Source organism: Dendrobates tinctorius, unplaced genomic scaffold (assembly GCF_039654945.1).
Source record: "Dendrobates tinctorius isolate UK_male_01 unplaced genomic scaffold, ASM3965494v1 ptg000070l, whole genome shotgun sequence".
Lineage (NCBI taxonomy): Eukaryota > Metazoa > Chordata > Amphibia > Anura > Dendrobatidae > Dendrobates > Dendrobates tinctorius.
The window spans coordinates 60,323,615-60,395,703 of record NW_027361738.1 but is presented as its reverse complement, the minus strand read 5'-3'; the positions used below and the strand labels follow the sequence as shown (position 1 = coordinate 60,395,703).

The following is a 72,089-nucleotide window of genomic DNA, read 5'->3' as shown; positions in this document are numbered from 1 at the left end:
GTGGACTGATTTTTCAAGTACCGCTCACACAACTGGTAATACTGCATCGATGGAAAGTGACAGGAGACAGCAATTGTCAACTATGGTTACAAACTACTTTTCCTCCCATATCGATGTTCTCCCACACAGGTCATTCCCCTTTGACTATTGGGCCGCTAAACTGGACACCTGGCCTGAATTGGCACAATATGCCTTACAGGAGCTCGCTTGCCCTGCTGCAAGTGTGCTATCGGAAAGAGTCTTCAGTGCAGCTGGATCAATCCTGACAGAAAAAAGGACCCGTCTGTCAACCCAAAATGTGGATGATCTAACCTTCATTAAAATGAACCACGCATGGGTTTCCAAGGATTTTGTCCCACCTTCCCCTGATGACACATAGGGTGACAGAAAAATGGCTTGCTTTGGTCCACCTCTTCCTGGGACTTGACCTATTTCACCTTTTGCATCAGCTGAATGTCCAACATCAACATATGCCACTTTCTAAAACTCCCTAACTGTGCTGCCTCCCCCCCATGGCCGGGGTCACCACCTAGCGCATGACACCGTGCGAGTGCCGTTGCCCTGGACAGGTGGGTAGGCCGACTCTTGGGCGCGGGCACTGGCACAGGGTCCCTCATAGTGCAATCAAGTGTCTCTGACGGTGGTGGTGCACACCCGCCGTCAGACACACCGCCGTACTATGAGGGGCCCAGTGCCAGTACCGACGCCCACGAGTGGGCCCCCCTTGCTTGGGCAGGGCCCCAGCATTTGCAATCTTTACCTCTCCCTGCTCCTCCGCTGTGTAGTCTGGGCCGTCAAATCCATACTGGGCCTGACACCGTTTGAGCCTGCCTCCTGATGTATAGACATATATTTTGAATGTGTACGCTATCCATACATGTTATCTGGGGATACGGAACCCTTTCTCACCTTTGTGCAATCACGTGCAATCCATACTGGGCCTGACACCGTCTGAGCCTGCCTCCTGATGTATAGACATATATTTTGAATGTGTACGCTATCCATACATGTTATCCGGGGATACGGAACCCTTTCTCACCTTTGTGCAATCACGTGCAATCCATACTGGGCCTGACACCATCTGAGCCTGCCTCCTGATGTATAGACATATATTTTGAATGTGTACGCTATCCATACATGTTATCTGGGGATACGGAACCCTTTCTCACCTTTGTGCAATCACGTGCAATCCTTACTGGGCCTGACACCGTCTGAGCCTGCCTCCTGATGTATAGACATATATTCTGAATGTGTACACTATGCTATCCATACATGTTATCCGGGGATACGGAACCCTTTCTCACCTTTGTGCAATCACGTGCAATCCATACTGGGCCTGACACCGTCTGAGCCTGCCTCCTGATGTATAGACATATATTTTGAATGTGTACACTATGCTATCCATACATGTTATCCGGGGATACGGAACCCTTTCTCACCTTTGTGCAATCATGTGCAATCCATACTGGGCCTGACACCGTCTGAGCCTGCCTCCTGATGTATAGACATATATTTTGAATGTGTACGCTATCCATACATGTTATCTGGGGATACGGAACCCTTTCTCACCTTTGTGCAATCACGTGCAATCCATACTGGGCCTGACACCGTCTGAGCCTGCCTCCTGATGTATAGACATATATTTTGACTGTGCACGCTATCCATACATGTTATCTGGGGATACGAAACCCTTTCTCACCTTTGTGCAATCACGTGCAATCCATACTGGGCCTGACACCGTCTGAGCCTGCCTCCTGATGTATAGACATATATTTTGAATGTGTACACTATGCTATCCATACATGTTATCTGGGGATACGGAACCCTTTCTCACCTTTGTGCAATCACGTGCAATCCCTACTGGGCCTAACACCATCTGAGCCTGCCTCCTGATGTATAGACATATATTTTGAATATGTACGCTATCCATACATGTTATCTGGGGATACGGAACCCTTTCTCACCTTTGTGCAATCACGTGCAATCCATACTGGGCCTGACACCGTCTGAGCCTGCCTCCTGATGTATAGACATATATTTTGAATGTGTACACTATGCTATCCATACATGTTATCCGGGGATACGGTACCCTTTCTCACCTTTGTGCAATCACGTGTAATCCATACTGGGCCTGAGAACAGATGGCGAGCTGTTAAGCAAGCTACAGCACCTGTGGTTTGCACACGTAAGTTTTTCATTTTTTCAGGAATAACGGTTAGGCCTAATTCCGGAACTGCGGTTGACCTGCACTTACTGGGAAATCATCGTTCGCGGGTAATAATTGTAATCACAGATCCCCATCACTAACGTTGTTCAGCGGGTTATCTGCACCTGTAAGCGCAAACGCTGGCCTTTTCAGTGTAGCGCACATGCAGCCACAGACATGTAAGGGCATGACACACCAGTTATTGGCCAATCTCATGTGCCAGAGCCTCACGTGTCCCTCTAGTAAGCCAGACTCGGACCGCGGGGCATGACGGAGTCTCGTTCGTTAACGGAATTAAGCTTGCAATGTGTGCATCTGTTCTGTAGCTTGCATGGTTGAGGTTTCCCAGGTGGAGTTGAATTAAACCGTAGGCTCCACTCCTGGTGGTGCCCTTCTGGACATTCCTTTAAGGTTCAGCTTTGCAACCATACTGCCCACGTAAAACAAACACTTTGCCTTCATGAACGCTGTTTGGAGGGTCATTACTCATGGGAATAACGCCGCCCAATCAGTTAACCTGCTAGAGAGATCCTTCGTTGCTCCCAAGCATGAAATCACACTCCCTAGGAGGAAGGTAATGCCACTGTGGCGACCGTACTCCTGGGGGCGACACAAGTGCACTGATGCCCAGCCACTGCTCGATGAATCTGCTGGTACATTGACCCAGACCACTACATTCCCCTCGCACGCTACATGGCCTGAATCTGACCCTGATGAAACTCAGGTTACCCTTCCCATATACAGTTCCATCTTACAAGGTGACAAAAAGGAAGCTGCAGATGAAAGTGCAGGTTCAGCCCACCCGCCATCAGACACACCACCGTACTATCAGGGGCCCTGTGCCAGTGCCGTCGCCAACGAGTGGGCCCCCCCTGCTTGCTCAGGATCACAGCACTTGCAAGGTTGAAATACTGTGCAGTGAGATGGAAGATGGGAACGACGAGGAGTCCAGACTAGTACAGGGATTCCCTAGCGAGGAGACTTATTTGATTGTTTTCAATGTTGGGACAGCAATTTTTGGGGAGCACTATACTCTGGAGAATGATAGATGGGGCCCACCATACACTGGAACATTCCAAAGGTGGACATCAGACACTGGATCAGCATTTACAGGGCCCATTATACACTAGAGCATTAGAAATGGGGCCCATTATGTTTGGAGCATTATTTGGGCCCATAAGACAGTGGAGCTTCATCCATGGGGACCAACATATACTGTAGCATTATGTGGAGCTCATCATATACTGTTTCAAACATTATATGGGACCAATGATTCTGTATGGAGAAATAGATGGGCCTTGTCATGAGATGTAAAAAGTGAAGTATTTTTCATTGTACTATACCGCTATTTCTCTGCCGTATCGGAGCATGATGAGTTGTGGTATGTGTTAAAGGGGCGCTCTTTCGCCCAGGGCACATGAAAACCTGGAGCCAGCCCTCCCCCCCCACAACTTTAGCCAAATAACCCCCATTTTTCAGTGCGTAACTTGTATTATGAAGTTAATTAAGGTTGACAAGCTTAAGTAAGAAGAATTGATGCTTTTGGCATTCAAATGGGCACTGCTGGTGTGTTTCCTGTCCTCCTCTCACTGCCGACTTTTATTCCCCATTGACTTACATTGGGTTTCGTGTTTCGGGACGACCCCGACTTTTCCCTATAATCGGACGATCTTGCTCGACCCGACTTTTGGAAAAGTCGGGTTTCACGAAACGAAACGCGACCCTAAAAAAACAAAAGTCGCTCAACTCTACTAATAAGTCATTCATCAGTTACTAATAAACATCAACAATCATATACAGCCAGTAATACTGTACAGTATACGTCAGTGTCTCTCTACTTACAGTCCGGTGTTCTCTTTGCCTCCATCTTCCTCTGTTATATCATCCATGTCCACTTCTTCCTCCTCTTCCTCACTACTGGACACCTAACATAGACCATATGCAGCAACTCTCATAAATGACCATTATAGTAATTTATCCTTTATAAGAGAGTGATAGAGTAAGTTCTTAGGCCGGGTTCACACTTGCGTTTGAGTAGAGTGCGTAGGGCTGCGTACTTCCTCCCTTAAGCTCCGCCTACTTCCGCACTTCCCTTAAGCTCCGCCTACCTCCACATGCGTCCTGCGTACCTATCTTTAACATTGGGTATGCAGGAACATGCGATGTATGCGGATGCATCCGCATACGTCGTTAAGGGAAGATCGGAAGTAGGCGGAGCTTAAGGGAGGAAGTACGCACTCTACCCAAACGTAAGTGTGAACTTAGCCTTACATTGCAATCATTGTGATTTACAGCAGTGACTTTCCAAATTATTGCAGAAACAAAGCATTTAATAAATTAATTTGGTAACATTGGAGAGGCGGGACAGATCAGGCAAGATCGGAGGCTCTGAAAATTGTATTTACGACAACCTTGGTGTAGGGGACTCCATAATCATTAGCCCCAATCGGCCTCTGATGCACAGGTTTATGTACAGCCATGTTTTATATCCTCCCTAGTCACCTCCAAGTGATATAGAGATTTTTGTGTACTCACCGTAAAATCCTTTTCTCCGAGCCATTCATTGGGGGACACAGAGACAGTGGGTGTTATGCTGCTGCCACTAGGAGGACACTAAGCAATCAGAAAGAAAAAGTTAACTCCTCCCCTGCAGTATACACCCCGCAGCTGGACGAGACATCTCCAGTTCAGTGAAAAAAGCAGTAGGAGCTTAAACACAGTAATGAACTATGTCAAAACCTAAGAATGCTACAAATGAGCCAGTAGGCTAAACAGAGCAGGTGCAGTGTCCCCCAATGAATGGCTCAGAGAAAAGGATTTTACGGTGAGTACACAAAAATCCCTATTTCTCCTACGCCTCATTGGGGGACACAGAGAGAGTGGGACGTCCTAAAGCAGTACCTGGGTGGGGAGCATACATCTGCTAATACCCCATGTACCTCTGAGTTAAGACTGAGGTACTGCCGCTTGCAGGATGCGTCTGCCGAGAGCTGCATCTGCAGAGGCCTGAGAATGAATTTGGTAATGTTTTGAAAAGGTATGCAGACTAGACCAAGTCGCAGCCTTGCAGACTTGTTCTGCCATGGCCTGGTGCCGAATGGCCCACGAGGCGCCCACTGACCGGGTAGAGAACGCCTTAATCCCCGACTAGGATCACAGGCACTCCCTCTGCTCTGATCTTCTTGACGACCCTCGGAAGCGAGGGAAGAGGGGGAAAGATGTACGGAAGCCGGAACCAGTGCCATGGCAGCACCAGGGCGTCCGCTCGGATGGCGCATGGATCGGGCAATGAACCGAAACACCTTGTTGTTTAGCCTGGAGGCCATGAGGTCCACATCCGGAGTCCCCAAACGAAGACAGATCTGGTGAAAGACTTCTGGATGACGAGACCACTCTCCTGAGGCAATGCCTTGGTGACTGAGAAAATCTGCCACCCAATTTTCCATGCCAGGGATGTGAATTGCTGAGATGGAGGAATGGTTGGTCTCGGCCCAATGGAGGATGTGACTCACTTCGTGCATGGCCATCTTGCTCCGGGTACCTCCCTGGCGGTTGATATATGCTACAGCCATGGCGCTGTCTGATTGGATCCTGATGGGGTGACCTGCGAGGAGATGGTGGAAACTCCGTAGAGCCAATCTGATCTCTCGAATCTCTAAGATGTTGATGGGGAGACGTGATTCTTGGGTTGACCAACGACCCTGTGCTGTGTGGTGACGAAAGACCGCACCCCAGCCGAGAAGACTTGCGTCGGTGGTTACTATTAACCTTCTTACTGGAAGAAAAGACCTTCCTTGATTCAGGGAGGACTTCAGAGTCCACCACTTGAGGGCTTGCCTGACCCGCAGGGACAGAAGGATCCGACGGTCCAGGGAGAATGGGTTCTTGTCCCAAGCTGACAGCAACTGGTGTTGTAAGGGACGCAGATGGAACTGTGCAAATGGAACTGCTTCCATGGGAGCTACCATTTTTCCAAGAACTCTCATGCTGAAACGAATGGAGTGAGAAGCTGGACGGGAAAGAGTTTGCACTGCCTGTTGTAAAGCTTGCGTCTTTTCTGGAGGGAGAATGACCAACCCGTGGGAAGTGTCCAAGATCATTCCTAAAAAGGAGATTTGCTGAGCTGGTTTCGGGGAAGACTTTTCGAAGTTTATCTTCCACCCCAGGCGTGAAAGTGTATTTACTGTTATCTCCACGCAGGCTGAAAGGGACGGATCCTTGATGAGCAGGTCGTTGAGATATGGTAACACTACTACTCCCCGAGAGTGGAGAATGGCCATGACAGCCGCCATGACCTTGGTAAAGACCCTGAGGGCAGTGGTGAGTCCGAAGGGCAAGGCCACGAACTGGAAGTTTTCCTCGTGAATTGCAAAGCGCAGGAACTGCTGATGAGACGGGCAGATCGGGATGTGAAGGTAAGCGTCCTTGATGTCGATGGATGCTAGGAACTCTCCTTTCTCCATGGAAGCGACCACTGACCGGAGAGATTCCATTCGGAATCGCCGAACCGTGACGAACTGATTTAACAGTTTGAGCTCCAGAATGGGACGCATCGAGCCGTCTTTCTTTGGAACCACAAAAAGGTTTGAATAAAATCCTCTGAACCTCTCGTGATGAGGAACCGGAATGATGACGCCATCCCTTAGAGCTTGAACAGCCCGAAGGAAGGCTCTTGTCTTTCCCTTGGGCGGAGAGGAAAGGAAAAAACAAGTTGGAGGGTGAGAGGAAAACTCTATCTTGTATCCGGAGGACACTAGCTCCCTGACCCACTTGTCGTGGACGACCGCGAGCCAGGTGCGGCTGAAGGAAAGTAGATGGCCGCCTACTTGGTCGGCATCCGCCGGATACCGCAACAAGTCATTGGGTAGATCTCTGAGACCTGGCTCCTTTGGAACCAGAAGCCCTAGGTCTGGGCTTCCAAGGACGGTTAGGTCTGTACAAGACCTGGGTGCCTCTGTCCCCGCGCGAAGATGGACCTGATCCGGAAGAGAAGGTAGAGGAGGACCAACCGGAGTTGTTGCGAAAGGAACGAAAGCGCGCTGGCTATTGGTTGTGAAACGGCCGAGCAGCTTTTTGTTGAGGCAGAAATTTACTCTCCCCCCCCCCCAGTAGCATCAGAAATGAGTTGATCTAGTTTCTCTCCAAAAAGGCGACCTGTTTGAAACGGGAGAGAAGTCAAGGATCTTTTGGATGCGGCATCCGCCCCCAGTCGCGGAGCCATAGGGCTCTTCTAATGGAGACCGCATTAGCGGCAGTTTGAGCAGCGCAGTTGGCGGCGTCAAAAGAGGCATCCACTACAAAGTCCGCTGCGTGAATTATCTGCCTGGCGACCGCGGTTGCTTCTGGAGGAAGATTGGTGTCCTGGAAGGAGGTAATCAAGACCTCTGCCCAATCTCTATGTTGCTGAACCACTTCCTTAAAGTCCGGATGGCTGGTAAATAACCTACGCACGTGCTTAGTTTTCTTAAGAGAAATAGGATGTGTTGGAGGGGGAACATTATCCTCATCCAACTTCAGGATCTTGCTAACTGATTCTATAAGAGAATCAAGTGACTCTTGATCAGATGGAGGATTCTGAGGGGCAGACGTGTCAGAATCAAAATCAGAGTTGTGCTCGCTGAGAACTCCAGGAGAGGGAGAGCGAGAGATAGGAGCCGCAGATGCAGAAGCGCGAACAGAGCTAGAGGAAGCGTCATGGGTCCGGTTTCTAGAGCCCCGACCATCCCTTGAACGAGAACGGCCCCTGCTGGCGGACGGTTCCCTTTCAATGCCAGAGCATTCCTCGGGGGGTAAGGACGCCTTCTGGTTTAAAGAGCCCTCCCGAAGGGAGAATATAGCCTGGGTCAGAGACTCTACCGATCGTGACAGGGACGCAGCCCACTCAGGGGTACTAGACGCAGGAGACCCGGCTGCAGCGGCGGCAGGGGGCGATTGGGCGCAGGCCGGGTCGCAGTCAGTGCAGAACGGATTAGTCTGTGCACTAGGTAAGCCAGCCTTGCAAGAGGTACACATGGTAAAAAATGCAGTGTGCTTTTTAGCAACCTGCTTCGCTTCCTTAGATTGAGACATAGCGCTCCTGAAAGGGTTAACGGCAGAGCCTGCTGCAGGGAACGTGCCGGGAAGGGGTTAAGCTTTGATCTGGGGTAGATGCAGCTTACCCGGTCCTATCTTGTGTCCCCCGGGAGGAATGGCGGTGGCACCCGGTATCCAGCTGCTTGCCTCACAGCTTGTGTCCAGCTGAGGGAAAAAAGGATATGGCCCCCCCGAGATTAGGAGCGCGCGTCTCGTACAGGCTGAGAGGCGCCAAAGCGAGGGGGGCTGCGCTATTCAAATTGCGGCCTAGTAGGCCGGAATAGCCGGGGCCTGGATTTTGAGCCTACCCAAGGTAGGCACCGTTGGGTGGGCCAGGGCGGCGCCATTTAAATTGCGGCCTAGCAGGCCAGGAAGCCGGGGACTAAATTTTTCACACTACCCACGGTAGCGCCGACGGGGGGCGGCGCGACGGTGAGGGCCGCGATAGGCGCTGAGAACTCCTGGGTGCACCGCCGCTGACTGCATCAGCGCTACTCCCGGGGGACAGGACCCGACCCCATACCTCCACTCCAGCGTTCAGCGCTCTCCGGTCCTCTATGCAGGCTCTCATCTCAGGATGAAGCAGGGCTGGAGGAGTTCTAAAGGGGCCACGCTCAATCGACCCTCCCTATCATAGGGGGATGGAGAGCTATGGAGCTGATTCAGGGCCTATGTAAGCGCTGTCACAGTCTTCTACGTTACATGCGCCTGCCCTGGACGGGAACTTTCATCAAGCATCATCGCCAAACGTAGAGGAAACAGCCCCAAAAACGTCACAGGAAAGGTATGTGAAGGGTTACTCCATGTACTTGCCTGTTGTTAGTTCGGGGGAGAGCGGGCCGTAGAAAGGAACCGTCGCCCCCTTCACTCCGTTAATTAAAAAATGAAAATTTACAGAAAAATTCAAAATTAAAATAAAAACGGTGGGGTCTGAAACCAGACCCAAGTGCCTCCTACAGACACTAAGCAAGAACTGGAGATGTCTCATCCAGCTGCGGGGTGTATACTGCAGGGGAGGAGTTAACTTTTTTCTTTCTGATTGCTTAGTGTCCTCCTAGTGGCAGCAGCATAACACCCACTGTCTCTGTGTCCCCCAATGAGGTGTAGGAGAAAAGTCATTTATCATTACTCTTACTACATCTATAATCGTGTACAATCTATGAAATCTGTACATGTCACTGTCTCTCTACTTACAGTTCGGTGTTCTCCATGCCACCATCTTCCTCTCCTATCTCTCGTGTTATCTCATCCATATCCACTTCTTCCTCACTACTGGACACATAACAGACTACTTGCAGTAACTCTCATAAATGACCTTTCTTATAACCGCTCAGTTATATAGGGAGTTTGAGTGGGTTCATACAATAAATACAATCATGGTCGGGGGTTTTTTTTTGTTTTTTTGCAGTGTTTTTATAAATTAATTCAAAAAACACAGCAAAAAAAAACACCATGCCCAGGTTCTGCACAATTTCAGTAGGTGTCCCATCCCATCCCTGGGACCCTGCATCTTCAATAGTAACTAGATGTGTATTTCCTGAAGGAAGTACAGATAGTGGTTTGAAATGGTGCCCGGGCTGCCCCTTTAAGAGAGACTTGCCTGCTGCCCCTGCAAGACTTTCAACCCAGGATCCATTTTAACTGTGAGGGCCTCTCAGGGGCCACTTTGGCCTCAGGGTCTGATTTGGTGGGTGGGACCCCTCAGGATCTGATTCCTTGGCCTGGCCTCCTCAGGGCTTGAATTGTTGGCGGAGATCCCTCAAGCTCCGATTTTGTAGGTGTGGCCCCTCAGGGTCCGATTTTGTGGGTGTGGCCCCTCAGGGTCCGATTTTGTGGGTGGGGTCCCTCAGGGTCCGATTTTGTGAGTGGAGCCCCTCAGGGTCCGATTTTGTGGCCGAGGCCCCTCAGGGTCCGATTTTGTGGCTGGGGCCCCTCAGGGTCTGATTTTGTGGCTGGATCCCCTCAGGGTCCGATTTTGTGGGTGGGGCCCCTCAGGGTCCGATTTTGTAGCCGGGGCCCCTCAGGGTCCAATTTTGTGGGTGGGGCCTTTCAGGGCCCGATTTTGTAGCCGGGGCTCATCAGGGTCTGGTTTTGTGGTTGGGCCCCTCAGGGTCCGATTTGGTGGGTGGGGCCACTCTGGGTCCGTTTTGTTGGGCGGGGCTACTCAGGGTCCGATTTGGCGGGCGGGTCCCCTCAGGGTCCGATTTGGTGGGTGGGGCCCCTCAGGGTCTGATTTGGTGGGCGGGGCCCCTCAGGGTCCGATTTTGTGGTTGGGACCCCTCAGGGTCCGATTTTGTGGCCGGGGCCCCTCAGGGTCCGATTTTGTGTCAGGGGCCCCTCAGGGTCCGATTTTGTGACTGGGACCCCTCAGAGTCCGATTTTGTGGTTGGGGCCCCTCAGGGTCCGATTTTGTGGCCGGGGCCCATCAGGGTCCGATTTTGTGACTGGGGCCCATCAGGGTCCGATTTTGTGGCCGCGGCCCCTCAGGGTCTGATTTTGTGGCAGGGGCCCCTCTGGGTCCGATTTTGTGGGTGGGGCCCCTTAGGGTCTGATTTTGTGGGTGGAGCCCCTCTGGGTCCAATTTGGTGGGCGGGACCACTCTGGGTCCAATTTGGTGGGGGGCCACTCTGGGTCCGATTTAGTGGGCGGGGCCCAACAGGGTCAAATTTGGTGGGCGGGGCCCCTCAGGGTCCAGTTTGGTGGGCGGGACCACTCTGGGTAAGATTTGGAGGCCGGGGTCGTTGAGCCTCCGATTTGGAGACCGGGGTCGTTGAGCTTCCGATTTGGAGGCCGAGGTCAAAGAGCCTCCGATTTGGAGCCCGGGGTGGCTCAGCCTCCTATTCGGAGCCCGGGGTGGCTCAGCCTCCGATTCGGAGGCCGGGGTGGCTCAGCCTCCTATTCGGAGGCCGGGGTGGCTCAGCCTCCGATTCGGAGGCCGGGGTGGCTCAGCCTCCGATTTGGAGGCCGGGGTGGCTCAGCCTCCGATTTGGAGGCCGGGGTGGCTCAGCCTCCGATTTGGAGGCCGGGGTGGCTCAGCCTCCGATTTGGAGGCCGGGGTGGCTCAGCCTCCGATTTGGAGGCTGGGGTCGATCAGCCTCCAATTTGGAGGACGGTTTGGCTCAGCCTCCGATTTGGAGGCCGGGGTGGCTCAGCCTCCGATTTGGAGGCCGGGGTGGCTCAGCCTCCGATTTGGAGGCCGGGGTGGCTCAGACTCCGATTTGGAGGCCGGGGTCGATCAGCCTCCGATTTGGAGGCCGGGGTCGATCAGCCTCCGATTTGGAGGCCGGGGTCACTCAGCTTTCGATTTGGTGTGTCGGCCCTTTAAGACTCATTTCAGTGCGCCGGCCCTTTAACAATCACTTTGGCGCGTCGGCCCTTTAAGAGCTAGTTTGGCTCACTGGGCTTCTTCTAAATCCACTTTGGCGGACATTCTCTCTAAGGGGCATGTGTCATGTGATGAAGCTAGATTTGCATTTGTGCTGTGGGTTTCGCTTTAAGAGCTGATATTATGTGGCAGAAGCTCTGTCCTTGGGGCGTCATGTGATGTTCGTAGGCGTTGGCATAGTAACTGGGTCTGCCTGCGCATATCAATGAGCTCAACTGCCATTTCAATCGCCTCAGGGCACGTTTTGCCATTTCCCATTGAAAAGCATTGGAGACAGTGCATTCCAATGACGGGAAAAAAAAATTTCAAACGCAAATTGCGCAAAAACTACAAATCCGATCGACACGAAAAATACTTAGCACACCTCTCGTGGACGCTGGCTTCGAAACGACACCTCAACGGAGTCTGTGCGTGTAGCGGTTCGGGCCGCATTAATTGCGAAAATCAACTTAATAAGAAGAAGAAGAATAAGTTAGCAGCGTTCGGATTACAATATAGTGGTTTTTTCAAACCACTATAAATAGTTTATTGCTCCTTCTGTGACCCCCTGTTCATTGTTCCCTTTCTTACCAATTGACATTCATTGACCCTTATACAGGGGCAGAACTACAGCCGTGTCAGCCATAGGAACGGCAATGGGGCCAGAAATCAAGTTGGCTTGAGAGGTGGAGGAGAGAGAGCAATGGTGGATCTTAATAGGGGCGGATGGGGCGGTCGCCCCGGGCCCAAGGTTTTTTGGGGGTCCAGGGCACTGGCGTAGCGTGGTGGGGGGGGCGATCCGCCCCAGGCGGCATGTGTGTGGGGGCGGCGCGGCAGCAGCAATTCCACCCTGCAGTGCAGTGCAGCGGCGGGCAGGGAGCGATGCGATCACGGCAGCTCCGCTGCCTGCAAGAGTGAATAGCAGGAGCGGAGCGGCAAGGGTCCGTCCTGCTTCCTGCCCGGAGGCCGCGCTTCCTGTTTCACACAGAGGAGCGCCGCTGAATGACGTCATCATTCAGCGGCCGCTGCTGTGTGAGGGAGGAAGCTCGGGCGATGCTGCGGACAGGTGAGAGGAGAGAGGTGGTGTCTTGTGTGTATGTATGTATGTCTGTGTGTGTGTGTGTGTGTGTATGTCTGTGTGTATGATGGAGCAGGCAATGATGGGAGTGATGGTCTAGAAGGCAGTGATGGGGTGAAGGAGCAGACAATGATGGGGTGATGGAGCAGGCAATGATGGGGGTGATGGAGCAGGCAGTGATGGGGTGATGGAGCAGGCAATGAGGGGAGTGATGGGGTGATGGAGCAGGCAATGATGGGGTGATGGAGCAGACAATGATGGGAGTGATGGGGTGATGGAGCAGGCAGTGATGGGGTGATGGAGCAGGCAATGAGGGGAGTGATGGGGTGATGGAGCAGGCAATGATGGGGTGATGGAGCAGACAATGATGGGAGTGATGGGGTGATGGAGCAGGCAATGATGGGGTGATGGAGCAGGCAATGAGGGGAGTGATGGGGTGATGGAGCAGGCAATGATGGGGGTGATGGAGCAGGCAGTGATGGGGTGATGGAGCAGGCAATGAGGGGAGTGATGGGGTGATGGAGCAGGCAATGATGGGGTGATGGAGCAGACAATGATGGGAGTGATGGGGTGATGGAGCAGGCAGTGATGGGGTGATGGAGCAGGCAATGAGGGGAGTGATGGGGTGATGGAGCAGGCAATGATGGGGTGATGGAGCAGACAATGATGGGAGTGATGGGGTGATGGAGCAGGCAGTGATGGGGTGATGGAGCAGGCAATGAGGGGAGTGATGGGGTGATGGAGCAGGCAATGATGGGGTGATGGAGCAGACAATGATGGGAGTGATGGAGCAGGCAATGAGGGGAGTGATGGGGGTGATGGAGCAGGCAATGATGGGGGTGATGGAGCAGACAATGATGGGGTGATGGAGCAGGCAATGAGGGGAGTGATGGGGTGATGGAGCAGGCAGTGATGGGGTGATGGAGCAGGCGGTGATGGAGCAGGCAATGAGGGGAGTGATGGGGGTGATTGAGCAGGCAATGATGGGGGTGATGGAGCAGGCAATGAGGGGAGTGATGGGGTGATGGAGCAGGCAATGATGGGGTGATGGAGCAGGCAATGATGGGGGTGATGGAGCAGGCAATGATGGGGTGATGGAGCAGGCAATGAGGGGAGTGATGGGGTGATGGAGCAGGCAATGATGGGAGTGATGGGGTGATGGAGCAGGCAATGATGGGGTGATGGAGCAGACAATTATGGGAGTGATGGAGCAGACAATGATGGGAGTGATGGGGTGATGGAGCAGGCAATGATGGGGGTGATGGAGCAGACAATGATGGGGTGATGGAGCAGGCAATGATGGGGGTGATGGAGCAGGCAGTGATGGGGTGATGGGGGTGATGGAGCAGGCAATTATGGGGTGATGGAGCAGACAATGATGGGGGTGATGGAGCGTGATTTTGTGCGTATTGGCCGTAGGCCTACAGCTTATGTGCAACGTCTTTTTAGGCCATGTCCACACGTGGTGGAATGGTGGCGGGTTTTCCGTATGGACCCGCAGCAAACCAAGTGCTGCGGTCCGTACGGCTGTCAATTCCCGCACGGGGACCGCAGCGCTCAGGTGGGAAGGGGGGTACAGGGGCCCAGGTTTTATGAACAGCCCCGGGCCCATAGTCCACTTAATCCGCCACTGAGAGAGAGACATGTGCAGGAAGAGAGCTGCACAATTCTCTCTCCTGCTCGACACTGATCAGTGCAGGAGAAGAAGCTGGAGGGGACATGTAAAGGTTCTAATTAGCTCTAGGGATCCTCCCCGACATCACATGCCTGCAAAGAATTTGATAGATTGGAGGGATAGAAATGAAAAACAACTTTATAGACGGTAGTGATCTGCTCATGAATAAAGGATCTGACCTCACTGTTATTTTTGTTTTTGGCTCCTCCATCAGTTATCATTATGTATATGCAGCCATGTTTTATAGTAAGTGACTGAAGGTGCCATAACTATAAGTATATAATGTTCTATACCATATGCATATATCACCCATTATATATTTAGTCTCACATTCTCCACTTACCTACTCACACTACAATTCTCACTTTGCTCAATTACTTCATCCTGTTTTCCCTCACTCTCGAACACATAAAATAAGTCATATACAGTGGGTACGGAAAGTATTCAGGACCCTTTAAATTTTTCATTGTTTGTTTCATTGCAGCCAATGGGTAAATTCAAAAAAGTTAATTTTTTTTGTTATTAATGTACACTCTGCACCCAATCTTGGCTGAAAAAAAAAACAAATGTAGAAAAGTTTGCAAATTTATTAAAAAAGAAAAACTGAAATATCACATGGTCATAAGTATTCAGACCCTTTGCTCAGACACTCATATTTAAGTCACATGCTGTCCATTTCCTTGTGATCCTCCTTGAGATGGTTCTACTCCTTCATTGGAGTCCAGCGGTGTTTAATTAAACTCATAGGACTTGATTTGTACAGGCACACACCTGTCTATATAAGACCTCACAGCGCATGTCAGACCAAATGAGAATCATGAGTTCAGAGACAGAATTGTGGCAAGGCACAGATCTGGCCTAGGTTACAAAAGAATTTCTGCAATACTCAAGGTTCCTAAGAGCACAGTGTCCTCCATAATCCTTAAATGGAAGACGTTTGGGACCATTAGAAGTCTTCATAGACCTGGGTGTCCAACCAAACTGCGCAATCATGGGAGAAGAGTCTTGGTGAGAGAGGTAAAAAAGAACCCCAAGATCACTGTGGCTGAGCGCTACAGATGCAGTAGGGAGATGGAAGAAAATTCCACAAAGTCCACTATCACTGCAGCCCTCCACCAGTCGGGCCTTTATAACAGAGTGGCGCGACAGAAGCCTCTCCTCAGTGCTAGACATATGAAAGCCCACATGAAGGACTCCCAGACTAGGAGACATAAGATTCTCTGGTCTGATGAGATGAAGATAGAACTTTTTGGTGATAATTCTAAGCGGTATGTGTGGAGAAAACCAGGCACTGCTCATCACCTGCCCAATACAATCCCAACAGTGAAACATGGTGGTGGCAGCATCATGCTATAGGAGTGTTTTTCAGCTGCAGGGACAGGAAGACTGGTTGCAATTGAAGGAAACATGAATGCAGTCAAGTACAGAGATATCCTGGATGAAAACCTCTTCCAGAGTGCTCTGGACTTCAGACTTGGCAGAAGATTCACCTTCAAACAAGACAATGACCCTAATCACACAGCTAAAATAACAAAGGAGTGGCTGCAGAACAACTCTGTGACCATTCTTGACTGGCCCAGCCAGAGCCCTGACCTAAACCCAATTGAGCATCTCAGGAGAAACCTGATAATGGCTGACCATCCAACCTGACAGAACTTGAGAGGATCTGCAAGGAAGAATGGCTGACCATCCAACCTGACAGAACTGGAGAGGATCTGCAAGGAAGAATGGCAGAGGATCCCCAAATCCAGGAGCGAAAAACTTGTTGCATCATTCCCAAGAAGACTCATGAGGGTATGTGCACACGCTGCGGATTTGGCCGCGCTGATTTTGTAAAATCCGCAGGTAAATCTGCAGGTCAAAAGACCTGCGGTTTTACCTGCGGATTGCTCCATGGTTTTGCCCTGCAGTTTTTAATCTCCACAATGGAGGAGATGGCAAACCGCAGCAGAATCCGCAGAAAGAATTGACATGTCAATTCTTTCTGCGGTTTCAAAACCGCGGAAAAATCCGCAGCGTCTGCACTGCGTTTTTTTTATTCCCATAGGGAATAATGGTACTGTACACCGCAGCAAAAACTGCTGCCGATCCGCAGCGGCCAAATCCGCAGCAGAATCCGCAGCGTGTGCACACACCCTAACTGTACTAGCTCAAAAGGTGCTTCTACTCAATACTGAGCAAAGGCTCTGAATACTTTTGACCATGTGATATTTTAGTTTTTCTTTAATAAATTTAGAAAAATGTCTACATTTCTGGGTTGTTTTTTTTTAGTCAATATGGGGTGCAGAGTGTACATTAATGAGAAAAAAAATGAACTTTTTGGAATTTACCAAATGGCTGAAAGGAAACAAGAGTGAAAAATTTAAAGGGGTCTGAATACTTTCCGTACCTACTGTAAATTACATATAATCTACTTTGACATCCAGAGGACACAGGGTTTTATGAAGACTGGGGTAGGTAATGCAGAATGAAGGTTAGACCTTTAAAGAGCGTGCACTATCTCTGTATGGAGCGGGCTCAGGAGTTGAGTCTGCTCCCTGCAGCACCAGTCAATATAATAGAGGACATAAAGAGTCTAATAAAAACCTTACATACTCTTCACTGCCAGCAGCATCCCTCTAGTGTCCGCTCGGCAGTTATCGTGATGTCGCCCCGTTCCGTGGATTACTAATCACCAGTTACAACAATAACTGTCCCAAGTGACAAAAACCTACAACCAATTCAGTATGCATGAAATGCTCCTTTAAGGGATTGTACAGGACTAGAAAAACCTAATTGCTTTCTTTCAAAAACAGCACCACGCCTGTCCACAAAGTGTGTGGCACTGTAACTCTGCTCCATCGAAGTGAAAAGAGCGGCACTGTAGTACCGGACACAACCTACAGTCAGGTGTGGCGCTGTTTCTCAACCGAGGCAGAATTTTTTCACATTTTGTACATTTTAAATTCCTTCCCTGAGGGTGTGTGCACACGCTGCGGATTCTGCTGCGGATCTGCAGCGGTTTTTGTCCTGCGGATCTGCAGCAGTTTCTGCTGCGGTGTACAGTACCATAATATCCTATGGGAAATGGAAACCGCAGTGCAGACGGTGCAGATTTGCTGCTGTTTTCAATCCGCAGAAAGAAATGACATGTCAATTCTTTCTGCGGATTCTGCTGCGGTTTACCATCTCCTCCATTGTAGGGGTGATAAACCGCAGGGCAAAACAGCAGGCTAATCCGCAGGTCTTTGGACCTGCGGGTTTACATGCAGATTTTGCTAAATCCGCAGCGTGTGCACATACCCTTAAAGGGAATCTGTCACCCCATTTTTGGCCTATAAGATGCGGCCACCGCCATCAGGGACTTATCTAAAACATTCTGTAATGCTGTAGATAAGCCCCTGATGTAACCTGAAAGATAAGAAAAACTAGTTATATTATACTCACCGGGGGGCAGAGTCGGGTACGGTGGGTGTCAAGTCCGGCGCCTCCCATCTTCTAGCGATGACGTCCTCCTCCTTGCTTCTCCCTCGGCTCCGGCATCCTTTATCTGCCCTGTTGAGGGCAGAGTAAAGTACTGCAGTGCGCAGGAGCCGGGAAAGGTCAGAGAGGTCCTGCGCACTGCAGTACTCTGCTCTGCCCTCAACAGGGCAGATAAAGGGAGCCGAGGGAGTAGCAAGGAGGAGGATATCATCGTATGAAGATGGGAGGTGCCGGACTGGACAGCGACACCCATCGGACCGGACGCCGGGGTGAGTATAATCTAAGGGTACTGTGGCGCCCCTGAGGGTTCAGTCGCCATAGAGGTACTGCACCTCCTCCTGAGGTGTGGTACCCCACCATCCAGGTAAGGTGGAGACTCCTGACCACACTCCAACACCTGCATCCCACACACAACATAGTAGTGTAGCAAAGCACCCTTTGGTGGCTCCCTGCTTGGAACACGAAGCATGCTGGGAGGCGGGTGGAGTTAGTTGGCACCAAAAGAGCGGGAAGAGTTTAGGATTGGGTCAGTCTGACAGAGTCAGAGGAAGAGTGAAGATCCCCTGAGTGGGATGGATGAAGGAAGTGCTGCAGCCGACCTCAGTGACCTGGGTCCGTTGGCACAGGAAAGAGACGGAGAGGAGGACTAAGGATTAGGGTTAGAGTAGAACCCTTCTCAAGTTCACAGCGCAAGGCCGGGGTCTGGTCCCCGAGGTTGTATGGATACTAATGGTCCTGCAGCAGACACCGGAGGAATAGAAGTTGTCACCACTTTATTCCCACACAAGACTTGGGGGCACAACAGCAACGATAGTTAGCCGGACTTGGTAGCAAGGAGTCCCCGAAGCAGGCTACAGCTGTCTGCCGTACAAGTTCATAGGAACATCTGACAGGAGGAACTCCAGTGTAACTCAGTACTGAGAGTACTTCACTATAGGTGCAAAAGGGAGACGTTCAGAAAAGGCACTTATGTTGGCGGAGTGTTGGAACGGAGTACTTCATCTTGCCTGGAGGTTGGCTGGGCCCCTGACCTGGAGGACACAGCATGGATGCGGGCGCCTGTATGCACAACAGACTGAGTAAAGCTTTGGAACTACATGCCCTGGTGTTCTTCGCTTATTCCTGCGCCAACCTGCCCAGCACTGCTACAGCTATATGCTTAACACCACACCGCTCTCCTCACGATCTCTTCACCTACACTGCCCTGGGACTACAGCCCTACCTGTGGAGGGCCACACCATCATTGCTGGGCCACACCATCTGTCCCAGAGTATGTCTGCAGCGTCGGCTTAACATCTTCATTGCCGAACACCACAGGTGGCGTCACGAATCATCCACTAATAAACTTTAAGCATCATCCGCACACTCAACATTTTCCCCCTTTTACAATGGACGCCCAGGGCCACAGACCGGGTCACAGCTACCGTGACTACTCCCATTGAAATCCACCAGGCCTGGATCAGAGTACCCCGCCGCCCTGGGTGAGGGCGATTCAGTACCGTTACACATAGCGACGCTCCAGCGAGCCCAACGATACAACCTGATAAGGATCGCTGGCATGTCGCTAGTAAGCTGTGAAACAGGCAGATCTCCAATGACGCAGCAATGATCCGACAATCCGTATAACGACCTCGGCGGTTGTTGGGACCTTATCACACAGCAGCTTTTCTGACAACTCACGCCCCGAGTTCTGCGTCGTCGGCGTCAAACACAGTGATGCATGCTGGCCAGCGGGACGCCAACGATCAAAAAATGGCCTGGGACATTCGAGCACGATCAGCGATATCGCAGCGGGGGGGATGGTCGCCGCTATGTGTCACATGTAGAGAGAGATAGCTGGTGAGGTCGCTGTTGCGTCACAAAATCCGTGACGTTTCAGCAATCTCGCTAACAATCTCGTTATGCGAGACGGGGCCTTTACTCTTTTTTCTTATCTTTCAGTTTATATCGGGGGGCTTATCTACAGCATTACAGAATGCTGTAGATAAGCCCCCGATGGCGGTGCCAGCAACTGATAGGGATAAAATGGGGTGACAGAGTCCCTTTAACCCAAAACCTTATACAAGAGATATCAGTGCAATTATCAAGCAAATAACTTCTTTAGTGAGGAAGAGGACAGGCGCTCCAGTGCTGCCCTCTGGAAGTAGCAATGCTAAAAGTAAAAAATCTACCCCTTGAAGGGTCTTGACACATGACTTCGGATATTAAGCAAAACCAAAATTTTATTTGCAGATAAATGTTTTTGGGCTTTTTGCTTCTCATTAGTGCAACGTTATGTCCTATAGATGGCACTAGAGCTCCTGTCATCTTCCTCTGCACAGACTACTTGCATATATCCCAGGGAGCATTCCATGGCCAGTAAGTCTTCATACATCAGCTGGGCGCCCTGCCCTCCACAAGCTTTACCCTGCAGACCCTCGTAATATTATGTAACTGTGATTAAACCAGTAATAGATAAAGATTTATGGTAGTGATTTTTATATTCCTAATGATACTTAATCCATACTGACTGATGTATTGTACCCATATATGGATAGTGGCTACAAAGACAGAAGGCCGGTTGGATAGATGACACATTTTGCTTATCAGTTAAAGAAAAGTTCAGATATTATTAGAGAATGAGGAAAATGAGGAGAGTCAGAGACACAAGGGAAATGATAGGAGATAAATCAGGAGCTAATATAAGATACTCACACTCCACTAACTGTAACCCTCAGAGGAGTTCCGTGCGGCAGTTGCTTATACATCACCGGCACAACATTCCGTGACTTCATAATCCACAATCACCTGTAACTGGACTCAACTGGTTCTGGCCTTAAAGATAACCATTTTATTTTATTTCTATTTTTAATCATTCCATTGTATGCTTTTTCCTTTAATTTAGTATTATGACTTTTTTTGTGATTTTTTTTTTTAATTTGCTATTGAGTGAATACTATATCTATCCAGTCGTTGAATTACAAAGTTACAACATATTTGAGGCTTTACTATTACCAAATTCTATTGCCTTCATAAGTATGGTATTCTGTGTGAACAGTGTAACCCCAACCTGTAGCATTTCCAGGGGGCATCGCAAGTAACAAAATTAAAAAAAATATTAAATATGAAAATTCTAAAAATCACCCCTTTTCCTCCAAGAATAATTCAGAAATAGAAACAAAAAAACAAGCATATTTGGTATCACAACACATGGAAAAAGTCTGATCAAAACATTAAATTAATAAAGTCAAACCGTAAATGTCGTAATGAAATATATATATATTTTAAAAAATTTGAAACTAAGAATGGAGGTGTTTTTTTCGGGTCAGTGATAGTAAAACCCTTCTCAGGCACCGAGAGGTGGGCGTACCGAGCAGCGTGTTACAGGATCTTCTTTAAGACCCGATGTGACTGGCCAATCACAGTAATACCAATAGCCAACATGGCTATGGTATTACTGTCTGTGATGTTCCCAGGTCATGCTTACCACACTGTGAACAGCATAAAACTGGAAAAATAAATGTTGGAATTGCAATTCTTTCACGATTTCACTGCCCTTGGACCTTATGTCCCATTTTCCAGCACATGGTAGGTTAAAATAAATTAAAGTTATTCAACCTGCAACTCGCCTCGCAAAAAACAATCCCTCATACGGTTTCAATTGACGGAAAAGTAAATAAAAAGTTATGGTGCTTGGAAAAAGGGGAAGAAAAAGTATAAGAGCAAAAACTGAAGAAAAAAAAAAAAAAAAAAAAAAAAAAAAAAAAAAAAAAAAATCGCCCTTTTGGGAAGTGTAAGGCCGGGATCACACATGCGAGGAATATGGCCGAGTCTCGCATGCTAATACCTGGCACTCAGGAGCCGAGCATGCGGCTCCATGTATTGGAGACTCGGCCGTATTCCTCGCGTGTGATCCCGGCCTTGAAAGTGGACTGAATCCTTTAACAAAAAGAGAAAAAAAAAAACACTATAGGAAAGCCTGCTGGTCTCCTCTTCTAATTAAAATTGCTTTTGGTGCACACAACAGTCTACTATGTCCAGGAACTATCAGATTCTCATCCTTTCTAACTAACCATCAACTTCTTTTGAGTGGATGGTTCTTCTTCAGCAGCATTCTGCCAGCACTATATGGGCTGGAACTTCCAATACTTCCTGAAAGCCTCTCTGGGATCCATATTTAAATAATGTGTTTATGTATTATTACCAATGGTATTAAGCCACACACAATATTGCTCATCAGAAGTTTATTAATTTTTTACAGTCCAATACACACGTTAACTTAATATATTACACTCTAAAACGAATGGAACGCTTTTCATATTCGTCATACACAGTATGATCTCACTTTCCACAGTGTCTGATCACGGTCTGACTTCTTTCCCATCAGTTAGCGGTATTACCCTTCTACATGTCAGAGATGCGATCAACGCAGCCCAGATCATCGCCATCCACCATCATCCGTGAGGATGTACTACATGCACACTGAGACATAAATGTTACGTGTGAAATGTGATATATTATATTTCGGAACCTGCTCCTGTTCTACAATCATACGTTTTTTCGCAACCAGTTTTTATACATACAGCAGAAAAAACACAAAAATATACATCATAATACAAGCAGTGCTGAGGATAATGGATGTGTTCTCATATACATGATTATTAAGTGAGTAATTTAGGCTCCGTTCACACTGACGTTTTAATAGTTGTTTTTTGTGTCATCAGTTGGCTTTAGATCGCCTCCATTTGTGCTTTACTATTTTACTTTAAATTAAAAAAAAACAAAAAACTATGACATAGATATTTCACATATTTCTGATCTTCAAGGAATCTTATAATTCATTTATTTATTTATTTTTTTTATTCATAGAAGGGACCCATTACATGGCCAGAATTGTGGCATTAGATTAGCTAAAGGTCCGCCCAGACCGCAAATGTGTATAGGGACCTTAAAAATAGAAAATGCACCAATATAATCAAACCGTGTGATATATATTGGACCGTTTTAGTAAAACCAGACTCCTATTTTTATTTTTTTTTAAGAAAAAAAACATTTCCAAACATATTTAATGCACGGCCAATTTTTGAGAATTCAGCCCACACTTTGCGTTAGACATATTGATTCTTTTTTTTTTTTTAATAGCTTATTAGTATTTCTTTTATTTTACTTCACATTTCAAAAAAAACAAAACAAAAACATTTCTACCTCCTCTTGCTGGTGCTCAACTTTTTTTTTTTTTCTTTTTACACATGACTGCAGAATAAAGCTTCTTATAGGCAACAGCAAAAACACATAAGAACTGTCGTTAAAGTGGGATCCGTTTTAATCCGTTAATGTTGGAAATTCTGGTGCAGATGTGCGCCAAGCCGCATGTAAAGGAATAGATATTGTGCAAAAGTAGTAAAGTGTTGGGTACAGACTCAGTTTATTTTTCCTATATTCTGATTTCACACTTTTACCCCTTCGACACAAAGCAGCCATTCTTAAGTTTAATACAAAATATCAATGCAGAATGTAATCGACGTTCCTTCATTTCCTTCAGAGATCAGTCATTTTTCTCCTTTATTTACTGACATTCATAGTCCGCAGTAGGAGGCCCGCGCACAAGGTTAAAATATCCAGCAAGAGCGCCCAGGTCAATGGACAGAGATCGCTGTCTTCTCTGCAGCTCTGACTCCTCGCTTGTGTACAAAGAAGAATCTATACAAAAAAAAGGGTCGAAAGTAAAAATGGGGCTCAACAGAAACAGATGAAACTTTATCCATAATGATTAAAGTTGAGCTATAATCTGGCAATGAAGGTGTTACTGCAACGTATGGGGTTTTCCAGGCTGAGCGAAAATTTCTCCAATCACTCCAGTGACAGAGGATTGCAAAATCATGACAGTGTGCACTGCACAGCCCGGACTCCCCTCTATTGCCGGCTTTAGGGCTCATCATGTAGCCACAACTATGATTTGCATAATTGCAGTCACCAACCAATTTACTGCTCATCTGCTGCTTTCAGTAGAAGATTGAGAGAAGCAAGAAAAATATATAGTTAGCACATGACCGCCAGTATACAAATCATGGGCTGATATACCGCATGTGCAGCTGTACCAGGTCCCAGAGCTAGAGGGGGCCCCTGCAGGGCGTCTAATATTGAGGGCAATCTGGCCTTTGTATCCGGCCCCGAGGCTCCGGGGGGCCCCTGGCCAAATTGCCATCATGTGCAGCAGGCAGGAAGCGATCCCTGCAGCTCCGCTGCCTACAAGAGAAAATAGAGGCAGAGCTACAGCAACCCGTCCTGCCTGGTGCCAGCGCTTCCTCTCACATTTGCAGCAGCACCGCTGGATGACGTCATCATTCAGTGGCCGGCTGTGGCAGAGAGGAAGTGCGGGCGCCGGTGATGCTGCGGGAGTGCCTGCAGTGCGGACAGGTGAGAGGTGCTGCCTGTACATATATGTATGCGTGTGTGTGTAGAGATGAGTGGTGATTGTGTGGGTGTAGAGATGAGTGGTGGTGTGTGTGGGTGTAGAGATGAGTGGTGGTGTGTGTGGGTGTGCGTGCATGTGTATCGCTGTGGGAGAATGTGCAGACAGGTGAATGTTGCGGTTTTGTGTCTTTGTGTGTGTAGGTGGAGGAGAAGGCAATGATGCGGGTGATGGGGAGAAAGCAATGATGGGGATGGTGGGAGAGGAGGAAATGATGGAAGTGGTGGAAAGAGCAATGATGGGGGTGGGGGAGATGGCAATGTTGGTGGTAGTGGAAAAGACACTGAAGAGTGATGGAGAAGGAGGCAATGATAGGGGTGGTAGAGGAGAAGGCACTGAAGGAGGTGGTGGAGGAGAAGGCAATGATGAAGGTGGTGGGGGAGAGTGCAATGATGAAGGTGGTGGGGGAGAGTGCAATGATGATGGTGGTGGGGGAGAGTGCAATGATGATGGTGGTGGAAAAAGCAATTATGAGAGTGGTGAAATGGGCAATGATGGAGGTGGTGAAGAGGGAAATGATGAGGTGGGGGAGAGGACAATGAGAGGTGTGGGGGATTGGGATGGGAGGAAGGGGGACTTATAATGGACTTTGGAACAGGGGGAAGTGGAGGAAGACATTATCATCGCTTATTATGTCTAACACAGTCCCTTAGCATATAGTGTACTCACTAATTCTGTATATAACACCATCCCATCCTTAGTTACATAAATTCTTCTTTTGTTATGTATAACACGTCCCTTATTACGTACCATCCTCTCTAGTTCTATATGGTGCCATCCCTTATTATATAGCTTCCTCTGCTGTTATGTATAGTGCTGTCTCTTACATAGTGTATTCTTGTTAATTTCGTTATTCACAGCGCCCTCTTTTATTACACAGTCCCCTCTCTTTTTAGATATAAAAAGACTGCTGATGGAGGAGCCGGTGATCAAACGACCAGTCCATCAGCTCCTCAAGCAGATAAGAAGCTTTCCCATGCGCCATCAGCCATCATTGCATTATACAGCTAAGAGAGGACGGTGCGTAATAAAAAACAGGGCTCTATATAATCCGATATGTAAGGGACGGTACTGTACATAAGAGAGGGCATTGTATAATAGGGGATGGCAATATACATAATAAAGGAGACTATGTAATATATATACACACACGTATGTGTGGCTATATTAGGAAGGGGGCCCAGACACATTTCTTGCATAGGTGCCCCAAGATGTCAGTGTCCGCCCCTGATTCAAATCACATACATGTGGGAACATGCTGACCACCGAAGCTAGCAATAGAGGATAATCCAAGAGAGAATGCAGGAGTTAATCTCCTGCCAATCATATCTGCCTTCAGCTGCTGAAAGGCTGAAACCTTGTCCCTTGGGAAGAGATCTAGCATCGTTTGTCCTGCTGCAAGCATGGCAGAGAGGGGGGAGGCTGCCACCGCAAGCATGGTAGAGAGAGGGGAGGCTCCCGCCACAAGTATGGCAGAGAGAGGGGAGACTCCCACCGCACGCATGGCAGAGAGAGGGGAGGCTCCCGCCGCAAGTATGGTAGAGAGAGGGGAGGCTCCAACCGCACGCATGGCAGAGAGAGGGGAGGCTCCAACCGCACGCATGGCAGAGAGAGGGGAGGCTCCTGCCGCACGCATGGCAGAGAGAGGGGAAGCTCATGTGGCAAACATGGCAGAGAGGGGGGAGAGGTTCCTGCTGTCAACATGGCAATAAGGGAGGGGAGGCTCCTGCCACAAACATGGCAGAGAGGAGTGGGAGGCTCTGCTGCAAACATGGCAGAAAGCGGGGGAGGCTCCCGCCGCAAACATGGCAGAGAGCAGGAGAGGCTCCCACCGCAAGCATGGCAGAGAGGGGAGGCTCCCGCTGCACACGTGGCAGAAAGGGGAAGCTCATGGTGCAAACATGGCAGGTGGGGAGGCTCCTGCCGCAAACAGGGTAGAGGGGGGCAGGCTCTGCTGCAAACATAGCAGGGGGGGGAGCTCCTGCTGCAAACATGGCAGAGAGGTTTATGGTGCAAACATGGCAGAGAGGGGAGGCTCAGAGTGCAATCAGCATAATCAAACAGATTTTCTTGCATGAGAGAAGACTGGTTCTATAACTCTAGCCCTAGACTCTCTCACCCCACAAAGACTTTCTACAAGGAAGTGAAATCCTCAGGTGCAAACAAAGACAAGGATTTCTGCAATGTCTTGATATGGGAGTTACCAGCAGCATAACCAACATTTTCAGAAAAAATTGGCTTTGTATCACACTATGATGGTTATAAAAAACAAAACAATTTATTTCTGTTGTATCTGATACAATCATTCTTTACTTCCCTCAGAGCTTCCAGTAATACTACATGTGAATCTGTCAGACATGCGCCTGATAAGAATAGATAGAGGAAGTTGTGCCTGCAAGTTCCTCTTTTCAGGCTTCACAAAATCCACTCAGGGGAGCAGTTCTCCATTTCGGTTACAAAGACTTAATATAAAAGTGGAAAATTTAGTTTCTGGTGGGAAAGATCAAGGACGAGTCCCCAGGAAATATACAAATATCTTTTCTACCCCTGTAAGTGATGTGACCTATTTTGATGGCACAAGTTGAGGCGATGCTCACACAGGTGTTATTTTGGTCCTAGTACTGCCCGTAAAAAAAAAATGGGACACAACAGGGCCAGCACTAGGACCAATGTTAGTGAATTGGGCTATTCAGGTGAATAATAAACGGTCAGCTCACCCCTCCAACATCCAGGAGCGCGAGCACGGAAGATCTGCAGTGCAGCAGGATTAGTAATCGATAGCAGAGGGAATCCAGCTCTTGGTTCCTTAGAAATTCATCTTTTATTGGAGTAAAATAGTCTATTTAAAATCCAGCTTGATAATTACAGCATCGTGTCACCAACATCCCCAAGGATACATAATCAGACGCGTTTCGAGCTTAAAGAATATTCAATGAATAAGAGCCTTCAAGCTCGAAACGCGTTTGCTTATGCATCCCTGGGGATGTTGGTGACACGATGCTGTAATTATGAATTTGCATTTTAAATAAACTATTTTACTCCAATAAAAGATGAATTTCTAAGGAATCAAGAGCTGGATTCACTCTATCGATTATTCAGGTGAGTGTTTTATCCCACTGTCTGAATCTGAAGGTGAAAAAAAAATGGCAGCATCCACCAATTTCTTCCATATCGCCTATTCAAGTCTATGGGTGTGCAGAAAAAAAATAAAAAAAAAAAAAAAGATCCATGCACAGCATCCATATAGCAGCCATTTTATTTTTTACAGATACATTGCAATTCTATAAAACAGGAAACAGTCTGGTAAATTATTGATTTCTAAAAACCAATTGCACATAGATGACAAGTGATTTAAAAAAAAAAAAAAAAAAAAAAATCAAGAATTTTCTGGAAAAAAAAAAAAAAAAAAAAAAAAAAAAAAAAAATCGACATACAAATTAATATCAATTTCTATCCCCATCTCCTTTAGGGCGGGGTCACGCGACCATTTTCTCTCCATCCGATTATTGTGATCAGAGCGGCATCGGTTTTACTTGGACGTGGAGAGGAAAAAAAAAAGTTTCTCAACCTTCTCCTATGTGACAGTCCATGAAAATCAGACAGCATTCAGAGCGTGGTCCGATGTTTTTCTCTAACCCATAAACTTGCATTGATCCACCACTCAGATCAAAATCGGGACAGGTCTCTAGTTTTTTTCCCTTGGCCCACTCAGTCCGATGAAACAAAAAAAAAAAAAAAAAAAAAAAAACGGACAGGTGCACTGCCCCATAGAATATCATGAGTACAAGTGAAAACCACAGATTATCATGGACAAGGGTTATTGGTTGGGAGCCATTTGGAAAAGTCAAACATTTTGCAAAATTTTGTTTTGCAGTTATTCCTCCTTTCCTAGGAAGCACAACCCAAAACGTGTTTCCACTTCATCAATCTTGGAACCGGAAGGGCTAGAAGAACTAATGTGTGGATATTTACAGACACAATGCAGAAAGAAAAATAGTGACATTTTGTACCTGCAATGTTTTCAGGGAGCTCAACCTCCTTTTTCAGCAATCTCTTCCTTTCCAGCAGTGCTGTGTCCAGGCTCTGGCAGCGAGGCTGGTCCTCGGGGGCTGGGTTCAGGGCCTCGTGTTTCAGTAGGTTTGCCGCAGTAGGTCGCTGAGTTGGATTCTTATCCAGCACTGACGTCAAAAAGTCTCGCATGACGGGACTGCAGTCTTCCGCAATGTCCTCTAATGGGGGAGCTTGTTTGTGTATCTGGATTAAAATATTGAATATTAGAAATTAGATTTCACCTCCAGGATGTATTTTAGGATTTTTTGTGTTTCTATAAACATATACATAGTATTTTGCACAATTCAAAAGGTTACAAAACATTTTCCAAGCAAAGAATTTTTGCAGCAGCAGCTTGCATGAAAAGACTGAGTGATCTCTACAGGGCGAACAGAGAACCTCCAAAAACAGGTAGCATCGTGCATTATGATGAGGGCCCGTATATTTGGGACCCTCTTCTGTCTGTGTGCGTTCCTGGATCTCCGCATTGGAATGGAACATGTGAATGAAACTATGGCTTGGAGTATATGCCCCAAATCTGACCAACAATACTTATTCTACTCACATAGCGCCATTTATTTCACAGCGCTTTACAGACTATTTTAAATCCAAACTCAGCAATCTCCTCTCACAATTGTACAACAGCAGAAATTAGGCTAAGTTTACAATGGAACATTATTAATAAAAAAACAAAAACTAAAAACTTAGAAAAGTAAACGTTTTTGAAAAACTCATTAAATATTAATTGAAGCAAAAAATAACTTACAATATACAGATAAGAGGGGTATGCTGATCGCGGATATCGCTTCACCCAGGGAGGATTTCCTGTCTGCATGTGAATGATTGTAGCGCCCATACTATAAATATCAGCTTTAGTTGAATGTCCTCTGCAGAGAACGACTTCAGGGCTCATGTAAAACTGCAAGAAACAAATGGCTGATAAATATCTACTGCATATATATATTATATACACACACATACACTGTATGTACACACACACACACACACACACACACACACACACACACACACACCCCCCCACCATCTAACCACATTACTCAAAATCATTTAATGTCTTATGCAGAACGACCACAAACAAATTGCAAAATATGTGACACAGGAACAGCCTTAATTTAACTTACGGTATATGAAGAGCATTAAATTAAAAATATAATCATTTTCTAACTTGCACTATACGTAAAGTACAAAAAAAAAAAATTGTAACTTTGTAAGGCTAGTTTCACACTAGCGCTTTTGAGCGAAGCAACGGCCTGCGCACCGCCGCCGCTAAGCCCCGCCCCTGCCGCGCCTCCTCCGGTAGCTCTGCCTACCGGCGCATGACGCTGCATGCGTCCACTATCACTGGGGGCGCAGGCCATGCACAGTATGCGTTTGGCGGCGCATACGCCTCTTTGACGGTGCGCCGAGCACAACCAAACTGCAGCAGGTTGCGTTTGGCGCAGGTCAGCGCACCGTCAAAAAGGCGCATGCGCCGCCAAACGCATACTGCGCACGGCCTGCGCCCCCAGTGATAAAGATGGGGGACGCAGGACGCATGCAGCGTCATGCGCCGGTAGGCGGAGCTACCGGCGGAGGCGCGGCAGGAGGCGGGGCTTAGCTGCGGCCGTGCGCAGGCCATCGCTGCGCTCAAAAGCGCTAGTGTGAAACTAGCCTAAATGCTGCAAAATGGCAGCTGGGGACAAGTGCTGGATGGAGCATATGCATGTGTGTTACCGAGGTGTCTAGCCTCGATGATGTAACACTTGGAGAGAAGGCTCCAGCACCAAGGCTGTGTGCCCACGTTGCGTTTTTTATGTGTTTCCGCCGTGTTTTTGCCGCAGTGGAAACGCATAAAAACTGCCAATAAAACGCATCCCCATGCAATTGTGGCACCCCTGAGGCTCAGTCGCCACAGAGGTACTGCACCTCCTCCTGAGGTGTGGTGCCCCACCATCCAGGCAAGTTGGAGGCTCCTGACCACGCTCCAACACTCGCACCCCACACAACAGAGTAGCTCAGCAAAGTCACATTGCGGCTCCCTGCTTGGAGTGTAGCAGAGCACCTTTGGTGGCTCCCTGCTTGGAACACGAAACGTGCTGGGAGGCGGGTGGAGTTGAGAATACATAAAAGAGCGGGAATGTTTAGGATTACAGGTCAGTCAGTCAGTAGGTCAGTCTGAGAGAGGAAGCCACTGAGAGGAGTGAGGAAAGAAGATCCCTGAGAGAGGGATGGAGGAAGGAGGTGCTGCAGCTGCCTCAGTGACCTGGGTCTGCTGACACGGGAAAGGAAAGAAGGAGAAAGACATTGAACTGAAGCCTGAGCTTCCATAAGAAAGAAAGACAAGTACAGAACGTAGGAGTAAAAGGGAACACAGAGGACATGGGTTAGAGGAAGAACCCTGCCTAGAAGTTCTAAGCGCAAGGCCGGGGCCCGGTCCCCGAGGTTGTATGGACACTAATGGTTCTGCAGCAGACACCGGTGGAGTAGTGGGCTGTAAATGCACTACTCCCATCTAAGACTTGGGGCACAACAGCAACTTGGATAGTGAGCCGGGACTCCGGAGTAAGGAGTCCCCGAAGCAGGTTACAGCTGTCTGCCATACAAGGAAGGTTCATGGGAACATCTGTCAGGAGTAACTCCAGTGTAACTCAGTACTAGGAGATCTTCACACTTAAGGGCGCTATAAGAGAAGATGTTCAGAAAGGTACATGTTGGCAGAGCGTTGGAAGGAAGCATTCCATTTTGCCTGGAGGTTGACTGAGTCCCTGACCCGGAGGACACGGCACGGAGGCAGGCACCTGTGTGTACTACAGACTGTGAGTAAAGCTTTGGAACTACAAGCCCTGGTGTCCTCCATTCATTCTTGCGCCAATGCACCCAGCACCGCTACATCTGGGTACCAGCTTCTACACCGCTTGTGCCTTTCCTCTTCCCCTACATCTACACTGCCCTGGGGCTACAGCTCCTCCTGTGTGGAGCTTCACCATCTTTGGTGCAACACACCACCAGCCCCAGAGGATCTGCATGCAGCGTTGGCCTAACATCTCACTTGCCGAACACCACAGGTGGCGTCACAAACTATTCCATTCACTACATTCTACCATCCAATTTCCCCCATTGATTGGGCGCCCAGGGCCACGGACCGGGTCGCCGCTGCTGTGACACATCCCGCCGACACCGGCCCGGTACCGAGTACCCCAAAGCCCTGGGAGGGCGACTCACAAACCTATGGGATTCTGCAGTTGCTGTGTCAATGCTGCGTATTTTACCGCTGTGGAATCACATATCTGTAAAATCCGCAGCATGTTCATTATTTCTGTGGAATCGCGGCGATTCCGCCGCCGTACGATTGCATTGAAACGCTCACTTTACGCATGTGGCTATGCCCACCATGCGTAAAGTGAGCGCTTCATGGAGGGAGGCAGGGAGCTGTGGAAATTTCCGCAGCATTTCTGCAACGTGGACACATAGCCTAATAGTGCTGACAAATTTGTATAATGGGCCTAGATTTTGGGCCCAGATTTTAGGAGCAGCTGGGAGAGTTAGGTGGGGACTGGCCGTTCCCATATCGCCAGTTTAGGTCTGGCAGCCAATATAAAAGGTCAGCTGAGCTGCTCCATAGTTGCCCGAGTGTAGAGGTGGAAAGGAAACACCTCTGATATGCTAGTCAGACTGTCAGAAGCTGACCAAGTATAGGCCTGTGTTGCTGGCGAGTCTCAACCAGTGACAAGATGTATGGATTGTACAGAAAGGTCAGTGTTTTTTTGTGTTGTTCCAGTACACACAAAAGGAAATAAACATGTGCATAACAAATCAAGTGTAATTGCAACAATTTTCTGGGAGAAATACTTCATTTTCTGAAAACATTTCACGGGTGCAAATACTTTCGGCCATGACTGTAGCTATAAGAGGGCTTGTTTTTTGCAGGACGAGTTGTACTTTTGAATGACACCATTGATTTAGTGTACTGAAAAACAGGAAAAAAAAAAAAAATTACAAGTGTTGTGAAATTGCAAAAAAAAAAAAAAAAAGTGCAATTCCACAATTGCTTTTAGGATTTTTTGCTAATATGTTCACTACATGGTAAAACTGACCTGGCAGTATGATTCCCCAGGTCAGTACGAGTACGCCGTTACCAAACACGTGTAGTTTATTATGTAAGTGGTGAAAAAAAATTACAAGATTCGTATAAAAAGTTTTTGTATTTGTGCCCATTTTCCGAGACCTGTAGTGTCTCCATTTTTTCAGCATCTGTGGCTGTGTGATCGCTTATTTTTTGTGCCCTTAGATGATGACTTTATGGATACCATTTTGGGGTAAATACAATGTTTCGATTGCCTCTTATTGCAATGTTGCATCAGTAAAAAACAAATTCTTGCTTTCTTTTCTTTTTTTGTTTTTATTGATCTGATTTTAGATTTTGAAAGATCGGACATTTCTGAATGCAGTGATACAAATTGTATTTTTTTATTATGTTTTTATATTCAGTGGGGCAAAAGGGGAGTGATTTGAACGTGTGTTTTTTTTACATTTTGATATTTTTCAAAATTTTTTTTTTTTTACTTTATTTAATATTCCCCTTAGAAGACTTCAAGCTGCGATCATCCAATTGCCTGTGAAAGAAACCAAAATTTTCTATGAACGACGGCCACGAGGTGGCGCTCACAGTAGTATCGCAATGACAGGCATGGGGGTCATCAACGCATCCCCAGCTGTCATGGTGCCCTGCAATCAGGAGCTTCCGACTTCTGCCTGTTAAATCCCGGTATCAGAGATTAAGATTAAATCAATGGTCATGTGCGGGGAAAGATGCGAGCTCAGCGTCGGAGCATGCAAAGTCAGCGACACATGACATGAATGTGTCAGCAAGATCAACTCCTCCACCTAAACCACATACATGGCCATGCAGATCTATGAAAACTAAATCCATGGACATGGTTATATCTTCCATCTGTTACTGCATTCGCAAGATATTAGCACTTTTATTCAAATGTAAATGTGGCGTTAAGTGCTCCAGGTGTGGCAAAGCACTTCCCGAGGGGTTGTCTCCCAAAGTGGTTTTCCTCGCCCAGTATGAGCCTCTTCAGCCTGATTGATTGTTCACTGCCTGGTTTCATTGTCTGGCACCTGTCATCACATAGGCAGTGAGCAATCACAGAGTTAAGAGGCTGTTTCTGCACGGAGATAAGTCCTGATGAAGTAGAGGTGGGAAGTGCTCTCTCACGCCAAGAGCTCTTAATGTCATTTTTGCATATCAATTAAAATGCTGACTTTTGGGGAAGTTAGCAACAAGTAGTAGATATAAAAAGGTGACAATAGATTTAGCCTTCAAAAACCAGTCTGCCCATATAGGCATTTGGGGACGGGATTACCTTACTGACAGATTTACATAAATGTAGCTTTAAACTTTAATAAATGTTGTAATTTGGTATGCAATGTAAGGAGGTCAGTAATATAACGTATATAAAAAGCTATATTGGGCATGGGGGGGGGGGGGGGGGGGGTCAGAAGATACAACTGTCTGCCAAATATCATCTTGGCATTGGCATGTCGTCTGCCCCTGTCTTCACTCCCCTGATTGATGTACTCTATTCTTGGTCTGTATAAGGGAGGATACATTCCATCCTGTAATAGACAGAATTCTATCCTGTGTATATGTTCTATCCTAATATCAAGTCTTCAATCTGGAGAGCAAAATATAATCATTTTTTTGGTACTTTTTCTGCTGCTGTGCATATCACAATGCATGTAAGGGCTCTTTCATATGTCCATGTCTCCAGTACATGTGGTGACAGTTTTCACACGTACCGGAGACACATACTCACATAGAACCATTGAAATGAATGGGTATGTGCACATGTCAAAACACGCTGACATGTCCATTTTTTGCCATCAGCACAGACGTCAAAACGTCCATCACACGTGCACATGGAGAACACACATTGAAGTCCTCCATGTGACACGCATCGGCACCGGGGAAGAAGCTCTACAGTAATCGCTGTTTGCCGGCGACAGGTGCTGAAGACGGCTGTCATCATTCTCTCCTGCTGTGCCGGCAATCTGCGTGATCAGAGGAGAATGATGAGCGCTATGTTAAAGTCCGAACGACAGCAGGTGGTGGCTTTTGGGACTCTTACCCCCATCATCCGACATCTACTGCCGCTAATAACAGTAGGTGCGAATGATCGGGGTATTCCACAGCCCCCACCTGCTGTCTTTCTGACTTTATTATAACACTCATCATTCTCCTCTGATGGCCAGCAGAGCAGGGGAGAATGAGGAGAGCCAGCTTCAGCACCAGCTGCCGGGGAACAGCGCTTACTGTAGCGCTTCTTCCCCGGCGGCTGTCGGTGTGCTACTGATGCGGCACACGGTTGCCACACACGGACATCTCCAGTACTGGTTTTTCTGGTACCGGAAATAAACGGACGTATGAAAGTGACCTAAACCAGACTAAACCCAAAAGTGGAAGGAGGAAAGTCGGAACCTGGAGCTGTGAGAAGCACCTAGTATTCCTTCCTTCCATGCTTAATATGATTTCCCATCTTTTAGGTATACAGCAGTGCCCCGGCCCACACATCTGATGACTATCCGGTATTTTCTCAGGCATCACCCAGAGATAATTACCTCCGTTCCCCTCAGGTCTTTTGGGTAATACAGATCACCAGTCATCTGAATGCTGAGGCCAAAATCCACCAGGACAGCTTTGGTCGACATGAACACAATGTTGCTGGCTGGAAGGGAAGAAAGAGGAGTTTTAGGTGGAAGTTAGATTTAGATACTATTGTGTATGTATACGATCACCCAAAAGTTGATGGCATATATAATATACACAAACACACACGGTGAGGAAAATAAGTATTTGATATGCTGCTGATTTTGCACATTTTCCCACCTACAAAGAATGGAGAGGTCTGTAATGTTTATCGTATCTAAGCTTCACCTGTGAGACAGAATCTAAAAATAAAACAACTGAAAATCACATTGTATGATTTTTAAATAATTAAATTGAATTTTATTGTATGATAAGTATTTCATCACCTATCAACCAGCAAGAATTCTGGTTCTCACAGACCTGTTAGTTTTTTTTTTTTTAAGAAGCCCTTCCACTCTGCACTCATTACCTGTATTAATTGCACCTGTCTGAACTCGTTATCAGTATAAAAAGACCCCTGTCCACACAATCACATTCCAACCTCGTCACCATGGCCAAGTCCAAAGAGCTGTCTAAGGACACCAGGGACAAAATAGTAGACCTGCACAAGGCTGGAATGGGCTACAGGACAATAGGTAAGCAGCTTGGTGAGAAGGCAACAACTGTTGGCACAATTATTAGAAAAGAGAAGAAACACAAGATGACTGTCAATCTTCCTCGGTCTGAGGCACCATGCAAAATCTCACCTTGTGGGGCAAGGATGATTCTGAGAAAGTTCTGGGCTGATTCCTAACCTACACAGGAGATCCTGGTCAATGACCTGAAGAGAGCTGGGACCACAGTTTCACACATTACCATTAGTAACACTACACAGTCATGGATTAAAATCCTGCAACGCACACAAAGTCACCCTACTCCCGCCCAGCACATGTCCAGGCCTGTTTAAAGTTTTCCAATGATCATCTGGATGATCCAGAGGAGGCATGGGAGAAGGTCATGTGGTCAGATGAGACCAAAATAGAACTTTTTGGCATCAACGACACTCAGTGTTTGGAGGAAGAAGAAGGAGGAATACAACCCCAAGAACACCATCCCAACCATGAAGTATGGTGAGGGAAACATCATGCTTTGGGGATGCATTTCTGCAAAGGCAACAGGACGACTGCATCGTATTGACGGGAGAATGGATGGGGTCATGTGTCTCGAGATTTTGGCCAACAACCTCCTTCCCTCAGTAAGAGCATTGAAGATGGGTCCATGGCTGGGTCTTCCAGAATGACAATGACGCAAAACACACAGCGAGGACAACTAAGGAGAGGCGCTAGAAATCCCATTCTCTATGCTGTAACATCTGGCCACTGAGTTTTTGATGCTGCATAAATACACAGCGTCAAAACCGCAGCAATTCCAGATCGTGGACACGTACCCCAAAAAAATAAAATACATGAATGTAAATTGTATCTATGCATAAAGCTAACCATTGTTTTCTCGTGACATATTGTACTTCATGTTAGTGGTAAAATTTCATTCAAATAACTTGCGTTTATTTGTAAAAAAAAAAAAACGGAAATTTGGCGAAAATTTCGCAATTTTCCAACTTTGAATTTTTATGCCCTTAAATCACAGAGCTATGGCACACAAAAAACTTAAGTAACATTTCCCACATGTTTACTTTACATCAGCACAATTTTGGAACCAAAATTTTAAAAGTTGATCAGCGATTTCTCATTTTTGCAACACCATCACATCACATTTGAAGTCACTTTGAGGGGTCTATATGATAGAAAATACCCAAAAGTGACACCATTCTAAAAACTGCACCCCTAAAGGTGCTCAAAACCACATTTAAGAAGTTTATTAACCCTTCAGGTGCTTCAGAAATTTTTTGAATGTTTAAAAAAAAAAAAAAAAAAATATGAACATTTAACTTTTTTTTCACAAAAAAAAAAAATTACTTCAGGTCCAATTTTTTTTATTTTACCAAGTGTAACAGGAGAAATTTGGCTGCAAAAGTTATTGTGCAATTTGTCCTGAGTACGCTGATACCTGATATGTGGGGGGGAACCACTGTTTTGGCGCATGGCAGACCTCAGGAGGGAAGGAGCGCCGTTTGACTTTTTCAATGCCAAATTGGCTGGAATTCAGATCGGACGCCATGTCACGTTTGGAGAGCCCCTGATGTACCTAAACAGTGGAAACCCCCACAAGTGACCCCATTTTGGAAACTAAACCCCCCCCAAGGAACTTATCTAGATGTGTGGTAAGAACTTTGAACCCGTACAATTAAAAAAATCATTTTTTCCACAAAAATTCTTTTCACCCCCAATTTTTATTTTCCCAAGGGTAACAGGACCCTAAAAGTTATTGTGCAATTTGTCCTGAGTACGCCGATACCCCACATGTGGGGGTAAACGACTATTTGGGCGCATGGCAGAGCTCGGAAGGGAAGCAGCGCCATTTGACTTTTTTGGCTGGAATTGAGATTGGACACCATGTTGCGTTTGGAAAGCCCCTGATGTGCCAAAACAGTGGAAACCCCCCAAATTACACTACTTTGGAAACTAGACCCCCCAAAGGAACTTATCTAGATGTGTGGTGAGAACTTTGAACCTCCCAGGGCTTCACAGAACTTTATAACGTACAGTCGTAAAATTAAAAAAAAAAAAAAAAAAAAACACTTTTTTTCCACAAAAATGATCTTATCACCCCAAATTTTTATTTTCCCAAGGGTAACAGGACCCCAAAAGTTGTTGTCCAATTTGTCCCGAGTAGGCTTACAACCCATATGTGGGAGAAAACTACTGTATGGGCACACGTCGGGGCTCGGAGGGGAAGTTTTGGAATGCAGACTTTGATGGAATGGTCTGCGGGTGTCATGTCGCGTTTGGAGAGCCTCTGATGTGCCTAAACTGTTGAAACTCCCCACAAGTGACCACATTTTGGAAATTAGACCCCCTAAGGAACTTATCTAGATGTGTGGTGAGCACATTGAACCCCCCCCCAGTGCTTCACAGAAGTTTATAATGCCCGGGCGTGAAAATAAAAAAATCATTTTTTCCACAAACATGATCTTTTAGTCCCCAATTTTTTTATTTTCCCCAAGGGTAACAGGAGAAATTGGACCCCAAAAGTTGTTGTCCAATTTGTCTTGAGTAAGCCGATACCACATATGTGGGGGGGGGGGACCACTGTATGGACACACATCGGGTCTCGGAAGGGAAGTAGTGACGTTTTGGAATGCAGACTTTGATGGCATGGTCTGCGGGTGTCATGTCGCGTTTGGAGAGCCTCTGATGTGCCTAAACTGTTGAAACTCCCCACAAGTGACCACATTTTGGACACTAGACCCCCCACGGAAATTATCTAGATGTGTGGTGAGTACTTTGAATCCCCAAGTGCTTCACAGAAGTTTATAACGCCCAGGCGTGAAAATAAAAACAATCATATTTTTTCCAACAAAAATGATATTTTGCCCCCAATTTTTTATTTTCCTAAGGGTAACAGGAGAAATTGGACCCCAAAAGTTGTTTTGCAATTTAACCTGAGTAGGCTGATACACCATATCTGGGGGTAAAACACTGTTTGGGCACATGGCAGAGCTTGGAAGGGAAGGAGCACCATTTGACTTTTTCAATGCAGAATTGGCTGAAATTGAGATCAGAAGCCATGTTGCATTTGGAGAGCACCTGATGTGCCCAAACAGTGGAAACCCCCAATTCTAACTCCAACCCGAACCCCAACACACCCCTAACCCTAATCTCAGCCCTAACCCTAATATAAAAATGGAAATAAAAACATTTTTAATTTTATTATTTTTACCTAACTAAGGGGGTGATAACGGGGGGTTTAATTTACTATTTATGGTGGTTTTTATGCTTGGCAGCTGTCACACGCTAAAAGACACTTTTTATTGTAAAAATAGTTTTTGCATCACCACATATGGAGAGCTATAATTTTTCCATATTTTGACCCACAGAGTCATGTGAGATCTTATTTTTTGTGGGACGAGTTGACGTTTTTATTGGTACCATTTTCGGGCACGTGACATTTTTTGATAGCTTTTTATCCCGATTTTTGTGACGCAGAATGAACAAAAACCAGCATTTCATGAATTTCTTTTGGGGTGGTGCGTTTACACCGTTCCGCGTGCAGTAAAATTGATAAAGCGGTTTTATTCTTCGGGTCAGTACGGTTACAGCGATACCTCATTTATGTCTTTTTTTATGTTTTGTCGGTTTTATGCAATGAAAATAATTTTATACAAAAAATAATTATTTTTGCATCGCTTTATTCTGCGAGCTAACTTTTTAATTTTTTCGCTGATGATGCTGTGTGGCGGCTCATTTTTTGCGGGACAAGATGACGTTTTCTGTGGTACCATGGCTATTTATATGCGTCTTTTTGATCGCGCATTATTTCACTTTTTGTTCGGCGGTATGATAATAAATCATTGTTTTTTGCTTTGCTTTTTATTTTAATTTTTTTAAGGGGTTTGCTAAAGGGGTTAACTAATGGGACAGTTTTATAGGGCGGGTCGCTACGGACGCGGCGATACCTAATATGTGTACTTTTATTGTTTTTTTAATATTTTAAAAAAATGAATTTATTAGGGAATTTTTTCTTTTTTTTTTAATTTATTTAGCGATTATTTTTACACTTTTTTTAACTTTATTATACTGTCCAGGGGGGACATCACTGTCATGTGACAGATCAGCGATCTGTCACAGGCATTGAAGCAGACTTCCTCATGCCTGTGCTTTGCAGGCAGTGAGGAAGCCAGCTCGCTGCAGGCCCCCGCCATATTGGATCCGGGGACCTGCAGGGAAGGAGACCCCCGCAGCAGCGCTGCACATTGCGCTGCTGTGGGGGTTGCAGGTAAGCATGGAGGGAGCCCCCTCCCTTCCGATGCTTCCCTAAACCCCCGGTACACTGTGATCGTGTTTGATCTTAGTGTGCCAGGTGTCAGCTGTGATAATCAACCCTACGGGAGGGGGGGGGGGGGGGGGGGGGACGACGCCTCTGATCGCTTAGACGTACTATCCCATCCACGGTCATAGGGGCCCGGGTACCGTGGACGGGATAGTACGTCTAATGTCGGGAAGGGGTTAATGGTGTCAATACAAGTAATATAAAGAATTTATTCTGATAACTTACGTTTTATGTCATGGTGGATCACATTTTTAGAATGAAGGAAATCAAGACCCTTTAAAATATGCTTGGTGACCCAGATAATTTCGAATTCCCGCAGGGGCCCACAGCTCTCCAGTTTTTCTAGCACAGATCCTCCGTCTCCGGCCTCCATGTATAGGTGAACCATGTTCTCGGATAGGATGGCTCCATACAACTCGGCAATATTCTCGTGCTGGAACTGAACCTGAAACTCCACCTCTGCTGGTTTGAACTGCTCCACCGGGATCTGGAATAAAGACACAAAAAAATAAATATGCTACTAAATAAAAAGTATTGAGTTTTGCTTGAAATTAAAGGGGTCAGCTTCTGGATAGAAAAACTGAAGCAGCCACAGTACCTAACCAGCAGAGCAGTCCCTTCATTCTTAGGATCAGAGAGGGTCCCGGAGTAATAGGAGTGCCACAATTTACATATAAAGTGGTAGCCCAACTAAAGAATATCCCACCACTGCCTAGGATTGAAAAAAAGCAGCCTTTACACAGCATTGCCCATAAATTCCCCCCTAAAATGCTCTAGAAATATAGAAATTTGAGTCATCCTCTTGTATTAAGTCATTCTCTTCAGCCATCCTTGGTCTCTTCTTTTGGCAGAAATGTAACTTGAACCTTCAGGCCCATATATAAAAATCTGTAACCGAGCCTCTGCCAATTTTAGGATTATTGGCAACTATGCCATAATAGGCAAATTCAGGCATGTTCTCCTCCAATGTATACATAAATCTCACCCCAGAGCGGCATTCCTACATACCGTATATACTCGTGTATAAGCCGACCCCCCCTAATTTTGCCACAAAAAACTGGGAAAACTTATTGACTCATGTATAAGCCGAGAGTGGTGCTGCACAAGGGTTAATGGTGGTCCAAGAAGATGCTCCATAGATAAAACCCCCCATATGCTGCGGCACAAGGGTTAATGCTGGCCAGAGAAGATGCTCCATAAACACCCCCCATATGCTGCTGCACAAGGGTTAATGCCGGCCCCCCAAGATGCTCCATAAATACCCCCCATATGCTGCCCCATAAGATGCTCCATAAATAACCCCCATATGCTGCTGCACAAGGGTTAATGCTGCTCCATAAGATGCTCCATAAATACCCCCCATATATTGCTGCTGCACAAGGGATAATTCTGGCCCAAGAAGATGCTCCATAAATACCCCTTATTTGCTGCTGCTGCTGCAATAAAAAAAATAAATAATATAAAAAAAATATAAAAAAAAAAAAAAACCACAAACTCACCTCTCTGTCGCTGGGGACCAGGTACCGGTGTCCTGAGCCACCGGCACTGGCGATATTTACTGGTCCCCGTTCCATTGCCGTCCATCGCTGTATCTCCCGGGTCTCTGCAATGACGTTCAGCAGAGGGCGCGCACTGACTACGTCATCGCGCCCTCTGCTGAACGTCACAGCAGGAGGACCCGGAGACACAGCGTTGCACGGCGATGGAACGGGGACAGGTGAATATTGCTCTGCCCCCGTCATACTCATCCCCTCCTGGCACACGGTCTTCTCTGCAGCTCCTGCTTCTCCCTCGATCGTCTTCTTCCTGCGTTCAGCGGTCACGTGGTACCGCTCATTAAACTCTTGAATAAGCGCATATTCATGAGTTTAATGAGCGGTACCACGTGACCACTGAAAGCAGGAAGAAGACGACCTACGGAGAAGCAGGGGCTGCAGAGACGTGCCAGGAGGGGAGAGTATGGTCTCTGACACCCTGCTCCCCCGCCGACCTCCGGTATATGACTCGCGTATAAGCAGAGAGGGGAACTTTCAGCCCAAAAAATGGGCTGAAAATCTCTGCTTATACGCAAGTATATATACACAGTAATTCTGCCGGTTCCTGGGTCTCTACTGGAGGAAGGGCTTGATCACCCCAAGGCCTCATTCACTCGTCAGTATTTTGCATCAGTATTTGTATGCCAAAGCCAGGAGTGGAACTCGCAGAGAAAAACTATAATTGTAAGATTGACACCTGTTCTGTATTTTGGAGAAACTCCTATTTTTGGCATACAAGTTGAAGCAAAATACTTACGTGTGAATGAGATGTTCTATTAAAAAGAAAAAAAAAAAAAAAAAAGGGGTTTGATACCCGCAACCCAGAAACATATCAGTAGAACACATCTTCCTATGAATTGGCCCCAGTACAGCACTACAGAATATGTGGGCACAGAAGTAATTAAAATTGATTTATGGTTATAAAATTGGGATTGGAGCGCGTCATGGAACATATAGTAACATCTAAACTTCCCTGTACAGCGAACAAAAGGAACAATGATTATCCTATTCACACAGAGGAAAGAATTGTGCATGACGCATGAAGAATCCGATAGGATCTTATTTTAGAAACGCTTCACAGTTGAACAGTCTGAAAAGTTTAATTTTAGTAACTAATAAAAAGGTCCAAAAATATCATAAAAACAACAAAAAATTCCACTATGTGGGAGCAATGTTATCCGGAACAAATAGCCTTAGGCAACAGCAACGGAGAGCGGGTTTGCCAACAATGTGGCGTTTGTTTTGTTACTAGGATTGGTGGTTAAAGAATAACTAAACCTTCCTATTCTTTATGTTACATGACTATTACCGCCCTTTTAATTGGAAGCAGATTGATGTGGGTCCTGGTCCTGAGACCCCCCATCAATAGCTTCAAATCTCTCCGGGAGATTCGATCAGCTCCTGCCCGAGTGCTCACACAGACAGTGGTAGACTTTGCTAAAAGCAGATTTTTTTTTTCAAACGGGTATAAAAAAAAAAAAAAGTTACGGTATATGAAAAAGCACTCCCCATCACCAATCCCCACTGCTCCTTCTTATTCGGTCACCCAGACCTCGCCGGTCTCTACTTTTGACACACCCCAGAAACGCTCGCTCAACCCATCAGTGGCTGTCGCGGTGACGCGTCTCAGTAAGTGATTGGTGGAGCGGAGTCTTTTGAACAGTTCAAGTGTATCCAGACAGGAACAGAATATGGAGGCCAGCAGGGACCGGGAGGCTATGCGGGATCAGTGAGGATAAGAATTGCTTCATTCATTCTTTTGAATACATTTTTTATTAGTTGGACTACCCCTTAAATTAAACTTGAAGAGATTGTACCAAAAAAATATTCTAAAGGATATAATAAAAGTTAGGGTTGTGAGAAACTTGGTCTCAACCAACTATGGAGATGGCTTCTCCTGCATGGTCACATATCACTAAAATTAACTGATTTTTAAGGCTTCCTATGAAAATAAAGGGTTTGTCTCCAAGGGATAACATGTCTCCACATTTGTTATGAGGACGCTACAAACAGTGGATTCTCCACTCATTACCCTTTTTGAGGCAGAAGGGAGAAATCTTCTGGTGGAACCAAAGTGTCCATGAATTACATGGTTGGCCAGTTCACCTGCCAGATCCCACCTGTGCATTATAAAGTGTCTAATGATGGATGGATCAAGGTTATTACAGGGTTCCCTCGGTATTACATACCAGTTTACACGCCATTCTTTTCCTTGTCTGTACATCCTGCGCCAGATGAACTTTACCAAAGGCTCCTCTAGGAATGAATTCGGAACCGATGCTTTTATAGGTCATCTTCCATGGAAACAATAGCACATCGGTGTCCTTCTGATATCGTCCATTTCTTATTGTAAGCATCTGGAAACAAAAAAAGAAAACTTAATCCACATCATATATCAATGAGTAAATGATATCTACCATGTCAGTGGATGTAGGGGTCACTACTCACAGTAGCCAAAATGGCGCTAATGCTAACTACTAACAGTAGTTAAAGGAGTTATACAAAATCAGAACATTGCTTTCTTCCAAAACTGTGCCACAGCTGCCTACAGGTGATGTGCGGTATTGCAGCATAGCCACATTCCCATCAACACAGTCAAGCTGCAATTACAGACACATCCCATGTACTGGTGAGGCCATGAAAGCAGCCACGTTTGCTTAATCCTAGACCACCTCTTTAATCTGTGCCCTGATGTCAGATGTATATGAACATAAGGATGAGTGACCTCATGGAGATCAACATCCAACACTGCGGAGACACCATCACATGTTTCTCAACGCAGTGATCTAGAGCAATGCCCCCATCCCTTATGGGAAATATGCAAAAGCATGTAGATCAACAGCCGCGGAGACACCATCACATGTTTCTCAACGCAAACAATGACTAGCCAGGTCTTTCCCCGGGAAGGAACAACCACGGGAAGGGCAGTCTCCAATGAAGGAAACCACCTATGCCAAAACATGGTATCCATCCACAGACAGCTGTTTCGGGGTATTGCCCCTCATCAGTGTGGAGTAGGAAACTGCCTAGTAGGAGCAATGCCTAGTGAAAGGCTATGAACATAAGGATGAGTGACCTCATGGAGATCAACATCCAACACTGCGGAGACACCATCACATGTTTCTCAACGCAGTGATCTAGAGCAATGCCCCCATCCCTTATGGGAAATATGCAAAAGCATGTAAATCAACAGCCGCGGAGACACCATCACATGTTTCTCAACGCAAGCAATGACTCATCCTTATGTTCATAGCCTTTCACTAGGCATTGCTCCTACTAGCCAGTTTCCTACTCCACACTGATGAGGGGCAATACCCCGAAACAGCTGTCTGTGGATGGATACCATGTTTTGGCATAGGTGGTTTCCTTCATTGGAGACTGCCCTTCCCGTGGTTGTTCCTTCCCGGGGAAAGACCTGGCTAGTCATTGCTTGCGTTGAGAAACATGTGATGGTGTCTCCGCGGCTGTTGATTTACATGCTTTTGCATATTTCCCATAAGGGATGGGGGCATTGCTCTAGATCACTGCGTTGAGAAACATGTGATGGTGTCTCCGCAGTGTTGGATGTTGATCTCCATGAGGTCACTCATCCTTATGTTCATAGCCTTTCACTAGGCATTGCTCCTACTAGCCAGTTTCCTACTCCACACTGATGAGGGGCAATACCCTGATGTCAGATGTATGACCTAAGTTCTTAGCTTCGTAAGTATTATCCGAGATCCCAAAAATCACAGCTCTGTAAGAAAACACAAATCGTCTCTGAATATAAAAATGGGGAAGAAAAACTCAAAATGAGTAAGAGATAAAGTAAAAGTATGTGAACTGTGGAGGGTCGTATAATGGTAATTACCACTTTAATGACATAGGTAATATTATCTACAATTTATGTCTTGATATATTTGCAGTTTTGACCCATCTTTATTATTATTCTGTACAGTCAAATAAAGTAAAAAATAATAGGGCAGTGCTACATGGAAACTGAAAGCAAGTTGCTGTTGATGGATCTGCATTCTGCACTATTAATTCTCTGAATACAGATTGGTGTTCTGCTAACTATGGGCCCTTACATATCTTTGTGAACAATGAGATACCGTATATATATTATTCAGACCCCTTTAAATTTTTCACTCTGTTTCATTGCAGCCATTTGTTAAATTCAAAAAAGTTCATGTTTTTTTTCTCATTAATGTACACTCTGCACCCCCATCTTGACTGAAAAAAACAACCCAGAAATATAGAAATTTTTGAAAATTTATTAAAAGAAAACTGAAATATCACATGGTCCTAAGTATTCAGACCCTTTGCTCAGTATTGAGTAGAAGCACTCTTTTGAGCTAGTGTTAAGGAATTTGCTCTTCAGACCTTCTGGGGGCATCACAACACAGTATCAGACCCCAGTCAGAGGACAATAAAACTTTCACACTTCTTATCTATGAACTGTTCCAATATTTATGCCTAATCCCTCTCCCATAATGATAATTCTGCTTCACATTACTTGTCTTATCTATTGCATTATTTCTGTGCTGTCTTGTGTATAAATAGGTGATTCTTCAGATGTTGTATTATTCTATCCCTGAAGAAGAGACCTGAGTAGTCTCGAAAGCTTACAATTTGTTAGGCTAGGTTCAGATTGCATTATGCAGCCCGTTCAACGCATAGCGATCGCGTTATGCTATACCCGCTGGCGCAGATGAATCAGCGTTAGCGGTGACGGAGCCTCAGATGCTGCAGCCCGCGTCCGAGGCTCCATCACAAAATGACGGCACATCAAACGCGTGCCGCTTTACAGCATGCGTCGCGATGCGCCACATAATGGGGCTCAATGGCAGCGTTAACGGACTGCGTTACACCGCATTATGCCACGGTGTAACACAGTCCTTCTAACGGACTGCCTAAACGCAATGTGACCCCGGCATTACCATCTTTTCAGTTAGCCATTAAAAAGGTATCAATCACTGAGGCCTCTCAATCCTGAATATTTTTAGATTAATTACAAAAACACGTAAATAGCTCCACTGACTATAACGCGAATGTGTTCTATCAATGAAAATCAATACTTGAAGACCATACGTGACTCATGGACGCCTGAATGATGCCTTCTAGATTGCAGGAGGGGATGAGTGCAGGGTTTGTACCAAGATGTATGGTGGACAAGGGAGGACGTGTCTCAGAGGGCACAGAAAAACTGCTATAAACGAGGAAAGTACACGAATAATTAAGCACGTGCAGTATGAAAGCTGTGCAGATACATGAAAGAGAGCAAAGACAACACCACTCTGGATACACAATGAACTCACATCCAGCCTATATTACTGGTAGGGACACTCGCACAAGAAAAAAACACTGATTTCCCAGTGTCTCCGCCGCTGCTCCTGGTATGTGACATTGAGTGTGTTGCTGGCATCACGTCAATAACGTGGCAGTCAATTTGTAAAACTCAATGGCCCTGAACAGAGTATTCAGTATAGACAATGCCAGCTCCGGGCTCACTGATTGGCTGCAGCCAATGTCACATACCGGAAGCAGTGGTGCAGACTCTAGCGGGCCCAGGAAAGGCGAGTACAGTACGTTTCTTTGCTTTATTTTTTTTAATAAGATATATTTGACAGGGAACAACCCCTTTGATGCGGCCTTTTGCATCCCTGGGCTGTACATATGCAGAATAATAGTTGACAGAATGCCTAGTATCTGATCGTACTGAGCGTGATGTAACATGGAGACTAACAGGTTGTTCTTCTACTGTGCGTTTACAACACGTTACTACCACTTACGCAATAATTCAACAGGACATTATATGATGAAGATAAGCTTTGTGACCCGTCCTGCGGGAACGCCGTGGTCGGGCGTGGTGCACAGAGGATTTAGCAGCAAACACGCCATAGAACGAAAGCTATTCTATAGGAACATGACATCACATGTAGCTGTTATTACACAGGCACATTAACATCCTCCTCAAAAGCTAATGACTAATAGAAACCAAGGTTCTGATTGAAAAAAAAACAGAAACTAAACAGCATAAAAATATAAATAAAAAAGAAATATCCCATAGAATCAAGCTTTGTATGGAAATTAGCACAGCTCCCTCGTGGTACTAAGGAGGAGATCATGTGAAAAGGACCATGAAACCACGGGCAGTAATAATGAAAAACTTAGCATTTCTTCCTTAAAGACAATACCAACCACCTCCACAGGCTTTGCGTGATTTGGCAGCTCAGCCCCATTCACTTCTATGGACAAGCATGGCAAGATTTCTGACTGAAAACAACTATGTTTGTCCAATTCTGAACAACCCCTAAACCTAATTTTAATAGCCCGATTAGGTTGGAGGAAAGAATAGTATCAGTATGCTAGAAAAAATATCTTAAAGACCAACATTTGTCTGCTGGAAGTTTCAAAGGGATCAAATTATGAGCATGGGATGTCAATTTAGACTTTACTGCAATTTTACCAAGAGCTAATCAAATACAGAGGTTCAGTTTGGTTAAAGGGATTGTCCGATGAAAAGTCATCACCTGTTCATAAGTTGGGTGATAACTTGTTAAACCAGTGTGGGGGTCTCACCGCTGGGACATGAACCAATTTAAAGGACAAGGTACTTTTATCCCCATTATAACTGAGGGGTGGTGCCCACCCTCAACCACTGCTCCATTCATTCCCTATGGAGCCGAGGAGCGCTGTTTCTGGCATCCCCATAGAGAAAGAATGGAGTGGCGGTCACGCATCTTACCTGACGCGTCATTTTGTAATGGGTGTAAAAGTTCTTTGCCATCTGCCAATCACTGCAGGTCCCAGTGGTGGGGACAACCACCCATCAAAAAGTTGACACCTATGGGTGTTAATTTGTTTTCACTGGACATCCCTTTAATTCACATTGGTAGCCAATATTTAAAGCAACCCCGTGCTAATCGAGTTAATGTTCCATCAAGGACTTTCAGATATTGGCCAAAAATGGAGACAAGCTACTAATTTCAATGGGCACTGTGTGATGCAGTATATATTTATACAATGGCGTACATCAGCCATTGACTCCTATTCTAAAAAAAAAATACCGTAGATGTATACTGCATGGTTTAGTTTTGCTATCTAGGAAAGCCCAGTAGTTTATGCTTATTAATACAAAATTACCCCAATGCATAATATTATTGGAAATGCCAATTAGACTCTCCTAGCAGTTCCTTCTGGGTTCATTGAAGACCATATACATTTGATGTGTGTGTCTGGAATGTTTCCAGAACATAATTTGCACATGGAAAAAAAAAAAAAAAAAAAAAAACGTGAGCAGAATCTAACTGGTGCTTAAAGGGATTTTCCATTTAAAAAAAAAAAAAAAAAAAAAAAAAATGCATAGCTAAAGCTTTATGAAATGGTAAGATAGATAAATGACGAATATACTACGAGGGGCGATCCAAAAGTAATGATAATCGGTTATTTCTATTGCACACAGAAATTAAAATAAAATGTTTTCTTCTCTCTTAGGTACCCATTAGTCCAGGGGGGGGAAAAAAAAAAAAAAAAAAAAATCGCTTAAATAGGCCACGATTCAAGGGAGCTACATTCATTTGAATATGAACTGCCAAGGAGTGAACATCAAAATGGAAAAAAAACGAGCTCAGAGCTGTCATCAAATACCTCTGCTTGAAAAAAAAATGTCTACCAAAGACATACACAGCGACTTGGTGGAAACTCTTCTCCTCCATATTCCACAGTTGCACGTTGGACCAAGGAATTTAAGCTGGGAAGAACATCGACGGAAGATGAACATCGCGAAGGACGCCCATCCACGTCCCTCAATGAAGAAAACGTGAAAAAAGTTGAAGTTGTGTTGGCAGATCGAAGAGTGACTATCAGGCCTGTAGCTGAGGTCACAGGGATCTCATATGGCAGTATTCAAAGAATCCTTGCAAAAGAATTGCATATGAGAAAGGTCTCCGCGCGTTGGGTGCCAAAAATGTTAACCGACGAGCAAAAGAAGAAACGAGTTGACATTTCAATAGCAAATCTCGAAAAGTTCCAAGCAGACAAGGAGAATTTTTTGTCACGTTTTTTGACCATGGATGAGACCTGGATCCACCACTTTGATCCCGAAACGAAACAACAATCGATGACATGGAAACGAGCCGACAAACCGACGCCGAAGAAATTCAAAGTGTCAAGCTCAGCAGGGAAGGTTATGGCGTCCTTTTTTGGGACGCTGAAGGAATTATTATGGTGGACTATTTGGAGATGGGAGCCACTATTACGGGCTCCTACTACGCAGAACAAATAAGAAGATTGCGGGAGGCTATCAAGGAGAAAAGGCGCGGCAAACTGCGGGCTGGAGTGCTGTTTCACCAAGATAACGCACCGGCTCACAAAGCTGCAGTTGCCATGGCTACTATTCAAGAAGCGGGCTTTGAACTGGTGGAACACCCCCCCCTATTCGCCAGATCTAGCCCCCCAGTAACTTCTTTCTCTTTCCTCGGCTCAAGGAACACCTTCGGGGCAAGAAATTTGACAATAGCGACGTGATAACCGCTGTTGGGGAGTTTTTTGAGGGTCAAGATCAAGAATTTTTTTCGAAGGGAATTCTAAGTTTAGAAAAGAGATGGACTAAATGTATAGACTTGTTAGGAGACTATGTAGAAAAATAAAAAAAATTTTTTGACTATATTCATTGTGTTTATTATTGATTATCATTACTTTTGGATCGCCCCTCGTATTTGCATTAGCCTCGGTGCTCTCTGATCCTTCCATAGCCAGTCCTGGCCTCGGTCCCCGACTCTGCACTTCCAGTCCTAGAACAATATTTTTCTATGTCAACATGTGACCACAGCAGTCTGTGAAGATGGATTACTGCTAGATATAGAGAGGAGAGGGCCGCCTAACTTATCGCAATGAGCAGTCAGCCGGCCATCTTCACACACAGCTCCGATCCAGTAATGACAAAGAAAGCACAGTCCAAACCAGAAGATGGCCTACCTTGACCTGGGACTAGAGCTTGTAGCTGAACATCTTGGCACCATTCAGATGTGAACCATATTAGTAAATAACTAAATTAAAGGGGTTGTCCAGGCTTGGGGCTCAAATCTGCAATCACTATGTGACTGCAGACTTGTAAATACTCGCATAATTCTCTGGTGGTGGGAGCGGACAATCATGTCATGGCAAGTATGTAATTTGCAAACTTCCGGACCCATTCCGACTAGACGTGTCCAGCCTCTCTCTACTCACTTGTTTTGAGCGAGGCTGCGCACGTCTATTTGGACTGCATGTATACATATCACATACTTGTGGTCATGCACCTGTCCTGGAGAATCCTGACAGCACGCATACTGATGTGAGGATTCACAGGTCTGCAGTCACAAAGAGTAACTGCAGACTTGAGACACAAACCAGGACAACCCCATTAATATAAGTACAGTTTTGCTTTAGCTGGAAAACTTCTTAAAATACCCAGAAATCTCACAAGTAGTAATCGCCATGTGTCCCTTTACCTTGTTTAATATAATCCCACATTCCTGCTCAAAGCATTTGTGCAGATGTTTCGTTGCATCAGATACTTGGTTTGTAAAGTTGAGCAGCTCCTTAGTAGTTCCGTATTTGACCGACGATAGGAGGGAAGTTTCCTGTCCGCTCAGAAACAGAGAGTCCGTCCTCTCCTCGTGGTTATACGCTTCTTGCCCATGGGTGACCGCGTTCTTCTCCCCTGCAGACACTTCCCCATCACGATACAGGTTTTCCATTATAGTCACCAAATCCGTAACATTTAAATAAGTGAGAAGCATCTCCGCGTCCTCCTTCTGGTCACTGGTGGTGCTCATAAAATCCATCATGGCACTGCTTTCCAAAGCAACACCTAGGAAATAAAACGGAGGTTCATGTTACACAGTATACCAAATACATCTTCAGATACGAGTACATTTTATTTTTTTTTTTAATTTCAGGTTGTAGTTGCAAAACATAAGCTAAAATAGAACCGCAGAAACCTCGGGGTCCGAGGTCAAGAAACACTTGTACTGTCCGTGTAGAATTAGGACAGGGTCTATTTGACCCATATTATTGTATAGGATCAAGGGGCAGTCCCAGATGTATAATGCGACTTTCATTCCATCACCCCATAAATGCACAGATATTTGGTAGAATTAGATGTTCATCATTTTATTTAGGGAGTGCACCGTGTCATGACGGGACAGATTTTCCATTGTAATTATAAAACTGTACCCCATGATAAAGGGGTTGTCCACTACCTAGATGACCCCTTTTTAAAACGAGTCAGCCGTGTAAGAAAAAAAATAAAAGATGGTCACCTCCATTCCAGTGATGGCGGCACCAAGTTTCCCATGACTTAGTTATTGGGCTACTGAACTGGCCCTTCTTCTGCTTGTCTGGGAAAGTGTGAGCCCGCAGCCGCTGATTGGCTGCAGAACTCGCGAGGCCTAACAAGATCACACAAGCCCTGCAAGACCCAGCGCAGATATCGCCAGAACAACGGCGCCGGTGAAGGATGAGAGTATCTGTTTTTTTTTTGTTTTTTTTTGTTTTTTTTTACTTAATTTAACTATGTGGACATCCCTTTAAAAAGGGGTCTTCCAGGCTTGGGGCTCAAGTCTGCAGTCACTGTGCGATTGCAGACTTGAGAATGCCGACAGCGCGTACTGAGATGATGCCCAAGTGCTGGCACCAGGAGCGGGCGATCATATGACCGCAAATGTACGATTTGCTTACTTCCAGGCACATTCCGACTAGACATGTCCAGCGAGGCCGCACACGTCTAGTCGTCACATGATCCATTGCAAGCAAATTGCAAAAAAAAAAAAAGCACTGAAGAATCCTGACAGCGCACTGTGAGGATTAACAAGTCAACAGTCACATAGAGACACTGCAAACTTGAGCTGAAAGACCAGACAACCCTTTTAAGCATGGTGTGATCCCCTAGAGCTACACCACTTTGTGGCTTCTGAAACACCACATAAAAAAATCCCCTTCAAGACTAGATTTACATACAGAGATAAGGGGCCATAAAAATGGAGAGGCACAAGAACAGGAAGAAAAAAAAACAAAAAAAAAAAAAAACCACACACCACACACACAACGCCAGATTCAGGCAAACAGAATGCAGAATGTACATCAGCCAAAAAAAAAATACAAATTTATGGACATAAGTTTCTTCCTTAAAGAAATTTTCTACAATTTATAAAAATTAAGCCAACTGATTAAAAAATAAATCCTATTCTCGCTTTTGTAGTCTACCGAGTCCGCTCACCATTGATCTTTGTTCACTTCCTACAGCAGACACATACTGTATATCATTAATGTGACCGCTGCAGTCAATCAATAGCCTCATTTGTCACATATTGTACGTGCCGGCATCTCCATCAGTCCCAAAGACACAAATTGGACTGGTTGTTAGCATGCTAGACCACCAATTTGTTCAAATGGCTGAGCGCTCTTGGGATTTACGAGGGTCCCAGTGGTGGGATCGGCCAGTGATTACGCATTTATCATCTATCCTTTGATGCGGAGATAAATGGTGTTCCTGGGCCAAACCCTCTACCTTATCTCGTTACTTAATCTACATTTCTTTTGGTGGCTGTCATAGTTATTATACGAGTAGGATACAATGCCCCTAAAGGCACGGCACGCCGCGGCCTCGTGTCACACAGATCGGCCCTGCCCAAAAACAGATGACATCAGCTTCCAATTAAGGATGGCACCTTACAGATAGGAAACAAACAACTATTGTGACATCTCCAATCCGACATCTGGTCCTTCCATTTATTCAGTTTCCTCTTAAATTTGCATTAAATCCATTGTGTAATATATAGAGGAAAAATAAAATTATTAATGTACTTTGGGTTCATTTGAATAAATTGTTCTGTAAACTGCGCCCCTTCAGGATGATCTAGTAGTTACAGCCAGTTAGTATGCTGAGAGTTGTAGTTCTGAGACTTAATGAGAGACTTATTGCCGAGCATTACGTTTTATAATTCAACTTTATGTAACTGTGTAATCTGAATTCCTGCAAACCAAGTCACGATTGAAGTCTAAGAATAGCAGGATGATGACCTAAGCCTTGATCCCTGGAGGAGACAGCAACAAGATAATTTCTGGGCAAATATTATAAATGTGACTTAAGAAGAAAAACATTCATTTTCCCAATCCAAATAAGGCAAAAAAAAAAGGGACGGATTACAGGAAAACTTCAGCACAGTTCCCAGTCCATCCAAAAGCAAAGAAGTGTTTCCCAGCAGTTGGCAGCGAGGATGGAAAAGTGGAAAAGTCCCCTCGTTGTCCTAAGACATTTAGTACGTCTTCATTCATAGTGTGTGGCCTACTTGGCCCCAATGCCGGGTGACTGCAGAAGTTACCCAAAACTGTGTCTGTTCAATAAGATGTTGTCATACAAAGAGTTAATATATGAACATTGTATTGTAGTGATGAGCGTGATATCTTCTGGCCCTTTAACTTGTGCCCTAATTTGAGGATGATTGACAATGAAATATAGGTCAGATAGTGGTCTGTGGCTGAGTCTACGGAGGTCTGAACATAATCGCGGTCATAAGTTCCACCCTTTCTTAGTAAACAAGTTCATTTCTCCTTATTGCATAATATAAACCAGGATGACGTCAGAAAGGTCTGGGGGTCTAAACATACAAACTGTGATCAGCGCTAATATAAAGCTACAATTACCGATACCATTCCGGTAAATGTGCAGGGAAGCCAAGAAGAAGCCAAGTTTCCTGTTTCACTATATATATATATATATATATATATATATATATATATATATATATATATATATATATATATATATATATATTTTTTTTTTTTTTTTTCCCCTTGCCTATTCCCGGCTCGGTTATTACATTTGTAAAGGGAGCATTTCTATTAATAACTAGCCAATTGGACATATTGCTTTATGCCTAGTGTTGCTAGGAATTAAGCATCAGAGACTGGAAAAAAGCGCGACAAAAAATCCAATTATGCAAAAATATAACAATTTTTATTTAGAATATGCAGATACAAGGAGGGGAAAAGGAGTTACCCCAGAAAAAGCACAAGTTGAAAAAAAGACGCAAAATGGATCAAAGCATACATGCTGTATATACGGGATGGTCATAAGTAAGGTATAGGTGTAGTGACCAGCAGATTTTCAGGATGCAGTGACGAGACACGGTATAACTTGTATAATCAACTTTTATAAATTGGAGCCCCTAGGGCTATGCTGAACAGGCAGAAAGGGGTAAACACAAATCTGCCCTCGCAGGGACTCAATAAAATAAACAATACTTTGCTAAGGAAACTGGGAGTACCCCGGCTAGTCCGGGTGTAGAAAGCCGAAACGTGGCCAAAATGTAGTACTTATAGTGCACTTATCCTTCCTTGCGTCACTTGGGATCGCAGATGCGGCCGCTTAGAGATCGTTGATGCGGCTGTCTTGACGCCTCGATATCCCGGGAAGATTTGGGCTCGACTGGCCCTGATGAAACGATGTCGGTGGGGCGCAGCAAGCCCTGAAGAAACAATGTCGGTGGGTCGCGGTAATGACGCAGTTCTCCAAATGACCAGTAGCTGTCCTCTGATAAGGGTCCCTTCACAGCCAGGAAATGGGCCTCTAATGTCACCTAGGACGAGGCGGTGTCCCCTGAGGCCGGTGATGACAGGGTCGCCGCGGTGGGAGAAGGCCGGAGGGCAGTGTCCAGGCCTCTGTGGCCGTTTTACATCTAGTCACAGCAGCGACCAGCGGTAAGGGATCTGTCTTACAAAGGCGGGGGGGCGTGTCTGTCTGCGAACGGGGGTGGGAAGTGGCCTCCGGTAAAAGTCTCTCACGACTCCCTTGTCGGTGAGTGCGCAGTATTCTCCTCACAGGCTCCTGTCGGTGTCCCTCCAAGTCACCCGGCTTCCTGCCTCCTGTCACACTCTCTTCCAACTGCCACTTCAGCGCGCCCCCTGCTCCTTTTATCCTTGCCCCGCCCCCTGTTTCCCTGACAACTTCAGTCAAGTCTCTCCCTTTACTGTCCTCCCAGTATCGTTCCCTCAGGAACCCTGATAGTGGTCCCCTGGGTACCTGCCCGGTCACTGCCTGGGAGTCCTCCTCCCCACACTGGTATAAAAGCAATGTCGCAAAAATAGATGAATATAGGGAGTAAATAGCCATCATTACAAGTCAGGCCAAGCGACCGTGCAAGCAAATAATATCACATCAAATATCAGTGCACCAAAACACCAGACTAGTACAGTATGCAAAAGCAGCAACCCACACCCCAAATAGTATTATAAAATGGCTAATACCTGAAATAAACACAGGGGGCAGGAGCCGGATCCAGGAGCGTCACCCCGACGCGTGTTTCGGCTAGAGAGCCTCTCTCAAGGGGCGTGAATAGGAAGGAAGTGGAGGAGTATAAAAAGGGGGCCGCAGCCAATCAAATGGCTGCAGTATGAGGTTGTCATAGAGATGAATCAACCAATCGAAGAGTTTCCGGCGTGTATCACGTGTACAAAGTGCCCGCCCAGACACCGTGAGATGACACATGCGTTAGCCAGGCCAAGAGATGGGCGGCCATCATCTAAACTAATGTCTAATATGCTTGAATTTTTAAAAAAAATATAGATTCACTTTTCTTCCCTAAACTATTCTTCGTTATCTTAGTGGAATATGTAACTTTATGAGCTAAAAAGTCACAAAAAAAAAGGTTAAAACAAAAATAAATGCCGTTTTTAACTTTGCACAAAATTCATGAACAGCGCGCACCATTTTAAGCAATTTGGAGTAAAAAACAGCAACAAATATCACGAGGTTATAAAAAAAAAAAAAAAAGGGACTTGGAAAAAAAACTGCAAGTGATGAATTGGGGCCTAAATATTTGCAAAGAAAAAAAAAAAACACACCAGAAACTTGTCCAATTTTGATCCAAGACACAGGTAAAAGTATTCGGGCAAGTCTATGAGTCCAAGAAAAACTCGGACAGCACTCTGACGGCATCATAGTATCTTCCTTAGGGCTCATACTCACTTGTGAGAGACTTGCACGATTCTCGTGCAAGTCTCTCGAATGAATGCCCAACACTGCTGCCGGCATTCGGATCGGAGCGTGCAGCGGCATAGAAATACATGCAGCCATACGCTCCAGTCCTAGTGCCAGGTTTTCATGCGAGAGACTTGCACGAGAATCGTGCGAGTCTCTCACAAGTGAGTATGAGCCCTAATGCCCGCTACTGCAGAAAATTTTTAAATGGCTGTTTGCTAGAAGGTTAGGAAAGCTCCGTGGGGCACATTTATCTAGATTTTGGTAACACACGCTCGCACTACACCAGTCTTCCTGGAGTAGAAGGCAATGAATTAAGAGGGACACGCCACTTAATGAACTTTGTGCCTCTTCTGTGTGGTGGTGTACACCGCTTCAGAAATGCTATTCCAGTCAGGGACCGGAGTAGCATTTCTTGCATATAAAATGCCATCACTTTTGAGGAATTTGATGGGCATGCTTGGCCATGTCCCATTCCGGTTCCTCCCCAGCTCCACCCATCTCAGTGGAGCCTGATCCAAAACCGCAAGAAAATGGCAAAAGTTGCAAAAATTTCACACAACTCCAACATGTGCAAAAATTTTGCGCCATTTTTGGGGGGGCATAAAAGCGCTGATATATCGTCCCCCATAATTTTTTTTTTTTTTTTTTTTTCCATGCAAGAAAAATCACTGATCTTAAAAACCTGACTCCGCACGCTGATGAAAATCGGTCAGTTTTTGTTTTTCCACGTAGGAGAAAAATCACCGAAGTCTGAATTTGGCCTAAGAGCAAACTTCTCCGCTGAGTCTTTTAGGCCTTAAATAAGTCGCTGTGAGTAAACCTGCGCACCACAATAAGAGCTGACGATTTGGTCACATATTATAAAGCGTTCTTACTGCAGGGGCGCACATTACTCATCAGAAGGCCGAGGAGGAAAGTCCCTTTCAGAAGGGAAACAACAACCCTGGTTATTTCCTTCACTTGGCATTTGGTCACTAACAAGTTTTTTGACATTTTTGCAAAAGTTTTTTTCTCTATCAGAATATTTCAGAGTGAAAATACTATAGAAATCAACTGCAAAGTAAAATACTGCACTTTATCATAATCGGAGAACAAGGACGGTGTCTGTGACGCCACGGATCGGGAATGTATTTGTTCTGTTGTTTCCACTGACCACACGGATATGTGACATTTGTCATCCGCACCTCACAGACAATTCCAGACAGGAATCCCAAAAATGCTCCAGTCCATATACAGTCAGAGAATGGGGAGGATGCAGTCGGATGGGATCAGACTTCAAGGCACCAAGTATGAGAGAATGTGATCCAGGTTACAATCATCATAACGATGGAGATGAAGGCGGCCGAGCTGCTCCCAGAATAGACCCGAGTGCAGCGGCGCCAGGAGACTATGGGTCGTTCCTATGAAACTGAGCTCTCCGGAGACCGTGGGAAGACCCACCAGAGATTATCCATTAACTTTCCAGCTTCTCACTAGAATGGCTACAATAAAGGGCCCGGCACACTAAGCGATATCGCTATAACGTCACTGGTTTTGTGGTGTAGCAGCGATATTGCTAGTGATATCGCTATGTCTGATACTTAACCAGCGGGGGAGCCGGTCAGAGGTATCGCTGATCGCGCGAGAACGTCCTGGACCGTTTCTCGTCGGCTTCCTGCTGTGATGACGAGCGACGCGTGGACGCGGGCGGGAGGACGTCTTCATCGCCTCGCCTGACAGGTAAGTTGCGACCGCTGCTATGTCGCTGGTGAGATCTGCCTGTGTGGCAGCTCACTAGCGACCACTTAGCGATGCACCAGCGATCCTGACAGCGTCATATCGTTGTCCGGATCGCTGGTGCATCGCCAAGTGTGACAGCACCTTAAGACACAAGCCAAGGTTATTCTGAAACAATCTTGCCGTTTATTCCTCAGTGATTGCACGTTCCATTACGGCGATGTTCACATGTTGCGGGGTTTTTTTGCCGCTTTTTTTAATGCAAGTGTAAAGTTGAGTTTTACAGTACCAGCAAAAACTACGAGCGTTCACAAATCTCATGCACACACATTGCTTTTTTTTTTTATTTTTTTTTTTTTTCCACAGGACCGATATGGAAAACCGCTGCTTTTTTTTGCAAACTGCAGAATGGTCACTTTCAGCGGTTTTTTTCTTTTCACTCATAGAAAGCAATGAGTAAGTGCAAAAACGCAGCAAAACAAAAAAAATGCAGGTATCAGGTTTTGCTGCGTTTTGGGGGGCAAAAAACCTTAACGAAGTTGCATCACGGTTTATTTTAGGAGGGGGCAGTAAACTTTATCAGCATGCACAAGAGACAAAAAACGCTGAGAAAAAAATGCAGCAAAACCTGTTTGTTTTTTTTTTATAAGCAGCCAAGCAGGTTTTCCCTGTGGCAAAACACAAAGCAAAAATGCAATGTGTGAACACAACCTTAGATTGTACAGTGCAATCAGTTTACTCTGCAGATTTCCTTTGTGTGGATGAAATGTCACTCATTTGCTTCTTTTCTGTGACCTGAATTAGGTTTGGACTAGCAAATTCTGACCACAATGTTGCCATGTGAACAGACCCCAGTGTCTCAGGCTTCCTGACACAGACCCATAATCAAGCTGATATAGGGGCGCAGAGCCTTCAGCCGTACCTCCAATCTCATGGAGAGTTTTTTGTTGTCTTAGGATGTGTTCACATGTTGCATTTTTTTTTTTTTTAACTGGAGGCAAAACCTGCTCTCTTGGCAGTAAAGAAGCTGCTTACAAAAAGGAGGTTTTGTTTAGTTTTTCACGATCCCAAAATTCAGCTTTGCTTCCAACACAGAAGCAAGAACACAGGTCATCAATGCAAGTCATCTGTGAAACCAGAAAACCATTTTTTGGGGAAAAAAAAGGCAATTTGATCAAGTTATTTAATGGAAAAAGATGTGTGTCTGAAAAAAATATTGACTATTCTGAACAAAAAAAGTTTACGAGTTCATGAAAAAAATAGCACAAAACAGTGTGGGGGGGTGAATTGGTCAGGAATAGTTTACCTAAGGCCAGTTTCACATGTCTTGACATTTCCAGTACCGGAAAAAAAGTCCAGGAGATATCCGTGAGTCAATTTGTCACATTCGTGTGGCATACGTGTGCTGTCCGTGTATTGAAACAATTTGTTTCAATGTTAACCCTGACTTTCAAAATGCACACGGATGGAACATGGGACTTGTATGGGTCCGTGTGATCCGTGCAGATACATAAAAACGGACGTGTCAACGTGTGCAGTACACGGTCCGCGAGAAAACACAGACCCATTGTCTAGTGTGTCAGTGTGTCCGATACTTGTGAAAACTGTCACCACATACACTGGAGACACTGATGTGTGAGCGAGGCCTCAGACATTGGTAGTGCATTGAGTTGGTAGGACACCGTTTACTTTCACACTTTGGTTGGCCCTTGATTTGATGAGGTATTGTTCAATTTCACACCTTGGTTGGCTAATGTTCACTTTTCACATATCATTAATTTAATTACCATAAACTGTACTAATCCTAATGGTCATCTCAGGGGAGGAGGCCAAGACATTATAGTATAAATTTGGGAAAAAATAAATGAATAAATAAATGGTTTTCACGTCCTGCTGTACCTGCCTTAGGCCCGTTTCACACTTCCGTTTTTTCAAATCCGTCAAAATCCGTTGTTTTCCGTAAAAAAAGGATCCGCCATTTTTTGCAGGATCCGTTTTTTTTTGTCCCATAGACTTCCATTACGGTTACCGCGGATCCGTCAAAAAACGGATCCGTTTTTTTAAAAACGGATCCGTTGGCATCCGTTTCCGTCAAAAAAATGGAAACGGATCCGTTTGGCGGACACAAAAACGGAAGTGTGAAACAGGCCTTAGGCCTCATTCACTCATCGGTGTTTGAACACATGTGAAAAAAATGGCACCGGTGTCATCAGTATTTTGGATCAGTGTGTTATTAGAGTTTGGCCCGTCTGTCCGTCAATGATTTTCACTAACAGATAAATAAATGACAATGCTTCTCCTATACTTTAGAATGTTGGTCACAGACGGCACAGTGGTGATACACTGATACCTTCCATGTGCTATACGTGGTGTTTCACGGCCCACAGACTTGTCAGAAAAAACGTGAGTGTAACTAGCACCATACAGTAGATTACAATGGTAACGTATTCTATCCGTGAAAACAAAATGGATACAACACGTCCATGTGAATGAGGCCTTAGGCTGCTTTCACATTGCATTCCAGCACACGTTCGGTGGCCCTGTTGGGGCTTACGTCTGAATCCCCCAGCAAAACGGGATTCGGATGTATGCGCTGGGGGGGTCATAGACTATAATGATGCATCATTTTCTAACGCGTACACCCACTGGAGGTGGACACTCAGACGTAGTTCACTGATTATCCACCTCCAGTAGTAGGAAAACACGTTGGAAAATTATGCAAGGCAAAGCACGCATTCACTCGGCCGACACCACTATAGTCTATGGCTCCGTTTGCACATACGTCTGAAGGCCGTTTTGCGGGAGATTCGGATGTTGCCCCGACGGAGACATCGAACAGGTGCCGGCACACAATGTGAAAGCAGCCTTAGGTCAAGTTCATCCAGAAACAAAACGACAATTTTTTGATCCAATCTAGTCATCCATATACCATCAGTATAGATCGCCCATATGTCAATTTTTGCTAACTGATTTTATACAGCAATAATTAATAAATATTGTATACCAGGTTCCCTATGCGAATAAGTGCAATGGAACCATTGAAAACGGATATAATATGCAAAGTGTCCGAATTGCATCCAACTTTTGAGCGCACCCATTGATATATATCTGCGACTCTCATCTAAAAAACGAATGAGGCAAGTGTCTGCTGAGATGCATTTCACACCGTTGGTCTGTGTGGAAAAAAAACCCAAAAACATTCAGGTGAACTAACACACTGATTAACACCGGACCGTGCGCCGTCCATTTTCCACACATCGCAGCACTTGGGCTGAAAATATCTTTAAAAACACATGTGACATGCACAATGTGAACAAGTCGGTTGGACAATGTTCACACCGCCATTGTCCAACCGACTTGTTCACATTGTGCATGTCACATGTGTTTTTAATCCAGTTTTTTTCGTGCTTATGCATGATTTGAGAGACCCCATCCCTCTCTTGTGTGACATGCACATAAGGAGCTGTCTTACACCTACGTGCCCATACTAGCAAGTGCCTGTCTTAATCCTGCTAATTTAGACACTGTTCATATGTTCAGGTTTTAAATACATTAGATAGGGACTGCTTCAATAGGGGTTACCTTGACGAGGTGGAGCAGCTTGGTATACATTTTTTGCAAAAAAAGTATCGACTAAATACCCTGCATTTGTTGTCATCTTTCTATCAGCACCTGCTGACTACTGTTATTTGTCTTACTGCAAGGCATTTCTGCACATTTGTCATTCTGTGCTTTCTGCTTCAGAAAATATCTTTGCATGAATGAATCCTAACGCCGCGGTCCCACTAGCGTATCACATCCGATGTGCGAGCGGGAGCCGAGCGTCCGTTCTCCATGCTCCGATCCTGTGAGGGAATTGGAGCACAGCTGCGGAGAAGACGGAGAAATTAATTTCTCCATCTACTCCATTGCCGGCGTCGTTGGGAATCGCACCGCACTGTACAAATGTCCGTTTTGGTTTTTTTTTCCACTTTAAACAAGTGTCCATGTGCAGCCTGCGCTATTTTCTGGATTTCAGATGACGTTCACTTATTCAAGTGTATGGGTGCTCAAAAAAATGAAATAAAATAAAAAATAAAATTAAATCCCATGTGGATCAACAGTACAGCCTCCGATTTTCATGGATACATCGCAATTCTTTATCGCAGGACGCTATATTTGATTTTGTACATTTAATTCACTGCTGACACATAAAAACGAATGATAATACGAATTATTATTCTTCATTTTTATAGCGCCATTTATTCCATGGCCCTTTACATGTGAAAAAGGGGCAAACATAGACAAGTACAATAAACATGAGCAATACAAGGCCACACACAAGTACAGAGGGAGAGAGGACTCTGCCCGTGAGGGCTCAGTCTACAAAAAAAAAGTCCACTTTTTTCTGGATTAAAATCAGAATATTTGGGTTTATAGAAACCATTATTCCATTTTTTGAACTTTTGATATTGCAGGTTTTCTGCACCATTTCTGCGCCCTTTACGGATTTCAAGCGTTCCAATACAAGTCTATGGCTGCGGATTGCAAAAAGAAAAAAAAAGAAAAAAAAAAAAAATTACGAACATGCTGCGTATTTTTCAGCGGAAAAATCCGCATCATGGGCACCGCAATTGCGGAATGCAGTTAAAATTAATGGGATGCGTTTTGTTAGCTTTTTTTTTTTAAGAGTTTCCGCAGCGGAAAAACACTGCGGAAACACTTAAAAAAAACGCAAGGTGGGCACACAGCCTAAGTAAAATAAGGTTTTTTTGCAAAAATACATAGAGTGAAAAACTCACCAAAAACTCATTGTGTGATCGTCGCAAAGCAATGGCGTGTGTGCCCCGGCAAATTCCGCATACCCGGCTGCTGGGCGAGACTCTGCTCATACACACAGCACTTACCTGAGGTAGCGACATACAATGAAGCTGTGTGGTGTCTGCTCCTGGGCTCCCACTTACCTTTACACTCCAGGTGGGCCAGCATGGCTAGGACAGTAGAGGTCACTCGCCGTCCATTGCCAGCCCAGCAGAGCCCCTTCTCAGAGTCCCCATGTCCTGGGGTGAGAGCTGCTCTCTGCCCAGCCTGCAGCTCAGAGTCAATGCTGGAAAGTCCAGGCAGGAAGTTTTTCTCAACAAGCTGGGCAGTACTTTCTGGAAATGATGAAAAGGAAACAAGGAGATTTTAACCCTCACAGCGCCTGAGAGAGCGAAGACACCAAGGAAGATCTTCACTCTACAGAAACAAACTAAAAAGTGGTGTGAAGTCTTAGGGCCACCCACAGAAAATCCTCCATCTGCATAGACACTCGGGGAGGGCTGATAATATTTGCATATAAGGCGCGCCGTGATGAAAGGAAACTCGCTTCACAGGAAAAATTACATTAGTAATGGAGCAACGACCCGATAGAGCGTACGTGACCGCCTAAATAGGATCAGAAGGGAACTGTCTCAGCTACCGGGAAAATAAGTCTTTTATGTTGCCTTGCATCTAGCAAACGAGCGGTTAACAGGTTGCGTACGGAGAGAACTCAGACCTCGCATCATTTCCAGGATTTTTCATGTTTTTCAGAAGAGTGCAAAACAAGGGAGCGACGGGAAAGCTGCAGATAAGGCTGCTGTCACATATCAGTTTTTTAGGCGTCAGTCACAGTCCGTCGCATCCGTTTTTTTCACCCGTTTTTTGACGGATCCATTTTTAAAAACGCCCACAGATAGACACATAGATAGATATGGGATAGACAGATAGAGATAGATAGCTAGACAGACAGACAGACAGGAGATAGATAGAATACATAGCTATATATATAGATATATAGCCATATATATTTAAAAAAAAAATGGGAAAAAAAATGGTGTGGGCTCCCGGGCAGTTTTCTGCACCAGAGGGGGAAAGCTGACGGCCGGGGGCCAATATTTGTAGCCTGGAAATGGGGTAATACTTGTAGTCCCATCGGCCGATGCCTGCATACACACACACAAACACACACACAGCCCTGCACAGACCCCCACACAGACCCCCGAACAGACCCGCATACCCTCGCACAAACCCCCGCACATACTCCCGCACAGCCTGCACAGACCCCTGCTACCCCCACACAGACCTGCATACCCCGCACAGACCAACATACCTCCCTGCACAGCCCCACAGACCCCCGCACAGCCTGTACAGACCCGCATACCCCTGCACAGACCCCCCGCACAGTCCTGCTTACCCCCGCACAGACCTGTACAGCCCCGCATACCCCCTCACAGACCCGCACATACCCCCGCACAGCTCCGCATACCCCCGCACAGCCACACACAGAACGCACAGACCCCCGAACAGACCCGCATACCCTCGCACAGACCCCTGCACATACTCCCGCACAGACCCCCGCACAGCCTGCACAGACCCCTGCTACCCCCACTACCCCCACACAGACCTGCATACCCCCGCACAGACCCCCGCACAGCCCAACATACCTCCCTGCACAGCCCCGCATATCCCCGCACAGACCTGCACAGACCCCTGCACAGCCTATACATAAATAATAATAATAATAATAATAATAATACAGACCCGTACAGCCCCGCATACCCCCACACAGAACCCTCACAGCCCCGCACAGACCCCCGCATAGACCCGCACATACCCCCACACAGCCCAGCATACCCCCGCACAGCCACACACAGACCCCCCCGCACAGCCCTGCAACACGCAGGCGCGATAGCCTGATGTCAGTTCCCGGGCAGTGCGCACTGTGCATGCCTGAGAACTGTTGGCACAGCGCAGGCGCCCGCCGGCATGTAACACCAACAGCAACACAGGAGGAGGAGGCGTACAGAAGCAACAGGAGGATGATGGACGGCTGGGAGGCGGCTGATACAGGGGAGACACCATACCTATGGGATTCAATACAGGTATGGGGAGCAATTTATAAAAGTCAATATTTTGGCATTACTAGGGATCAGAAATAGAACAGCCACCTTCACAGAGCGCAGCCTTAGTGCTCTTTTACTTAAAAATGCCCTGGGGGGGGTGACAGGTTAAGGTTCGGTATTATTTAACAGGTTAATCCTATTTTCTAAAGTAACGACATGCCTTCAGTTTATGATTAGTGGTGGTCCGTCCTATGGGACCTTTCTCCCTCCTTCTCACGTCTGTATAAAACCAGTATGAGAAAAAAACAGTACCGGTGTCATCGGTGTTTTGGATCAGTGTGACATCAGTTATTTTTGCGGTATGGATAAGGAACGAATCCATCAGTTTTTTTTTTTGGTATGGATAAAGAATGAATGAAATTAAAAAGCCAAACTGTGGTGCGGGTTTCAAATCCGTAAAATGTCGATTTCTCTTCCAGGTACACTGAGTTTTCTGTGCAGATTATTCCCATAGACTTGCATTAGATGTGAAAAAAAAAACACATGTATTTCAGTACGTTTTGCAGTGGAAAGGCATCAAAATCACATATAATCAGCAACTGACTGTACAAATTCAGACTTTTCAAAGCCAAATACCAGACTGCAGATTGCTGTAGTTAGGTGACAAGGTCGGCCGCAGAATCCATTTTTTTTTCCAGGAGCCATTTCGAAGCAGGAAGCATTAGGGTATGTGCACACCAGATGTGTTTTGCGGTAGATTTTCCGTCCTGATCATTCAGTACAATGAATGATGTCTCATCCACGCACTGGGTAGAAAAAGACAGTGTAAATTAACATCTGATGGCCAATTTATACTGCAGATATTCACGTTGGACTTTACCTTTTGCCATGCAGCAACCGCAGAATTAATGCCCTGCTCTGGAAAGTTCATCTATATTAAATCACTGCAGATCTGGTACCCCCACTGATCACCTATCCTATTTTAATGGGAACCCGTTGTGTCCTTTTTAGCCTGTAAACTGTCCCCAGAGTGTTTTTAGTGATGCAATGTGTTTTTTTCATTAAAAATGTCTGTCTAATCATGTGCAAAAAGCACTTTATATAGTTATGTGGTCCCTGCTCATTAAGTCATAAGGGTGGGTTCAGTCATGGATGGGGCAGTCCACACAATTTGAATAATGTTCCCGGCCGTTGCGCCGACGTCATTCAAATCTGCTTTGAAAAATCCCGCGCTTGTGCAGTGTTGATACTTTACATGCTGAAAAGGTTTCTTTTCAGTTCTGGCAGGGGTCGGATGAAAACAGAGATGGAGCCGAGCAGCACACCTTCACAGCCCCATGCACTGTTCTGTGGACGCTCCTGGGTACTGGAGCTCAGCTCCTATTCACTTCAATGAGAGCTGATCCAAAGTACCTGGGAGTGGCCATTGCATAGTGTGCTGTTTCAGCTCCATTTCCAGATTATATCAGGTGGTCGCCAAGGCTGAAAACATCTGATCAGTGGAGGTGCAGGTGTCTCCAGTATAATAAGACTGGAAAACCCCTTTATGGTACATTTATAGGATGAAAAGTGCTCCATGAAATGAACATTGCTGTGCACATGAGCCGTCTTATGTCTCCTCCTCAACTGCTTTGGGGTTCGGAAATCCTGGAGTGATTAAATGAAGTAACGTGTCCATTCTTCAGGTGGGAGCCATCCGCACTTTATACTTTGCGGTGTAGACTGAAAGCCGCCACTGGTGGAGGTGCTGCAAGAAAAATGGTGAAACCTCTTCTTACTGGAGTTTTCCTGAAGCAACGTCAACTGGGAAAACTCTGCTGCTCCACCGGCATCTGACATCATGTGCACATGGCATTAGCTCTGAACCTCTTGTCTCTTGAGAAGGATAATACAGAACTAATCTGTCAATGGGCTAGTACTAATATTAAAAGGGTTGTCCAGGCTTGGGGCTCAAGTCTGTATTCACTCTATGTAACTGCAGATTTATGAGTCCTCACAGCGTACAGTGTGAACACTGTCAGGATTCTCCAGTGCTGGAAGCAGTTGGTCGTATTAAAGCAAAGATACGATTTGCATACTTCCAGCCTCATTCTAAGGAGACATTTCCAGCCTTGCCTAATTCGCTTGCACTGAGCGAGGCCATGCACATTTAGTCGGCACGTGCCCGCATGTATACACATCACATATTTGTGGTCAAGCGCGACTTTTATGGTCAAGCGCGACTGCACTGGAGAATTCTGACAGTGCACGCAATTCATGCTGCAATGATTCACATAGAGTGAAGGCAGATTTGAACCCCAAGCCTGACCATATGTTATAAACATTTTTATTATTCTTTTATTTATCGCTGTGTTCATTTCAAGTTAACCTAGAATAGGGAATCATTACCTCTTTGAAGAACTTCATGCACCGTCCTGTGACTGACATCTTTCTACCCACAGCTGGATTTATCCCATACAGCTCACACCTTGTTTTCTAAGAACCAAGTTTACTATTAATCTTTTAATTATTCCAGTGAAGCAGAAGTTTATGGCATGTACTGACAATGCAGAAAAGTTAGCACTGATTACTTCTCAGTAGTGTTACAAGATGTCAGATTACTATGCATAGTGCACACAAGTAGATTCCTTTGCTCTGGGCTAGACCTCTTTAGGCTACGTTCCCACGATGAGTTTTTGACGCTGCATCAAAAACGCAGCATCTTACAGTTAGAGCAAAGTGGATGGGATTTATAGAAATCTGTGATCTGCTTTGCTTGTTTCAAATCCGCAACATGTCAATTTCTCTTGTTTTATGAGTGGATTTTCCCATAGACTTGCATTAGATGCAGAAAATGTAAAAAATGCACATGCGTTTTTAGTGCGTTTCCAAAGCGGAAATGCATGTAATCCGCAGTACATCAATAAAAGTTTTGCCATATACCAGAAAGTATAAAAAATAAAACAGCATTATTTAAAATATGACACACCAAAATGCGATAAAACGCATATTAAAAAAAGCAATGAAAAAAACCATAAGTAACCATATTTAAGTATTAGGTGAAAAAACTCACCAGAGTCTCATTGTGGGAAAGTAACTTGAAGGTTTCACATGTCATTAGTTTTGTAAGATTCTTTTTTTTTTTGTATCTACCTAATACAACAATAGGACCCCGATTTATCATTTGCGTTCTTTAAGTCACTTTTCTTCTTTGCCTTGTGATATTCGTCGCCATTTTTGCTCCAAGTTCTTCAAAATGGCGCACACAGTTCATGAGGTTTGCAATGTTAATAATTTTTTTTTCCTGTCTTGTACTGTTTTTTTTCTTTTCAGAACAAAAAATGGCAAATCAATAATTGCTCAAAAATACCCAAACAAACTGGCATACTCAAAAACATTGCAGGGGGGAGGGTGGCTGGAATATATTTGAGCCAAATTTTGTGACTTTTTTAAGGGCCCTCGTTTAGAGAAGATCCCATGTAATAGAATGTAATTTTTCAATAATAAACTACAGAACTCGATAAGTAGCTGGAACCAGGATAGTCGTATATGATGTGAATGTCTTCTCACTGCAGTCACTAAAGAGTTAACAAATAAGGAGTGAACCCCTCCTAGGGTTATATGATAAGTTCTCACAGGGTGGGCAGGTCTGCAGCTGATTTTCTGTTTGGAAATTCTAGTTGTATGTTAACATGTGATGTAGATCCGGGATCCGCAGCATTTCAATTTATGCCTTGGATTTAACTGTTGATCATTTCACTCTTTGCAATGCAAATCCAGAAAAGCCCTCAGCATTTCTACTACAAACTCCACAGCGGTACATTCGATAGGAACAAATTCATACAATCCTTCTCTCAAAGAAAGTGCTTTTTTTAGGGCTTATACCCAACACCGTGAAAAAAAAAACAGTCAGATTTTGTTTCTGAAAAGTTGATTTTCATGCGATTACAATATGATTTCCATGCGAATGCAATCCCATCATGAGCTTTTATATAGAGCAATTCTCTAAGTAATTTATCAGGGAGAGAGAGACTTAGCCTTCACTGGTTATTAAAATAGGGGACCCCCTAAAAAAAAAATGACAAAGGACCCCCCCATAATTAGCCAGAAAAGGCTAGGCTCACAGCTGCAAGCTGATTTTAATAGCCTAGGAAGGGGCCATGCAATAATGACTCCCTTCCAGACTCCAGACTAAGAACATCAGCTCTTAGCCACCCCAGAAAAGGTGCATCCATAATATGCGCCAATTCTCACACTTAGCCTTGCTTTTCCCACTTGTGTTGTCAGGTGACCTCAAACCCAGAGGTTAGTAATGGAGAGGCATCTATAAGACGCCCCCATTACTAACCACGTAGTGATGTTGTATAAAAAAAACACTCAGAATAAAGTCCTTTAATTGAAATAATGATGCAGACTCATTTAATGAATCTAAATTAAACCAAACCAGCTCTACTTACGCTAACTCCCAATCCACTAAAGCCAATGTCTCCTGTAAAAGAATTAAAATAATAAACAACTATATTCTTCACTTGTCCGTAGAAAAGATAATAATCCATTTGTCCCGTGATGCGTTTAGATCGGCTACATCTAAGTGGAAGACTGCATTGTTGCATGATGCGACTATACAGCCTGCCATCCAGCAGAGACTGGGCTCAGCTCAGTGCCTCGCGGTGAATTCCTTTCACCTCACTGATGTCACCGCATGCGTGAACAAGTTCTCATGCTCATGGCTCCATCACAAATGTCTTGAGAGTTCACAGCCAATGAACTCAGTACAACTCACTGACGTTAGCGTGAATGTTGTTAGATCTTTTCCCACGGCGGGCGCAGGATCTTTCTGACGGCAACGCAAGCAAGCATGAGAACTTTCTTACGCTCGTGGTGATGTCAGTGGGGTAAAAAGAGTTCACTGTGAGGCACCGAGCTGAACAAGCACGCGCAGCTCAGTGCCTCTGCTGGATGGCAGGCTGTATAGTCACACCATGCAACAATGCAGCCTGCCATCTAGATGTAGCAGAGCTTTTTAATTCTGTTGCAAGAGACATTGGCTTCAGTGGATTGAAGTGAATATGTGTGAGTATGTGTTTTTGGTATATGTAGATTCATTCACACCCATTGACTTGCATTGGTGAGTCTTGTCCGAGATACGCGGACAATCACAGCATGCTGCAATTATTTTCTCATCCTGATCTGAGCTGAGAAAAAAAAAATTGCTGATGAGCAGATTAACATTGGTCAGCATGCAATACCATTTTTGCACTCGTCCGTTTTCCTCACAAATGAGTATGAGTCCTTACTCTGATTGCCACCTCAGTTCTGCAAATGTCATCCACAAAACCAAAGCCTGATGTAACCCACGAGAACAAAACAACTCAAATCATTAGTTTTCTGAAAAGTATTAATAAGAGAAAAACAAACTGTGACTCATTAGACATTGTAGTAACGCCTAAAAGTCATGCCCGAGAAATCCCAAAAAAGCAGAAGTGATGAGTTTTATCAAGGGATTTACAGCGAGTGTTGATAAACACTTTGGGGGGGGGGGGGGGGGCGATTCATATTTTTCTTTTTTGCTAGTTAGTTTCATTTTTTTTTTCTTCTGATGTTCGTTGATTTTTTTTTGAGTGAAAGTCTTCAGAATGGTGGGCGTAGTTCATGTTTTTTGTGAAAAGTAATTTTAAACTTTTTTTGTGACTTTTTTTAGCGCAAAATGTCGCACGTTCTGCTAAGGCCTCTTTCACACTTCAGTTTTTTTGCATCAGTTCAAATCCGCCAAAAAGTCATTGAAGCGGATCCGTTGTTAACTGATGTGAACGGATGGCACAGGATCCGTTTTTAGACGGATCCTGAAAATGCGGAAATATAAAGGAAATGCTGGCGAGAGAGAGAGAGAATGAATGAATTTGAATTTCGGTTTAAATGACTGTCTGGAGGATCTGCAACAGAAAAAAACGTTACAAGCTCCGTTTTGAAATCTTTGAGGATGGTGACGGACAGCAATTTTTGGCGGATCCTCAAAAAAACGGATGCAACGGACAGCGATCCGTCACAATCCGCCATTAATGCAAGTCAATGGGGAAAAAAACGGATCCTCAAAAAAAAATTTGAGGATCCGTTTTTTTAAAAACCTGGCGGATTGTGACTGATTGTAAAAAACGGAAGTGTGAAAGAGGCCTAAGATGGCTCAAACTTTTTTGCAAAAAAATTTCAGACTGGAGCATATTTGTGTGAAACTTGATGAATCAGCCTCAAACATCTGCAGAACAAAAACTCTGCCCACAATCAAGACAGCAAAACCGATTGCAGTGGTCCTGGTAACTTCCGAATAGTGCAGACACCGTTTCCAGATCCAGTGAAGACCTCCAGAGCTGGCATCACTGAATAAGCAGGTAAGCTGGAAGGTGCGTAAGTCTCCATTTTTTTTTAAAACATCCATGCCCGAAAAAAAAAAAATATTTTGATATCAACAACCCCCTTAAAAGTGCTTTAGGTGCACATTACAGTCTAATATGTCCAGGAACTGTCCTGATTCTCATGTTCTATCACTTACCATCCAGTCCTTTTCAGTTGGTAGAACCCCTTCATCAGCATTCTGCCAGCACATTAGGTACTGGAACTATTAGTTCAGCTAAATGAATGATTGTCAGTTGGACAGATGTCATGCAAAATTTCACAGGTTAAGGACGAAGGGGGTTTGCCTGGCCTAGTAGATATATTACTTACCTAGGTATTAAATTAGCTAGATCTGATAAAGCACTTTTCCAGCTTAACTATTATCCCTTACTGGACAGGGTGCAGTCCATTATTAAATCGTGGAGAGACCCTTTTCTGTCATGGACGGGAAGGAAGAATCTCCTAAAAAGCTTGATCCTTCCCAAATTCACATACCTATTCTCAACTCTACCCATCCATATACCAAACTATTTCCTCGCTAGAGTGAACTCTTTATTTTTCAAATACATCTGGATGGGCGCGAGACCCCACATTAACTTGCGCACACTATCATTGCCAAAACATAGAGGGGGAATGGGAGCCCCCGACATCCAAAGCTATTACTATGCAGTGGTG

The 72,089-nt window shown here is 45.4% G+C and overlaps 1 protein-coding gene and 1 long non-coding RNA gene across 3 annotated transcripts in view; one reads left to right on the top strand and one right to left on the bottom strand.

Moving 5' to 3' along the window:
- Nucleotides 1–22,065: 22,065 nt before the first annotated feature.
- On the bottom strand, nt 22,066–63,431 carry MAP3K8 (mitogen-activated protein kinase kinase kinase 8). 2 transcript variants are annotated; one of them, XM_073581714.1, is made up of 8 exons: nt 63,087–63,431; nt 50,951–51,312; nt 43,667–43,834; nt 40,168–40,429; nt 34,986–35,092; nt 29,125–29,277; nt 28,319–28,562; nt 22,066–23,536 (listed from the first exon to the last, which is right to left on the bottom strand). In XM_073581714.1, the coding sequence occupies exons 1-8, from the start codon at nt 63,166–63,168 to the stop codon at nt 23,403–23,405; spliced, it is 1,512 nt and encodes a 503-aa protein (XP_073437815.1). In that variant the 5' UTR covers nt 63,169–63,431; the 3' UTR covers nt 22,066–23,402. The 2 variants fall into 2 exon arrangements, with proteins under 2 accessions (XP_073437815.1, XP_073437813.1); XM_073581712.1 differs by having other exon boundaries at nt 63,144–63,330.
- A 2,500-nt stretch (nt 63,432–65,931) lies between these two features.
- LOC141095609 (uncharacterized) overlaps nt 65,932–72,089 on the top strand; it is a 10,677-nt gene continuing 4,519 nt past the window's right edge. The window contains exons 1-2 of the long non-coding RNA XR_012233437.1: nt 65,932–66,730; nt 71,233–71,410. This is a non-coding gene — a long non-coding RNA (uncharacterized lncRNA). The remainder of the gene's footprint in view (nt 66,731–71,232; nt 71,411–72,089) is intronic.

Excerpts from the sequence above, each read along its gene's own strand:
- MAP3K8 (XM_073581714.1), bottom strand. The coding sequence starts at position 63,168 with ATGCTGGCCCACCTGGAGTGTAAAGGTAAGTGGGAGCCCAGGAGCAGA. Across the intron at positions 28,563-29,124 it reads ACCCCTCTTATCTGTATATT|ATACACAAACAAGCTCCCCC; the intron begins GTAAGTTATTTT and ends ATTTTAATCCAG. Across the intron at positions 23,537-28,318 it reads GCTCCCTGAAAACATTGCAG|ATTCTTCTTTGTACACAAGC; the intron begins GTACAAAATGTC and ends TTTTTTGTATAG.